Source organism: Manacus vitellinus, unplaced genomic scaffold (assembly GCF_001715985.3).
Source record: "Manacus vitellinus isolate BGI_N305 unplaced genomic scaffold, ASM171598v3 scaffold_1_pilon, whole genome shotgun sequence".
Taxonomy (NCBI): Eukaryota; Metazoa; Chordata; class Aves; order Passeriformes; family Pipridae; genus Manacus; species Manacus vitellinus.
In genome coordinates, this window is record NW_021939396.1 from 28,457,581 (window position 1) to 28,529,669 (window position 72,089).

Here is a 72,089-nt window from a genome sequence, read left to right on the forward strand (position 1 = left end):
TTTCATTTTTCCTGAGTGCATCAGACTGGCTTTTTATGAAGAGATATCACATATTAATCTTGGTGAAGGCCTAGTTTTGTTATTAATTTTTCCAAGACCACTCTTCTCAGCATTAACAAGCTGTGTTTTTATTAGTATTTTGACATTGAGATGTTCTATAAAGAATTACTCTTTTTGTAAACTATATTTGAGTCTTATATTTCTGAGCAAAGCGTTGACAAATCAGATGGACCTGCCTGACCAGTTTTATGTAAGAGTCCAATTTCTATTTCTTCTGCAGTAGTTTGGTATATTTGGTGATCTTATTTTAGTCCCTAGTGAACATTTACTCACATCTCAGAGCCACTACGTTATTTCTCCCACCAAAAGGAACGGTATGAGTAAGGGGGGTGCAAAAGCCAAATTGCACAGTGTATTGGTGATGGGTTTATTTGCTGGGGAAGTTAAGGGAAATAAAGTTGTCACCTGCAGTAGTCTTCCAGCTGGAGCTGGTCATATGCATATTCATTTTGTAGGGCCAGATTATGCTTGGAGTTACAGTGGAGTAATTGTTCTATTAGCCTGAATTCTTGGGTATCTGAGATCAGACTCTCTGTGAGCTTCACATTCTCACCTGAAATGAATGATGCTGGTATTTAATTAGCCAATGGAATGGTACAGTGGAACCCGTTCAGTGCCCAGCCTTGTTGCTTAACAGGTGCATCCTAACCAGTTGATTTTTCTATTGCGTTTTACTTTTAAGTGCAGTTCAGTGGCACTCTTCATTTTGTAAGGGCTCTGCTGTGTTCCAGTGTGTGAGAGAGTGTGTGCATGTACACGTATATTTTGTTTGATTTCATGAGAATCTTAATCTGAACAGGTTTATTGAGGGAGTTCCATTGGATGGGGTTTGCCTGCTCTTGTATCTGTGTTGTGGCTAAATAAAGGAGAAAGAACGAAGTATTTTAAATGACATGCTTGTCTGATACATATCAGTGGAGAATTCTATGCCTCTGGGTGTCATGGGAGATGTCAAACAATTGCTACTTAGTCCTACCATGGGCATTTGTATTTACTCTTTTCTCAGATATTATGGCATGCTTAGCTACACTAGCTGAGTACATGAAGAACCACAGTGCCTTGGAGTAACAGCTGAGGAAAGGAAAATGTAGGATTTGTTTTGCATGTCACTTTTACGTGCCTGGCAGTGTGTGGGCAGACAGTGAAGATACAAGGGTTTCTGCTGTAGAAGAGGTTAAAGCTGCACTGCACATGAATAGTCTTAGTGACTTTTATTACTATTAAAAAGTGATCATTTTTACAAATGTGGAGTTGTTTTCTGTCTAACTCATGAAATTGTTATCTGCCCTATAGCTCTGCAACAAAGTTTTGTACCTTACAGTCTGGTTTAGCTCACAGTCAGTCAGTCCTTTAGTACAGAATCTACCCAAGGTCTCCGACTGATCCTGTGTTTGTTACTGAGCAGTACCACTGGTGCCTAACACTTTAAGTAGCAACCTGCCAGGATTACTGGTAGATAGGTTTTCTCTGGATGAGGTCTGTCCTACCTGCAAATCTCTGCCTGCAGAACATCAACAACTTCTCCTGGAAGTACTTTGCTTCTTTCCTATGCATTTGAATTTATGCTACCCTTGTGTTGGTAAATGGCACATCCTTGTCTGGATTTAGCTCTGCCAGAATAGCAGAAAGAGATCAGCCCTGTGGGAGACGAGAGCTTTGTTTAAAGGGGGGCTCTTGGGCCAATTAAGGAGTGGCATTGATGAGAGGCTTTCTCAGAAGAAGGATTGCTGTGAGGCTGGAAAGAGCGGGAGAGCATTCAAGTGCGTAACCTTGTTTTACCTTCCTCCCAAGTCTGTAGGAGACCACTGCTAGAAGTGAAATGCAAAACTGCGGGAGCTAGAAATACATAGGTGTTATTAAGGAGAGATTATAGAGCCTAGTATTTCATGTAGAAACCTGAAATAAGAGGCTGTAAAATTCCAAATCCAGTTTCCTTTCACTGTGTGTATTGTCTCCTGTTTAATTACCCTCTGCCCTGTCCCTAACAGGTTTTTATAGCAAATTAACAACTCCTACCTAGAAGATTGCTATAGTGCATGCAACTATTCTTTAGATCTTTTAATAAATGGCAATGCTTCTCAGCCTTTTAATGGTTATTTCATTGACATTCAAATGACTTTGCCTCCCTCTAAATAGCTGGCTCTTTTGTGTAGAAAGACCCCTATAATTATTTTTGTCCCACTGTCCTACTCTTGAATGGACTTCAGAAGCAGAGTGCAATAAAAGTTTAGCTGCTGGTGTTTGTCTCTATATCCACTGTCTTCTCTTTCCATTACCAATGACAAAGGTATTAATGAAAAGTACTAATTTTATTCAACTTTTGCAGTAATTCAATATTAATTTTTAGGGATTCAAAATCTACCGGTTGTTATGGTAGAAAGAGAGGAATGAATTCTAGGAAATCACAAAAACTAGTAATTCAAAAGGGAAAAGCGTGGCCAGAAGCTGAAACACCAGAGTTGTAAGCCCAGGGCTGTATTATTATTGGTGCTAACTTCATACATGTGGCTTGACAATCGTTTAATGCATATCTGTTTTGCCAGCTGTGAAACAGGTATGGCAGTGCTTTGTCTCCTTTCCTCAGAGACAGTGGTAGTTGGAAATATTCTATATTAATAATAAATGCTGGTTTTTTCTCAAAAACTACAGTTCTGAGATGTTCTGCTATTTTTTTCTTTCCTGTAGGATGCTAGATTTCTGAAGACAAACTGAGAAAGGCAAAATAAGCTTGCTTCTATAAGGAACAGATATCTTCTGAGCCCAAAACATTTACTTGTTTACCCTATTGCAAAGGAGCAACTGAGGAGCACAAGCTTAACCAGAGGGATGCCGGAGAAGAAAGGGAATGTATCCCATGACCCCCCAACTACCTTCAATTGCTTTGGATGAAATATGTCCATCCAGAAATCCTCCGGCTAAAGCCCTGTGTGGGATGTAAGATGATGTGGTGTTTAAGCTAATATTTTCTTCCTTTATCAAGGAGTCTGGATTTGAGTGCAGAATAAAGTTAAAAGGCTGGTAAATACTGCACAAAACCAGATACAAACCTCTAGAAATCTGTTCTGTGCTTTGGCATAAAGGAATAGCTGATGAAAGTGACATTTTTTTAGCTTTTGGAAAGAAGCTGTCAGTAGTTCTTAAGATGCTTTCTGTTCAGTGCTCCTGTCTTTACACTAGTAGCATGACAGAGTTTATTAGGATCATGCTGAAAACCCTGTGAATCCTGGCTATTGCTCTCTTCACTCACACATCAGCATGTAATTCCCCAGGTGACAGGAGCCTTCCTAGACTATTGCATAGTGGTGGGAAGACTGCCAGGTTATTTTTTTTTTTCCTGCAACAAATAAGCCCAAGTGAGCAGAGAGAAACTGAAATCCTTCTTCCTGTTTTATATTGTGTGCATATGGACAAATGTTTCTTGCCAGAAACTCCCAGTTTAAATTGTAATGCACTCTACATGGAGCTGGAAGTCTCTAGTGAGTAATGTAGAGGTCACAGGTTTTGTGCTGGAAGGCAACAAAAATTATTTACAAAGCCCTTTCCTGAGGCCTTACATGAAAGGTTGCAGAGATCAGTTGTGGTACTTGTGACTCAGTATGTTAAGGCACCAATATGTCCACATATTAACCAGTGTACCTGGCCTCATAGGGTCTGTGTGTGCTTTGCCTACAACTGAGTGCCTCTCTCTTCACTTGCCCAGCTTATAAATAAAAATTAGAAAAGTCCCTTTCTTCTGGAGCCAGAATATGTGAGCATTGACTCATGCTTGCAATATAGTAGCTTGACTGTGGTAATAAATGTTAAAATGCCCATACCTAGTAAGATACAGATACTTGAAGGTGTCTTTTAGTAGTCTGAAGGGTTTGTTTGCTGAAAGCTTTTATTAAGGAAGTGCTTGGGTATTATATGTTCTCTCTTATTCCAGCTAGTTCCACGTAATTTTTTTGCTAGCAAATTCTACTGATTATTCATGCAGCTTGAAGGAGTGGACCAAGTTGCCTTGCTCTAACCCATGCTATGTGCAGTCTGCCCAAGTCTTTACAGCAAACTTCATAGACAGAGGTTTTCTTCCAGCTGTTTTTTTCTTTTTTTTTTTCTTCAATAAATCATGTAACACAGCTGTATAATGCAGGAGGAGCTTATCTAAGTGCTCAAGACAGCTGAGCACTGGGGGCATTCTGCCCTGCTTATAAAGCCCTTAACCACATTACATTGCTCAGACCTTTTCAGAGCCTTTTACCAGGCCACTTGCTTCAGGAGAGGAAGGGGGGAGTAGCTGCAACCATTTTGCACATCTTCTGCACTACTGCTTGTTGGGGCAGCCTCAGCACTGGGCGGCCTCTGCAGATCACACTTTTCTCTCTGCATTGAAAAGGCTTCTTGGAGCTTTCCAGGTGGCTTTACTCCAAGGTAGGCTGTAAAATCTAAGCACAGACATTAGTAACAGGTTAAACAGCATTTGTCTGTTTTGCACTGCTTTCACAGAAAATAGGATGTTGGAAGTAGCTGGTGAAACAGCTCTGGGACAGAATGGCAGGAGAAGGAAGGAAGGCTGATCTGCACGATCAGAGGAAAACTAAACAGATGAATGAAGTGATGCATTGTTTGCACTGCTTGTGGCAAAGATACGGAAATACCTGACATCAGATGAAAAAATAAGCTGCATGCCAGTATGCAGAAGATTCAGAGAAGGGAAGGTAATACTTAGTATTCATAATTTTGCTCAGTAAGCCAGAAACAGATGAGCAACATACAAACAGCAAGGCAAATAGTTTAAAACCAGTAAAGTGCTGAAACAAATGTGTGTGAACGTCTCTACTGAATTTGATGGGTCAACTCACTGGCTAGGGAGAAAGCAGGGCTAGATGGACTTATCGGCTATAAAAATGCATCACAGTATGGTTTACTGATTGCATTTGTACAATCTGGTCAAGTAAGGGTAAGGAGGTCAAGGAATTAAAGCATGAGAGGGGGCTTGACCCAACTTGACAGAGAATTTGAGACATCAGGATAACTGAGAAGAGCACCTAATGACTGGTAGCCTCTTCCACAAATCTCTCAGCCTTCATCAGCAGTTACCACCTTGCTGCTAGTACAGCCACTTAGCTCCTGGATTTTGGTATGGTGTTTCTGGGCATGGCTTAGCCATCTACATAGGTATACGAGGACTTTTGCCATTGTATGAGTAGGGCAGGTGCACATTCTGACTAGTAGTGGAAAAATAGCTCTGCCTCCTTATCCACCAGATAAGGGATGTCTGGTAGAGGGAACACAGAACTGTTAACTTGTTTCATATTATATATCTGCTGGAGATAGTGTAGATAATGACTTGATCATGCCTCTTCTTATTGTCACCAAGGCTGACTTCTTTAACAGTGGAGGCTATTTCAGAGGCTGGATTTAAACAGCAAAGGATGAAATGAGAAAAATTGTCATCTGTTGCTGTTCAGTGATGGCTATGTGAAAGTCTGTGGGATTGGATAGTCATTAAAAATGTAGCAAAGGGAACTGAAGTGTGTGCTGTAGGAACTATTTTACATGCTGCACAGCAGGTATATCTGTTTTTTACTTTATCAGGAAAACATCAATGTGATTGAACAATGTTCCCTGTATAATGTAGATGCCTAACTGTCTGTAGATTGCCCCTTTGAATTTCTCTGGGATTCATTGCATCTTCTGTTAAGAGGAAATTATCAACAACAAGAGGAAATCCTGTACTAGTACTGAATAGTCCTTATTTTAAAGGTACTTCCCTTCTTGTGGGAATTGTATATAATCAGAACAACACTCCATAAAACAGATGAATTATTTTAGAAGGAGACGGGTCAGCCTTTTATTTAAAAGGTCTGACGTTATTGTACATAAGAAAATCAATTGTTAGAGTGGATGACATTCTTCCACTAGCTGCCTGTGCTTCCCAAAGGTGGGGCAAAGTTCAAGGCATTGGTAACAGGAAGCCTGGGCTCCTTAGAGACTTTCATGTTTTCTGGAGCACGCAATGACAGAATGACTCTTATTTGCCCCCAAAATAGCACCAGGAATAAGAATGATTAAACTTTACCCCGTTAAGAGCTGGAATAGGTGGAGATGTGAATGGTGCACATACCTGTGGGCCAAAACCAAACATCCATTAGGCTGACATGGGCAGGGGTAAGGTGCATTAGTCAGCAGTGTGCTGTAAATGCTGTGCAAACAGAAAGAGGAGCTCTTTGAAGACAAACTCTTCCAATATGTTTCCAAGATCTGGCCACCAGCACCTCAGTTCCAGCTGCACAGACCATTCCCACCACATAAACCAGTATGGGCTGAACAACGGGCAGGTGTAGTTCCTACCTGAAGCCAGGGGCTGAACTACTATGTAGCCATAGCTGTGTCCTGAGATTTGGGGCACCAAATCAACTAAGCACACTGAGAGGTGTGATTGTAGATGTAAAGCTAAATGGTTGTCATTCCCTCACCTGTTAAATCTGTGCCTGTTTCAAAGAAGAGGGTTGAAATCCCATGTACCCCTCTGACCCAACCAGCCATGAAACTCTGAGAGCCCTGAATGAGTCCGATACTCAGTGAAAGAAGCTAAATCAAAACATGTTATGGGGCTCTAAAAGTCTTTGCGTTGTTGTTGTTTCAGGCAAAGTCTGTCTAATTTTTCCCTCCTCTCTGGCAGGTAAGAAGGCTCCCTACTTCTTCATGGTGCTGACAGAGGTTTGTGGGACTCTTTACACAGCACCCACAGACCCAATCTCATCATGCCAGCAAACAGACTGAAGGCTCATTTTCTGCCCCTGCAGCACAGCAACATCCCAGCCTGAAAGCACATCCTCAATGGCAGGGCTGGCTGAGAGCCACAGTGGCCCATGACTGGCAATTCCCATGGTCTGCCCCCAGGGACAAAGCTGAAGGAGTGACACATCAGGTTTCCGGGTAGAAAGATCCTTTTTCTTTTTTTTTAACTGCATCAATATCCTCATAATGTTCTAGCCAGATAGGCTGACTTTATGCATTTTTTAAATAAAGAGGGAGCAATAAATAATGAAATTATTCTTTAGCTTTTATTTTGGATGTATACATTCTAATGGGAAAAAAAAGGTTCAAAATTTCTTCTTATTGCCATGTCTTCTCCTAGGAAGTGCAGCCTTCTCTCCATATTATTTTCATTGCCTTTCATGGGGTAGAAATCTGGTCTGTACCAAACAGTTGCTGAGAAAGCTGTGATTCAAACTTTATATAATGCAATATTTTTTATACCAGAGTCTATTGGGAAACAGCCTGTTCAACTTAGCTATCTGCATTGCATTAACTTTTATAACCTAAAACTCCCATCAGAAAGGAGATTTTTATGAGATTGTATTTGACACATCCCAAAAAGTGTTCCCTTAATGAGTACGTCTGACCGACTGAAAAAGGCTAAAGAAGACTTTGCCAAGGGCTAGTGCCACCTTAGATTTAATTTTTAGCGACAGTTTCTGCTCCTCACTCACTTGTACTGTTGCAACACTGCTCTTAATCCTGTGGGACAGAAAGAGATGATGAAGATAAATTTGTATGCCAAACTTCTACCCAGCATTTAGCCTGACTTTGTTCCAAGATCACAGAAGTTGCAGAATGAACTGTATTCCAGGGGAGTGGGTAGGACACAGGGGAAAAGTTGAGACCCCTTTTTTGCTGAAGTCTAACTCCACAGAGGAGGTTTTTATTAATAAGCTTCCTCTCCCTATCCTCAGGGTTTTTCAGTCTCAGCACTACTACATTTGCTCCCTCAAAGTTAAGTTATATTTGCAGTGTACTGCAGAGATATAGCACTGTGCTCTGGGTAAAGAGTTGGGACTCAGAAAGTTGAAAATCAAATAGTCGAACTGCTGGGATGAGGTGTTTGAAATTGGGTTGTTTTTCTTTTCTTCAGGACTTCTGCAGCAGTTCTGGATTCAAAGCACAGATGCTCTTGATTTTCTGGAAGCTGCAGATGGTGAATACTCTTTCACATCAGTTTGAACTAGTTTTCATGTCAGAGTTTCAGACAATGAGAACCACAGAGAACATTTGGGAAGCTTTCTTCTAGTCTCCTACAGCACTTAAGCAAATGGAAGCAAAAAAAAAAAAAAAAAAGAGTCCAGTTCCCACATTACCCTTAATCTTAAGATTGTATTTTCCACTCCAAAGTCTCCTAACAGATTCAGCTGTTTCAGCAACAACTAGACCCCTTCACTACTCCCTGATGAAAGGAAATCCAGCCAGTGGTTGGAATGAAACAGGTTTTGTAGGCAAAATTAATACTTCCCTTAGATGTGTTTTTGCATGTTTGACTTCAGAACTAAACATTGTATTTTTAACACAGTCTTTTGTGTATAATGTACTAGGTATTAAATAAATTATTTGAAGACATGACTTCACTTTTGATGACTCAAATCATCATGTGTATGGTTCACCAGTAGGGCTGAAGGTCTTGGATTTGCTATTCAGACCCCTTCAATGAGCAGGGATAATTGGTAACACACGTAGGTTACCTTCATGTGGACCAGACCTAGAGAAGAGAGGGTTTAAGGGGAGAAAAATATCCATTTGAGGAGCTCTGTGTGATCATGGGGGATGCACAGCTGAAGGTTCTGCTGAGATGGCACAGATTGCCATTGTGGCACTGGATCCACATGGTGGAGACACGGGGAGGTGCAAGCTGGGATCTGAGCAGAAAATCTGCAGTGACAAAAATGTCTAGGAGGTGAAAACTGGCAGTTAGAGTGCAGCTTTGGGAGGAGTTAAAGGCATGAAAGGAAACTGGTTTGGACTGCGGAAAGAGTTAGGGTTGAGGAAAGGCCTATGTGTGAAAGGAGATGATACTCCCCTCAATCCTCCTCGTTTTCCAGAAATGTCATGGTGATTACCAACCCTGTGTGATGTATCAGTTACTCAGACACAAGAGGTAGGATGGCCATCAGTTGGGCTGAACCTTTATTCTGACTGAAGTTACCTTTGTTCATGAAATGGATGTAATTACCTGGATGAGAAGCTGGCAAAAAAACATCACTCTTTCTGCACCAGGTGGCTCAGGTCCTGAATTTCTGCAGACACAGCTGTGCTCCTAAAGTCTTCCCTGGGCACAAGCAGTATCATAGTTTATTTTTCCCCGACTAATTGCTTGTTTCCCTTCTGTTGCGTCTCTTGTTCTGCTGCCTGATAACAAGAACAATGACAAATGTGTAGCACTAACAAACAACTAGATGCTTCAGCAAAGCATTTGTGCCTATGCATGGCTCAGTTGTTTCAAATGGCCAATCTGTACGTTGGAGTGATGGCAGGGACATATTCAAGAAGTCAAGAAGGAGTCCTTATAACCTTGGACAAGCGGTCGTCACATGAAGGTGTCGGGAAAAAAAAGGCAATTTGGATAGGAGTCTTGTTTAGCAATCCTTTGTAAGACTAAATCTCCTTAGAGTGGGTGGGAAAACTCTTTTCTGGAGGACATACAAAAATATGTCAGTTGTGTCTCTTCTTGGGGAGTGTACAGAAAACACAGATTAGTGTCTCTGGAACAATTTTGGTTTATGTTCTGGCTTTCACAAGACAGAGGAGGAAGGCTGTGAGGCAGTAGACTGATTGCTGTATTCAGTGGTGTGGCCCATGGGAGTCAAGGAGCGCCGTTTGGGGCGGGGGTGTTGGCTGAACAATAGCCATTGGATCTTTTTGGGAAACACTTTCATACAATTTTACAAGAGAGAGAAAATAGACGTCTATAGAAATAACTTTTACAACTCTGTTGTTTTAAAAGAGAATGAGAGTGCAATGAGAGTGCTTTTGTTCCAGCAAAGAACTTTATAGTATGTATTGTATCCTGACATCTCTGTGGCTTTCTGCAGGTTGGGGCACAGTGGACTGACTCCCCTGGGTTTTCCTTCTTCTCCCTCTGAGGCCAGCAACTCTGTTGGGGCTCAATTCTAACATTTATGGCACAAGGGAAAGAGGATTTCCTTAAAAAAATGAAACAAACAAAAAAACCTGTACAGAGACATGGCAACGTGGGTAATAATTAAGTTTTCATCTTGCTGTCTTCAGAGGGATGAGATCACTGTTGAAGTCTGAGATTGCTGTTTCTTCCTGGGACCTGTGGGACCAAGTATGACATGATCAAAACAGCAAAATAATGAATTCAGTGCCACTGAACACTGAGAGATCCCTTACAGTAAATAATCTAGTGTCAGAAAATTTTCTGCTCTGGAGTTGCACTAGCATCTCTGTGGAGCAACAGCATTACAGTACTGCAAATACCTATTCCGGATGAGAGGTTGTGTTTATGCTCTGGTGAAATAGTCACTATTAATAAGTTTGAATTAAGTGTTATTAAAAAATGAGAAAATAGTGAAATGTGTCAGGCACACTGAACTGTCAGAGTCTCGCAGGCTCACTGACAAGCACACCTAAAAACAAAGAGCAGTTGCAGGCATCACTGCAAATCCTCCCTTCTGGCCCCTGAACTTGCTCCTATAATCTCAGAGAGAACTCAGTCTGTGCATCACATGCAAGGGATGACACAGTGTGACCTTAACAACATACAGACCCCTGTGGCGTCCAGATGAGCAGGTAAGGATCAGTGTTAACAATTTTTTTCATAACAGATGCTTTTTTTTTCTGGACAAATTGTTGAAGAAGTGAGATATGATTCAAACCATGTACACCACTGGCCAAACCAGCTCACTTTGACTTTTAAGAGGCAGGGATGCCTTGATGAGAGAGGAAACCTGATGGCAAAGCACAGCAGTGCTGTCCAGAGGGTTTGCATCAGCAATGCCTCTCATATCGCTAAAATGCCAGAAAATAAGCCCAGGCTTCTGGGAGGGAATGTTTGCCATCTACTTCCCTCTGTTGACTGAGTTACTGAAGTACACTAAACTTGGGTACACTGAAGGCAAACGTCACAGACAGCAAAGTGGGGTTGAAAGGCAGACAACAGGCCAGATTGCTGGCATTTGTGAGCTGCTGGAGCTTTGATCACAAAATTACAGTGACTGAGGATTGGTCCACTTTCCTCTTAGTTTAAGCAGCCCCCTTTATATAAGACCGCATTCTCAAAATGAAGAGACATGTCTTACGTGTACACACTTTCAGAGGTGTATCATCTTTTTCATGTCTAACTAATAACACCCCAACCTAAACTTTTCTTTGTATCAAACTGTCAGTCATTGCTGGCACTTGACCTAAAATCAGGGAGGAAAATGAAGCAGAACTATAGTTTTTTTGTTCCAATGCTGTTTTAAAAACAACAGCTTTCTATTAGTCACCACAGCTACCAAATGTGGGCAGCGGTTCAGGAGAGCTTTCCAAGAGTATTGCTTTCTGTCACTGAAATGTTGGTAAACTCATATTGGCTGGAAGGTTGAGGTTCCAGTCCTTCATTGGGTGCTATGCAAATGTCATGTGCATTATAGAGAGATGCCTTTATTAAACCCTGACAGCGCATTTGCACTGGAGTCAAACTATATAATATCTATCATCTTGTCCTGCTCTGCCTTGACCACAGAGTATGCATTTCCCTCCTCTGGGCAGGGATAAGTGGCAGCAGTGACTCATGTTTGACACATATCATTTGACATGAAAACCATTTCCACTGGAGACTCGCGAGACCCAGGCTTGTAGTTTCTTTTGTTTTCCCACTACTTCTCTGGCCTCCTCCTACGTGACATTGTGTTTGAAAATGCTAAAAAGGGACACTCAGTTGGCATAAGATCCACACAATTTACTTTTTCACTGACAAAAGAGTGTTACTCAGAGGGGCTTCAGCTCTCCACAAAGCACTCCTCAAATTTGAACTGATTTATATTTGCACTGGTTGCCTGAGATGCACAGCAAAACAGTACGTCTGTGCCAAGAAACAGACTTCACCCTTAACAAAGGCACCTTCATGGCCTTGACACAATCCCTCCTCTGGGCATATAGGTAACTTTGAGGTGTCCCCAGAATTTGTTGCCAGAGCACCTTGAGTTCTCCTTTATCTTTTGAGGAGTGAGCTGATGTGCCCAATCACCTGCTGGATGCTTTTTCTCAGCTCACCCTGTGCTGAGATGCTGCTGCCTGGGAGAGACCTTAGAAATACTGTGGACCTCTTTAAGAGAGTAAATCTCTTAAAGCTTTTTGGCAACAAGATGTGATCATCTGCCCATCTGCAGAATGTATTGGCTGGCCACCACCTGGTAGTTGTCAAAAATAGCCATGGGATCTCCTGAATGTGCCAAGGAATGCTGCAGCTCTTTCTTGGTGGCCTGTGATCAGAGGCACAAGCTGATGCTTTGCTTGGCTCTACTCAGCAGATAGATGTTTTAGGATTCTGGTTTTAGCTGTCATCACCAGGCATCATTTTTTATTGTCTTTACTTTATGCCTGCTCTGGTACATAACAACTATCAGTGGATTTACTCAAAGGTCAGTTATCTTTTAACGCTAGGATGAACAAGATTCTTCCCTCATCTGGCTCCTACGTGGTGCTTTGCTCAGTTGGAATATTCTGCCAGAATCCTAAATAATCCTAAAGGACATGGGATCACTATTGAGCTCTCCTACTCCTAGCAGTTTCTTTTGGTTCCCTTAAATGTTCTGGATGATGGACCATGGGGAGCATGCAGAAAAATACATATCATTAAATCAAGTGAGCATAAATGTTCTATTATTTACATCTTTCTCCAAAGGGGCTGATAAAGAAACTCCTCTTTGGGAGGGGGGTGTTAAAATAAATGGAAGTAATCTTTGTCATTATCTTCACAGATGCTTAACTACAACCTATACAACCTGCCCTTGACTTTAGGTTTAGCACTTAACACGAGGGAAGAATTGCATAGCATGTGCAGGACTGTAGCCTGCCTTCTGACTTTGGGGATAGGTTGGTTTGTGGCTGGGAGTTATGGTAAAGCAGGGAAACTCCTCCATGCATTTTTTTTTGCTGTCAACATGAGATCAGTGCTGCCCTCATCCAGCACACAAGGACTTGGTCTTAGTACGTGCCAGTGCTTAGGTACTTTATTGAGATGTAGAGTCTGCTATTGTTTGTATGCCATCTAATATTCTGATGGCCATTAATAGCACAACAAGAATTGATAAACTCACGAGAAGAAGGTAGCTCACCCAGAAAATTCATCCATGTCAGAGAATGGGGAGATGCAGCTCCTGAGCTGAATCACACCTGAAGTCATAGGTACTTAACCAGATCAATTTTTCTGTCTTTGTAGGCAGCCAAGGACAGTATTTCATTTGCTTATACTGCTTTTTTTTTTCTGTTTGCAGTCAGATACTGGTGCCGTTTGGATACATGTGATGAATGAAAGAATGACTGCCATAGTTCCAGATCAACAGCGATACACTTCCCATTTTAGGGGAACTATGTCATGATATCTGGATAAAAGGATGATATTGTCTGAAGGGTCATGGCGTGTGTCTTTTCTTATTTACTGAAGTGACTCTAAATGTTTCTTGTTTTGCAGTGACTCACCTTGTCAACTATGAGATTTTGAATAATCTATTTGGTGCCTGATTCAATATTTACTGACACTATGGAACAAATTTCTGTTGATATTAGTGAACATGCATGTCAGATCCTTTATTAGCCATGCAAAGATCCAGTGAACAACCACACATCTTAAGCGTTATTTTGTCTTTTTCTGTGAAGTTAATGGATAATTTTAAACTTTGTGGCTTTTTAAGTGTGATCAAAATGCAAAGATTTAAATCTGTAACTGAAAAGATTTTACTTTGAGGATGTTATATCACCATCCATTTTTCTTCAGAATAATAAAAACTGAGATAATGTTTCAACATCAAAAATTCATTCCATATTTTCTCAGGGATGAAAACATGAATGATCAGAACCAACTAAATGCTAATGTAATACAAAAAATTTGCAGCAATTACTAGTGATGTCCAGTTAAAGAGTTCTATATATGTTCAGAATGCCACAGTCATTTCAGCATAGTATATCATAGCATCAAACAGAATGGAATAGACAATGCCATTTGAAAGGGACCTACAGTGGTCATCTCATCCTGATCACTCAGGGCTGACCAAAAGTTAAAATATGTTTAATGGCATTATCCAAATGCCTCTTAAACACTGACAGACTTGGAGCATTGACCACGTCTCTAGGAAGTCTTTTTCAGTGTTTGACCACCCTCTTAGTGAAAAAGTACTTCCCAATGCCCAGTCTAAGCCTCCTCTGTAATCCATTTTCTTTTAAGAATTCATGGAAGTGGTCCCCGTTTAAATAAATTAAGTAAATCAACTTGTGATTAATGGGAAAGAAAGGGAAAGAAACTTATCCTCAAGTAGTTTTGCAGATCCTCATCTGGTTTTGAGAGGCAAAGTTAATTCTTTACAAAGTAGAACACTTCAGTTTGACAAATACTGGATTCTGTGCAATTCCTTGTGTGTGACTTAAACAGGTTTCTGTAGGGCAAATACTGTGTTGTTTCAAGAAGTGCACATGAATTGATGAGGTCCAAACACCCAAAATGACGTGCTACCTTGTTATCTATGTTACTTTATCCCCTCTTCCAAATCCCAAAGAATGATCTACATTTGCCATGAAACACTTTTTCCGGACTTCTGTTATTTTATGTCATGATGGACAAAATATGTAATCTGGAGTAAGCCAAAACATATTTTAGAAACTGTCTGCCTTCTCCTTTACATATTTTTCTCACTATATCTTCTGAGACCTTTTTTTGCCAGAAAATATTAAGCAGTGTGTAGTGAGGGGGAACTGTCCTTCCTAAAATGTTCAATAGCACTTTAGAAGTTCATGGATTCACATTCTCCTATGACTGTTGTAACAAATGAAGCCCAGTGCCATACACAGGTTTATTCAGAGGATGAGTAGCTTTTAAGGGCACTCAGGGCCCTTGTTGTCTGGGGAAATCAGGTCATGAGAGAGGCCCACTTAACTAAGGTAGGTAGAATGTGAGTCATCTAAAGTGTGATTGAGAAGATAAAATTAGAGAAACTTTAATTTCTGCTTTGAGTTGCCTTCAATTTAATAACATTTATAGGAACGCTGTCTGTGCTTCCAGCAACTTTCCAAAGGCAGCTTAAAATCTGTTACTGATGGACAAGTATTTGCTTGAATGGAGGACATTTTCACAGAATCACAGAATATGCCAAGCTGGAAGGGACCCACAAGGATCATAGAGTTCAACTCCTGGCCCTGCTCAGGACCATCCCCAAGAGTCATGTGCCTGAGAGGATTGTCCAAGTGCTCCTTGAAATCTGTCAGGCTTGGTGCTGTGACCACTTCCCTGGGGAGCCTATTCCAGTGCCCAACCACCCTCTGGGTGAAAAACTAATACCCAACCTAAACCTACCCTGACATAACTGCAAGCCATTCCCTTGGGTCCTGTCACTGGTTACAACAGAGAAGAGATCAGTGCCTGCCCCTCTTCCCCTCACGAGGCAGTTGTAGACTGCAATGAGGTCTCCCCTCAGACTCCTTGAGGCTGAAGTGACCTCATCTGCTCCTCATACGTCTTCCTCTTGAGGCCTTTCACCATCTTCATTGCCCTCCTTTGGACACTCTCCAATAGCTTAATATCTTTCTTATATTGCAGTGCCCAAAACTGCCACAATATTCCAGGTGAGGCTGCACTGTTGCAGAGCAGAGCAGGACAATCCTCTCCCTCTACCTGCTAGCGATGCTTTGCCTGATGCCCCCCTGGACACAGTTGTCCCTCCTGGCTGCCAGGGCACTGCTGACTCATATTTTCATAGTCATATTTTCATAAGTATGTTTTCACCAGAACCACATACCTATCTGGCCAGCCTTTGATAATCATGTGAAAATAATTTTATGATTCCATATGGAGTTGTTGATGCTTGGCAGATTGTATCACATTAGTGACATATCATATCCAACACCTGTGAAGAGATCGAAATAATAATTTCTCCAGCAGCAAGCTGATTGCTATCCTTGCTATTGAAAGTGCCATATTTGTAATATCATTGTGGATTTGGTCTTCATACTTAAATTTAATGCAATATCTGCAGTTACTGACATGGTTACCCCAGTTGATGTGTAGCAGCTACCTCATGCAATGCCACGAATACCATGTATATTCATATTATCACTCACATACCTACTTGATTTTTTGTCTTCCTAAAGCCTCTTGCTTTATTTATGTCCATCTTCAGGCTTCTTCTCAGAAGTAGCCCTCAAGATGGTAACATTCATGAGTCTTATCTAATGCAGACAGAGCTCCTAAGGAAGCTGGAATACTGAGCTGATTTCTTGTTTTTGTCCTGCCTTTAAGTCTGTTGGAGAATACTCTGAAATGTGATGGGAAAAAAAGGAGAGAGACGGGCTACATCTATGTGTTTCACTCCACTGGGAAGCAATTATTTTCGATTTAGAAAACTCTTTCCTTTCTCTCTTTGCCTGGAGAATCCATGGAAGATTACAAGTAAAATAGTACACGACTGCATAGCGCTCCCCCTGTGTTACAGGAGAGGGGAAAGCATGGATCCCCTTCATTTCTCCTTCAAACTAAGAAAAAATTTAACTTCTCTCAGAAAGGAAAAACAAGGGAAGATGAAAAATCATTCCCTATATTTTACTGGTTGAAATAAAAAGTGACAATTTTTTCCAATATTAAAATGTGGAAAACATTCCAATTTCCCATTTAATCTGGGACAGTGCTCCATGGCTACAGCAGTAAGCTGGGTGACCTGTGAGCTAGAGCCCATGTAGCCATGCTACAGCATCCAAGTGCTTCCACTGGAGCGCCCTGGGACTCACAGCTTGGCTGGGGAAACCTTGTTTTCAAGCTGGCTGAGCTCAGCTGGCTCTAAGCACAGGCCAGGGCTGTTTGAATACATCCTTGCACATGTGCTGCAAGGTGACTCAGTCAATGTAAAGAATTTTATGCAGCCAGGACTGCTTGCTGCATCTGTGAGCATTAAATATGTGAGGTTGTGGAGGCCAGTCGGTGCAAACAGCCCATGTCTCAGTAAACAATCCCAGTGTCCAAACAGAGCAGCTGTGTACAGGCTGCCTGGTAGGAATGTGGGACTCTCAAGCCCTGCTTGGCACATCAGCAGCCTGCCCTGGCTGAAAGTGAGCCTGTCAGTACTGTAAAGTCTACATATTTCAGAGCTCTGGAAGAAGATGTCCAAGCTATCAACTTTGTAAAATGATTAGGTAGGGAAAAATGATATGAGGTGGCTTTTTTATTTTTAACTCTCTCCTAGTCCACCACAACTATGTAGCTTTGAAAGAAAAAAAATCCATCTTCAGCTTTGATGTGGAGACTTTGGATAACCATAAAAATAATGGGAAACAGTGAGAAAGATCTCTCTAATTTCAGTGTTGTAATTTCGAGCTTGGTTTGCTGGTGAGCTGTATCAAAGCTATGGAGGTACACGCCTGAGAGAACAGAGGTGCCTGCCTTCCTTCAAGAACTCATTATGAATCCTTTTATAAAAAAAAAACATTTTTAAAACTAGTCTAAGCACTTTATTATTACATAAAACACGAGGGTAAAAGCACACTGAAAAATACATAAGAAGCATAATTTCTACAGTCAGTTCTAATATGGAGCCAACAGTTGTTCATAGGACAAGTAGATAATTCCCAACACTGATGATGTGCTGTGAGCTGGGGAGCACAGGGCACACACCCCTGTGGTAGTGTCAGTGCTGGAAAGCATCTTGGATGGGCCCAGGGGGCAGCTCCCAGGATGCCCTGGGACTCCACTCTTCTAGTTTCAGCTGGGATAGAGTTAATTTTCTTCCCAGTAGCTGTGCTGTGTTTTGGCTTTAAGGTGAGAATAATGTTGACAACACACTCATGTTTTACTTGTTGCTGAGCAGTACTTACACCAAGGCCAGGACTTTTCAGCTTCTCACACCACCCCACTTGGAGTAGGCTGGGAGGCACAAAGAATTGGGATGGGACACAGTTGGAACAGCTAAACTCAACTGCCCAAAGAGATATTTCACACTGTATGACATCATGCTCAGTATATAAATTGAGCATGCTACTGCTTGGGAACTGTCTGGGCACTGGTAATAGCATTCTGCTATTTTTTTCATAATTCGCAGACATCTAAGTGTAAAACAGTGCAGGAAGGGATGTCCCAGCTCTTGAGTCAGGTTTCTTCTGCTGCGAACATCACCTTTTTCAGCCTGCTTGAAATCCATCTGAAAAGCAGTGAGGATTTCCTGCTTCCATCCATCACTCAGGAGAGCTGGTTCAGACTCACTGGGAGTAGGAATCAGCTCCTAAGCTCCAGACTAGTGGAACAGGTAATATTAACCTTTTATTCATATGGCTACATTATCCTTTAGCTTATTTTAAATGCTGCCTAGTGCTGTATTCTTAAGGAAATGTAGCAAAAATAATGAATTTCACCCAACTAAAAAGTATTATCTTTTATGTTATACATAAACCCAAATCCAGATTTTAGGGTAAATACAGAACATCAGTGTCCATGAAGCAGGATTTCAGGATACTGTAGAGCTTGACAGGATCTTAAAAATAAAACTTACCATCTGTAGCTGCCTACTAAATAATCAGAGTTTGCCATCTTCTGGTCAAGAGCAGTTGTACATGGGGATTTTTTTTGAACTTCTGAACCTTTGGAAAATATTATCTAAAAGATTTCTCGGAAAATGGTGTATTTTAAGAGTTAATGCTTTGAAAACATATTTTGCTATGGTGTACTTATTTTTCAAAGTTTGTTTAAAAATCTGTTGCAACTATAATAGCTAAAAGAAATTTAAGTCACAGCTTGGCTGTTTCCTTATATCACGCTTGTCTGGGCTGTATCTGGGATAATGCCTTTCATGTCTCCATCTTCAGGAGCTGCAAAGGAACTTCCTTTTCTGGGACCCATTTGACCAAAGCCAACCTGTTTCAGCAGTAATACATTTTCCAGCAGGTATTTACTGCCACCTGAAAGAAAGGGAGTATGGCATTACATTGACTTGAAGCAGGTGAATGTTTTCTGAAGTAAATTATTAATTGTATTAATTCTTATGGTCTTTGAATAGGAAAAAGAACCTCTGTTAATTTCCCCAAAGGAAAACTTAAAGCTCAGATGGTATCAGAGCATCAGCATAGCACTGAAATTATGAATGGCTGAAGCACGAGCATTTTACTGCACACTGGAGAATCCTCTAATCCACAGGAGTCCACAGTATACTCTGGTTTCTGCTGACCACAGAGCTATGATAATATTTACATATATACTGTAGGCTGGATTTTAGTCTACTCTGTCTTGTACCCTAGTTCTAAGTATTGGGGTGGGAGTGGAGAAATATTTCAGTGCTTTTCGAGGGAGACCTTCCAGCTTCAAGGGTGACCATCCTCTCTCTTCCACTGGGAGATGAAAACTACTTTTCAAATATGAGAGTTGTTTCATGTTTTTTTTAGCCCCTGATCTGCTGATGGTTTTGGATGTAGCTTTTCTTGCTCTTTCCTATACTTCTGATGTTGCTTTTATCATGTCCTCAGTCTTTCTTCTGAGCTGGCCACTGTGCACTATCTGTTGCTTTCTAGACATGTTTGAAGTTTCAGTAATGCAGATATCATAGTCGGGAGTGTTTCCGATGGTGGTGTTGCAATAATTATTAATTTTGGCTTCTCCTTGTTCCACACAAAAATATAAGTCCTTTCTGGTCATGCCACTTCTGTTACTGTGGAGCTAAAACTGAAAATGTCTGGACTCAGGCTTTAGATTTCAAAGCCACCATCTACCTTATATAAAGACCCAGTGTAAACTGTGCAGCAGATGGAATGGATATCCTTCAGAGGAAATCCTTGCAATCCTGGATGTATTTAGAAATACTCCCCCTTGTTTAGACTGACCACTGCACGGCAGTGTTGCACCAGCATCACTGCAGCACCAGCTGTGAGGCACGCAGAACATTACCTAAAATTCTCCCACTGCCACCTTGGCAATATCCCTTCTGCTGAATGAATGGTTCCTCCTCCTACTGCTGAAATATGCTCAGAATGGGGCATGTGCCGCAAAATGGAAGTGGGGCCTGCCTCTTCCTGTGCAATCCGTGCTTCTCTCCATGAAAACCTGATGGGAGAGTTTTATTAGATATGATGGGATCTGACAACAGTTGGATGAGAAGAATGTTCATGCTGCCCTAAATATAGTTTTAAACCCATGTCTCTCTCCTTCTGGGAGATGAGAGAAAAGCAATGTCTCTTCTCTGTATAGTTTAAGGTGTTGGGAGTAAAACTCTTTCCTACAGTGACGACAGGGCTGCTGGATGGAAGGCAGGAAGACAACTCTGTGTGTGTGTAGGATGTTCCTGTACATTAGTGACATGTTTGAGGACTCTGGAGTGAAGGAACAGACAGATTATTTGGTTATAGAAAGGTTTGAATTTTGTTCCAGTCATTCAATAAAACCATTCCTTCAATGATAACAAAGGGGAAAAAAGGGGATCGTTGTCAAGTTATGGATTGATCATGGATTTAAACACTAAATCCAAGCCTCCGGACTTTGGAAGTATTTGGGAGGCTGTAGCAAGGTGGGGGTTGGTCTCTTCTCCCACGTGACAAGTGACAGGAGAAGAAGAAACAGCCTCAAGTTGCTCCAAGGGAGGTTTCGATTGGATATTAGGAAACATTTCTTTACCAACAGGGTTGTCAAGCATTGGAACAGGCTGCCCAGGGAAGTGGTTGAGTCACCATCCCTGGAGGTACTTAAAAGACATAGAGATGTGGCACTTAGGGACATGGTTTAGTGGTGGACCAGACAGTGCCAGGTTAATGGTTGGACTCTATGATCTTAAAGGTCTTTTCTAACCTAAGTGATTCTATGATTCTATGACTTGGTTTGAGCATAAATTTTGTGGCTTTGGTAGGACCATGTGAAGTGTGACAGGTTTGAATTGCTCTTGTTTGATTACTCAGGCAGTCTCCTTGTGGCAGCCTTGACGTAACTGATGAGTTAACCAAGAGGAAACAGAGCCCCACCCATCGCTGAAGGGGCAGTCCTGGGACCTGCAGAGGCCACAGGCCAGAAGTGCCTCTCTAGAAGTGCTGCACAGCTCTGCCCTGCTTCTGAGCCATCATATATCCCAGTGAGAGGAGGGAACATCTGTGTGGTACAATGCCAGCGTTATAGGCTCCCTCCTGTCCTGTGGAAGGTGTCAGGCAGTCTGGTCTGCTCACAGCTGGAGTTGAGAATCTTTGGTTAATCAAAGAAGGGGCCTGATTTTTTTATCTAAAATTCCTGAGCACTCTGCTAGCTATTGAATTAAAAAATAACGGTCTTATCAGAATGGTAATACTTTCAAAATTGATGTTTCGAGTATTTTATTACTTTTCAAGATCCTTAACCTATAACTCCACGTGAAGAAACCCATGGCAACAATACACTTTTGCTAGCACAGTCAGGGAGGAGCTAGGAAGGCAAAATATAAGGAAATAATGTAAGGAAACAGGAGTGAAATAAGGAAATGGCCATGCTGCACGTCTCTAGATATTTCTTTTTGTTATTAGAGGTGAAATATGCAATGTATTTGCAAACAGGCTTTCAAAGCATACCTATACTTTAATAAAATGAACTGTAGACCCACAACTGTTAAAAGAGCCAAGTGTGCAGAGCAGAGCATGGGCTCTGAAATAGGTCAGCAGAACTCGCACTGTCTGCTTCTTCACTCATTTCCCTAGTGCAGCCTTGGTACCTTTTCAGAAGCATTTCCCAGGCAATGCCCAAGTCTGTGCTGGGATAAGCACATGCTGGGGGCTATCCGAGCTGGCACTTTGGATGTGGATGCCCTCATTTGGGCGGGGAAGAGAGTTGAGCCTCATGGATGTGAGGCAGGCTGCCATACTTGGATGCAGCACCAGAGATTTCTCCTTGGCCTGTTTTCTCACCAAGCATAGACAGCAGCACCAATGGGAAAAGGGCTTGAAGCACTACAAGAACTTGTTAAGTCAATGGACAGGGCAAACTGTAAGTGACTTGCCATTGGGAAATGAAAGCAGAATCCACAAGCCCTCAAACTAAGACCCTCGATCTTAAAATGAAACATAGTAATGTCGTTTTTTACTGGGGCTTAAAGCAATATACAAACTTCGAATCTGGAAGACAAAAGCTTCAATGTTACCAAGTCTTCAAAGTCTGCTATCTGGCTTCTCTGCCAGGTTTACATCTGGTAATTTCACCAGAGAGGTAAGTAATTTAGGCAAGAAAACCCTGTCATAACAAGCGGTCATAACAGGTTGTAGTACTCCTTTCATTCTGTGGTATGGAGCTCACTCACACAGAGAGCTGAGCTCACAGCCTTTCTCCTGGATCAACTTCTGCTACTTTTTGACTGTGGGACATCATTTGGCTCTGAAATAAAATAGTCTGCACGGATCAAAAAATGACTGTTGCAGATCTGGAACTTTATGTCCATCTCTCTGAAAGAGCAAGTAAATGATGCCACTTTCATGACTTTAAATCAGAAAACTAATTATAGATGTAATTCTTGATCACCTGTCCAGTTCAAAATGTGCTCTGATTCAATTTTACCTCTCAGCTCTGCAGCTCAGCAGCTACCTTAGTGATTTTGTTTTTCAATAAATCCTGTAAATGAATCCTTTTTACCCTGAAAACCAGTGTGTTAGCACTCAGATAATTGATGCAGCTATTGATGTATGTACCCAGAGCTATGTTATTCACTTTTCTTTCCCTCAATTCCATTTTCCCCCCCCGTATTGAGTCAGGATTAAGGAGTCCATGTGTGTGTGTGTGTAGGTAGTTCTTTTTAATAAACTCAGTGCTAGAGGTCACATTTATAGGCTCAGTTTATACAGTAATCTTTAAAAACAACCAGCCCAAGCACTGGAAAACACATAGCAGGGGTTAGTCCTGTCTTGGCAGAGAAATAGGCTTGATTTATTAATAGCTCTTATTTAAGTCTCATTTCCATGCTTTTATGACTACATTGGGTTTTCCCCTTACATGGGCACATGTCAGAGAAGTAATGGAGCAAGAGAAGAGACAAGCCCTTTTTCAGTTCACAGAACCCCAATTCTTTATTAATCACAGCTTGCTCACAATGACATACAGGAAAATAGCACTAATGAAGAGTAGGATATGCAGGCAGCAACCTCCTGGGGAGTAGGGACAACTTCAAAACTGCAGCTATTTTGGGGATGATGTGTTAGGTTTGGTGATACTGTACTTGGCACAAGCACCCTGTCTAGTCATTCCTCCTGCTTCAGCCCTCTTAGTCCTAGGTGTCGGTCACTAGGTAGGGTTTGCTAACACTGAAGAGTAAAGGTCATGATGAATGGAAGTCAGCAGTGTCAAAAAAAAAAAAAAGGTAACAACTGGCTCATGGGTTCCAGGTGAAATATTCAGTAGCCTTTTGTACTGTTACGCATGTAATGTGGTAGCATCAGATAAGTATCATAGATCATGGCACCTACAGATAAAGCCACTTGATGCTATCTATTAGTTAGTTGCTCCATCAATAAATTTTCAAGTGGTGAATTAAGCTCACTTTACAATTAGCATTTGTATGGCTGTTGGCATCATCCAGAATTTGCCATAGCTTGATGGTTACAATGTGCCTCATAAACTTGTCTCAAACTGATCCTACTTGCTTTCATTCTGTTGCACAGATGTTTTTGTTGCCTCTTACCTCAAAAAGCAGAAGCAACAAATACTCCACCTGATGATTTAACCTCAATTATACAGCACACTACAGAGTCCTGCAGCATAAATTGAAAAAACATTTTAAGAGCCTTTTGTCTTGGACAGCTGAATGTAAAGTCACAATACCTGTGATCTAGTCACTGTTTCAAGAAAGCTTATTGATGGCAAAGCAGTCTAGGTTATTAGGCAATGACTGGTCTCTAGCACCATAGAACTACTACTGACCTCATGGTGGGTTGGAATGAAAAGTCACAGGGAATGGAATTAGACATGAGGTGCTTCAAACGAACAGATCCAGCAAATTCAACCGAGTGGAAATAGACAACATCAGAAGCCTGTTACAGGACATGTAAGATTATGAAATAACTTGCATAATGCAATAATTGTATTTTTTAACAAAAATGTAAGTATTTACAAAATAAGATCCAAGTTTTTTAAACATCAAGCAAATCATTCTGCAAAGAGACCGCATCAATTGTGTTTTTATTTTTGTTTCTTTTTTTTTTTTTTAAAGTTTTTTATTGAGTTCTTGATTTTTATTTTTTTTTTAAACCATGTCATACATTTCCCATACTGATATCGCATGATCCATAATAATATAGGCAGGGGGAGTTTACTAATGGTGGGGGTGGGTCACATCCACCATTGCTGTTTTCAGCCAGACAGTTCCACCTGGAGCTCCTTGTTTCTACGGACCTCTGCGGCATGCCTCTCCTGGAAAACATCAAGAAGGGAAAAATCAAACCTTTTTCTCATTTTGCCTGCCCAGGGAGGCTCATGCTGACAACCCATTTAGGTCATGCATTTGATGCTTGCACAAAACTTGTTTCACAGCACAACCACCTTTGAAGGATTCAACTCAGGAGAGGTGTCATCCACCAGACCAGCCTGAGGCATGTTCAGTGCTTACTTCCTACTGCTGCTCTGGAGCTCAGTCTTTTTTGTCTGATATGGCCTTATAATCGCCAGCATCTCACAGAGTTTCATTTCAAAAGACCTCATAGCAAGCGGCTGCTTGCAGCATAAAATGTGCCATGAGATCACATCTGCCCTTTGATTTCCTGGATATTAAAGTAAATATAGGGAAAGGTGACTGGGGAAATAATCACCTTCATGTTGTATGCAGAAGAAGTGTTAGTTACTGTGTTATCTGTAGCATTTAGGAACCAGAAAAAAAGGTCCAAGAATTTCATTCCACCAAGATGGGTTAGTTTGAACGTCTCTAATATCCCCCTACTCTGAACACTTAAGCTACGTACCCTCTCCATTCTTTCTTTGGCTATGATGAAGAAGGGACATGGTTCCCAAAAATCAATGCTAAGCTCTTCTGTCCACTTTCAGTGATATTGTCTTTTCTTTTACAACAGCAGCTGTAATTAGTTTAACCTTATTTGAGACACTGTTTATTCAGATACTTCTGTGGAAATGGGCCTGTGGTCAGGAACAACTGTCAAATCTATTTAATAATGTTCTCCTTAGGATGTTTATAAAACTATTATTTTCAGCAGATTCTGGGGTTTCGGGTTTTTGGTTTACACCTCTTCCCTTTCAACTGTCAAACTATCAGACTTTTATCTCTTGTGTCTGATCCCCTTAAAAAACTCCCAGAAAACTAGATGACAAGAACAAGGTGACAGCAGAAGCAAATGTCCATCCTTAGTTGACTTCAGTTTAAGACACTGCCTAGGTATTTCCATGCATTAGAGGGTATTTTCTGGTAAAAAATTCACAGAAGTCAACAGTTATCTTTTTATTATCTGAGTTGGACTGTGGACCACAGGCCAAAATAGCTTATTTCACCCACTGAACCTGTAAATCAGTTCTGAATGCTAGATTTCATAAGGGACTTGTTCCTTGGTGTTCCTATTAGCTGCAGCATAAAAAAGTTCTCTTTGATTGCAGGAACTTCTAGACACCAACACCTTGGGGCATCCACAGTTCTGTGCAACTTTGGAAGACTTGGACACAGATATCTCGCTTCTCTTCCGGTATATTCAGGATTCACTCTTGTGTTGGCAAAAATGTATAGTCATACAATTTTTAACTACTGGTCAGTACAAATGTTGCCAAATGAGCTACTGTCATCTTTGCTCAGAAGCCTTCCTTGGGCTTCATGCATATATGACATCATACTTTTGTGGAAATGGGGTTTAACAGTCTGTTAACATTAATCAAGGACACAGAGATGTTTCAGCTGTTCTTCCCATTTCCTTTTGGACCTCAAGGATGACTAATTGAATTTTTCCTTTGTTTTCATAAGCTCTGGGATAAGTGCCTAAAAACTAATCTAATGCAAAAATATAAAGTAATCTGAGTATAGTTCTTAAGATCAAGAATTACCCTGTTTGCATAGTTATTTGTAACCACATCCTTTGGGTTTTGTTGTTTCTTTACTACTCTCCAAGACTTTTGTCTCCATCAAAGATGTTGAGGTGCTTATAAAGATCTCCTTGAATATCTCTGAGAGCTATTGCCTTTCTGTTAGTCAATTTACTAACACATTAGAAAGTTTGTTATTGAGGGCAACAAGTGATCACTCATGCAGAACGAATTGTTTTTTCTTAACACTTCTAAACCTTCATTTGCATGTTCCCCTATTTTGTGAAAGGGGTTTTTGAGAAGGGCACACTTGGTTGCATGGGCGGTTTGTGAATTCCCTATTTCCTCTGACTGCAAAGAAGATCTCCACAAAAAAATTCACTCTCTTTCTTTCAAGACTTGTGGAAGGACAGACACCTTTTGCCATATATGGAAGAATTTTCCCCCATATTTTTTCCTCTTTATCCTCTGAGAAACCAAAAACTACAGACATAGGATAATTGTTTGATTTGATCAATGACTTCTCCTAGAAAATGAAATGTAAACACAAGTGACCTTTCCTTTTTTCACAGCCCTTCTTAAAAGCTAGAAAATCAACCTTTCTCTGGAGACAGTACATCAGGGCCATGAAGATTAAGGCCATGAAGATCTCTCAGTTCTCTCCTATGAGGAAAGGCTGAGAGAGCTGGGACTGTTTAGCTTGGAGATGGCTCAGGGGGATCTCACAAATATCTATAAATACCTGAATGGAGGGTGCACAGAGCTAGGCACTTCTCAGTAGTGCCCAGTGACAGGACTAGAGACAATGGGCAAAAACAGAAACACAGGAGGTTCCCCCCGAACATCAGGGAACACTTTTTCATTGTGAGGGTTACCAAGCACTGGCACAGGTTGCCCAGAGAGGAGTTGGAGTCTTCATGTTTGAGGATATTAAAAAGCCACCTGGACATGGTCCCGGGCAACCAACCCTAGGGGCTCTGCTTGAGCCAGGGGGTTGGATCAGATGAGCTCCAGAGGTGCCTTCCAACCTCAACTATCCTGTGATTGTGTGAGTGGTGGCTTAGATAAGCATCAGGGGCTCTGACTAAAAGCACAACATCTCTGCAAAATGTTGATTAGATTCTCCTCTGTAGTCTAAGAGGAAGAGGGATGGTGTGGTTACCTTCTCTTGGAGACGTTCAATAAGAGCAGCTAAATTAGCTTCACGGTTTTCTTTGATCTGTTCCATTTTCAGTATCAGCTTTTCCTCTGCCATTTTGCTGAAGTTATTGTTCTCCTCCAAAGCTTTTTGAAGCACTTCTCGCTCATGTTCTCTCTTCTCTGCCAGATGTTTCAGCACCTGGGCCTCCTGGGACTGAAAACAGAGAGACATGTGGCTTAAATACTCATGTGGAGCAAAATAACCCCTATAGGGCAACAGTTCACTGAGTTTGGAAACTGCATAAAGTTTGTTGCTTTTTTGTTACATGCACTGTTTGGAAAAATCAATTTTGTGAATAAATCAGATGAGTTTCAATAACAGGGGCTTAGAGGCACTGGCTAAATGTGGGGTACATGCCTGAGGAAGCAGCAGAGATATGTCCAAAGCACTTCTGTTAACAAGAAACGCTTTCATGTCACGATGACCCATTACTGCCCTGCGTCATCTGGATTACTGCAGTGGTTGCTCAACCTCTGACAGCTGCACACTTTTAACTATGAGCATTTTATTTGTAGAGATAGGGGACTTGGGGCTGAAGACACGTACAGTGTTAAAAGGGAGATTGCTAATGCAGGAGAGGTGCAATTTTCACTTGAGTTGGACTATTCTTTAATGCACTTGAGTAGTTAATAAGAGACTTTGAAGTTTACTGTTATGAAAGACAGGCAGCATCAATTCAATGTCTTTTTCCCATTATATTTATGTTTGGCTAAGTCTCACTGCTTAGGAAGGGAAAAAGAATTTTATTCTGCAGAAAATAACATAAATATTTTCAGTTAAAAGTTCAAATTTTGCAAGGAAGATGAAAACTGCAAGTAGGAATTAAACAGATGCAGGCTATGCTCAATATTGTGTTCTTCTTTGCAAACTCACTGCTCAGAAGCATAAGCTTTGTTATTTATTTTAAATCAAATTGCTAACATGAAACCATTAATCTTAGGAGAGAAGCCAAAAAACTTGCAGCATTGGGCCCATTCTCCTGGCAAGTCTGATTGAAAAGACAGTTATTTGGAAATGATAAACAACATCGTACACTTTTGGATAAAAAATAAATTAGAGGGAGCACAAGAAGTAAACAGAAAAGAGAGAATGAAATATGGCTCCGGGAGGCTAAGCGTATATTTCAGTGCAGATCTCAACACACTGTTGCCATTGTTATCTGTAAAAATGAATTAGTTTAAGGCCTAAATTAAGGGCTTTAACCGTTAATTACAATTAGCTGTAATGAATCCTATTAAATTCTGTCATGTGGCTTTAAATGGAGTGAAAAAGGCTGCAATTCTTTTATACAAAAAAGATCCAACTAGGAGGAGAAAACAAATATTTTAATGAAGGTAAGATACACATAAAGCCAAATGCACTGATGAGGAAAATTAAGGGGATCCTGGAAAAGGCTGCAAAGATCAGACAGAACATCTTGCAGCAAGACATTGGAGTAAAACTGGCTTTGAAAGGCTATAATGGCTTGCCTGAGATCATAGAAGAGAGCCACTGCCATCCATCCTGGACACTTAATGTATCTGCTTTCACCTCTGGCCTGGCTGCAGTTACAGGCTCATTTCTCAGATTGTGATCTCTGGAGCACTTGCTGATGGGAATGGTCTCCTGAAATGGCTGGTTCCTCACAAAGGCTCTTCCCCCCCATTATAGCATATGATGAACAGAGAGTAATACAGCAAACATTTTTCATCTCTTTGAGTCTCGTGTCAGATAAAATATGTTACAAATGGGAACAAAACCCGCCCAGACAGATGCAGCAAAACCAGGGAGTTTCAATGGTGGAATATGGAAGGAGGATGAGCCAAAGGCAAAAGGGCAGAAAGAGCTAGGCAAAGAAGGAATTTTCTAGAGTAACTGAAAAATCATAAAAGTCTGATAAGTTTAACAAAAATATAAAAGAATGTAATAATCATATAATAAAATAAGTTATTTTGAAGCAGACTATTTGATTCCAAATACTTAGAATTTAACAGTTCTTAACTGTAGGCTATTTCAAAATGTAAATAAAGTTATTTTGAAAGATTTGATGCACTGTAAAACTGAAATAATTAAACATCTTCATCTTGTTCTACCATTTTTGGATCAACTTGAGTGGCTCAGTTTGACCAGTGCTCGTGAAGTTTTTCTGTATTTTCTGTTTAATTTACTACTCAATGGCAACCTTTCATTTACTTTTGGAAAAGTTATTGCCATTAAATTTTGCTTGCTTACATGAATTTTGTGAACCCTTTGCTTAAGTCATCTAAAAGCAATGGATATAATCTAAGAATCTATTTCCCTTCCTGTTGGGAGTTTGAAAAGACACTATGAACCTAACTGTAACATCCTTTCCCATGAAACATCTAAGAAGTGACTTGTTAATTTGAAAGGCTAATGTTTCTCTGTGTTTAAATATGTATATATAATGTGTTATAAAATCAGACCTTTTCAGATTTGGAAAGCAGACATTTTAATGGACATATCCATACGCTAATAAAAAGTAAGATTTGGGCTATGCATATAAGCAGCATTTTCTAAAAGAGCATTGGCTTTCCACAGGAGGTAGTAAAATGCCTTTGAGACTTGGAGGAACTTGCCCATTTTTCAGGATTTGTTTTCTTCCATTCAAACCCTTTGCCTTCTGGAACTAATTGTTATCCTAAATACAAATGGGCAGTGAAAAATTAGAGTTTCATATAAAGTACACACATTTCTGGAGGCTATGCTGGTAGACAATACATTCAAAAATAATTTGTCCACTAAGGCATGATAATGAAGAAGATCCTTATACTGTAATTCAGTATTTACAGGATGCAAACTGTGTTGGCACCAGTAAGAGACTGTGTGAAAGCCGAACCAGGCCTCAGGAACTAACTGCAACCGTAATGCGATTTTCCTTTACAATATACCTTAAACAGCATATTGTGAGGTATTTTGAGTGAGGAAAATCACCAATACCCAGGACTGGTTCAAAATATAGGAACTCCCCTCCCTGCCACAAAGCACCCATGGGGTAGAGTATGATTTAGACTGATGTCCCTCCCCTAATGGCATTGTACCCCAGCTGTCAGTCTGCCTATTTCCCTAGTGTTCAGAACATTCTGAAATCCCCTTATGACAATTCTGGAAGGCAGCTGGTATGTTTTTGTACTGGATTGTCAAATAATCTTCTGTTTCTAACACATTTGGCAGAAGAACTTGGCCACCCTGTCTGTTCAAAGTCTACTACACATCCAGAAACGGGTAAATGAATGACCATGGATACCCAGGGGAGCTGGGATTAATAGACTCCCTTTGTTGTTTGTCTTGGCTTTTAACTGCTGTGTTTTGGTCTCACACAGTTCTGCAGTGATGCAGGATTCCAACATACATATGAAGTTTTTATTTCAAGTTTATTTTCAACATTGTATTGTTTGAAGTGCTGGAAAGGGTATTTTCAAATCCCTGATAGTCTATGTTCTAACATACTTGTAAATGGGTTACGATAAGCACTTCTGGTACAGCTGCTGTGAGAAAATGAGTAAAAAAGACTGGAAAAGGGGTGAAAGATAGAGAAGACTAATAAGAAGAGGAAAGTATGAAACAGTGGAGAAAGACAAAAGCAATACTCAAGAGGTAATATTCAGAAGACTTCTTAAATATTACAAAGCATAACCAATGAAGCACAAGCTGCAGAATCTAATGTTAGATCATAGAATCAAAGATTATAGAATGTCTTGATTTGGAAGGGATCTTAAAGATCATCTAGTTCCAACCCCCCTGCTATGGGCAGGAACACCTTCCACTAAACCAGGTTGCTCAAAGCCCCATCCAATCTGATCTTGGACACTTCCAGGGATGGGACATCCACAGCTTCTTTGAGCAATCTGTGTCAGTGCCTCACCACCCACACAGCAAAGAATTTTTCCCAACATCTAATCTAAATCTCCCTCTTTTTGTTTAAAACCATTGCTCCTTGACTTATCACTATCTGTCCTTGTAAAAAGTCACTTTCCCTTTTTCATAAGCCTTCTCTAGGTACTGAAAGGCTGCAAAGTAATGTGGAAGAATAAAAATGTTTATTTGTTAATGTTTAAATGTGGAGGAATAAAAATATTGGGAAACATTCCTGGTACGGATACCTTTGCTCCTAGAAACATACTGCTGTGCTGAAAGGATAGTTAATGCAAGCAAATTTCTATGATGTTCATGTCATATTTTGAAAGGATCATGTGCATCCTCAGTTTTTAGAGATGAGTAGTTCCAAAGGAAATCCAAATCTCTTACCTAGCTGGCCAGAGACATATGCAGACAACTAAACGCTCTCTTCATGAGCAAAGTTATTTATGGAAACCAGCTTTGGAGATACATACAGTTTTTAATTATCAGTCACAGGAAGAAAATTCTCCTTATCCAAGTAACAGGTGGTTTATTTTCTCACATTTATCTTTGTTTGACAGATACGTCCAAATATTGAAGTCATTTATATAGAGATAAAAGTAATCCTTTATTACTTTTAAGCAAGAAGTGGGCTTAGACAACTGCTTTTAAATTGGGAATTTCAGCTTGAATGCATTCACCTTAGTCACTAGCATCCTTATACTAGGATGTATGAGGCACATTACCAGTCATGAGAGTTCCCCTTTCACAGCACATTCATTCACTGGACTGAGTTTTTTTACAATTCAGTTATTCAAAAGAAGCTGCAATAACCTCAACATTCCTCAGTGTATTGTGTACTTAAGAGATACTATTAATACAGCAGAATGTGAAGACAAGAGTAAACACTCCTACTGCAATCTAAATGCCAGGGTGAAGCTTAGGTATGGTGACTTGAAGTACTGATGTTTTCATGGGAAGGAACTGAGGCACGGATTTTTCCATGAAAAAGCATGGAAATGGACTCTAAAATTAGACTTCACTCAGAAATACCCATATGGCAGGAGACATCTGAGCTGTAATCATAGGTGAAGTTCTGCTGCTGGCGAAATTAGGTGGTGCAAAATTTTGCTTATATTTACGTGAGGATCTTTTTATTTTTTCATCCAGTCTGCCAAGGGACCTATGGATCAAGGTTCCTAAGGATGTGGAGCGAAAAAAAAAAGGAGCCCATCCATGATGTGATTCAAGAAAACTCACCTTCGCTTCCTCAACTGGCACATAATTGCTGCTCTCCATGTTGTGACCCATGGGTGTGAACAAGGCATGTTGGAGGGATGAAAGAAGTACCACCTGTGCCCTCTGCCTGATGCTCCCCTAACTACTCATGAGGCATTTTGTGATCTGCTGCACTCCTGTGTGCTTTGAGACAGACCCTGGTGACTAAAACAAAATCTTCTCCTAGTTGGTAGCAAATATCTTCCAGTGGGCATGTATTCCATAGACTTTTGCTTTTTTGACAACAAACTGCAAACTGGCTTGCAGTTTTGGCTATCTTTTGTAAACATTATGAGTGAAGCACTGTATATGGAAACACTATTGAGTATTGTGGCAGAAACATCTGGTTCTGGTGCTGATTACACTTATTATTGGGACCTTTACATGAAAAACCACTTCATGCTGAGCAGCAACAGAAAGGGAAATCAGTAGGTAGGCAACATAGGGGACAAGTGTCATGGGCAGTGCCTATCCTCCCTGCCAGCCTGGTTGCCTACAAATCTGATGGGAAATCGAAGAGAGGAGCAGGAATGAGACGGAAGAAGAAAGCTCCACGTTTGCCAAGGAAGGTGTGAATCCTTTCTCTGCCTCTTCTCTTACCTGGAGTGGCAGTTTTGTAGGTCCCATGCAATATCCAGGAGGGAACACTTGTCCCCCAACTCTGCTGCCTTCCCTGCCCTGGCAAAGGCTTTTCACCCATTAGCCTGATGTACAGTGTGTAAAGCATGGATGGCTTTTTCCATGCCAAAGGAGATACGGATTAAGAGTATCAAGAGACACCTCCGGCTGTGGGGCTGGCTCAAAGGGGCAGTGGGCTGGGTGCTGAAGCCTGACGCAGAGTTTGGTCATGATGCTGGCAGAGATGCCCTGGACTGGCTCCTGCTGTGGGGAGATTATCTTGTGCCATTTCATAGTGATGGTATTAAAAACTCATGTAGCTATAAGTCTATATCCAACAGCATGAAAGTTAAAAATTATGACTGTTCTCCTGTATTCGTTGTAGTGCTAAGTTCTAGGGATGAGCTTGATTCAATTTCATCCCAATACAAAGCCATTAAAAGGATTTAATTACATACATTTTCTCTCCCATAATCCAAAGTCTAGTAGAAATGCACATTTCTACTAGAAAAACCATATTTCTACCAAGAAAAACTTCCGCATACAATGTCACAGTGCTCTGATTTCTTAAGTGAGAAGGATGAAAAAATCCTTCTGCTTATCCATCCAGGTGGGAAAATATAGCACACCTATGCTGAAAAAGTAGTGGGATAATAATGACATACTGTAGAGAGGATTCTATAAATGGAAAGGACGAATCTGTAACTAGCCCAAATGAGTCTCGCTGTGTGGTGCAAAATGAAAAAATGCCTCAGGTGAAACCCTGATTTTGGTCTGAGAGTATGAGGTCATGGTTGTCAATGGAGGTAGAGAAAAAGGGAGAGAAAAGGAAAGCGGAGTCTTGTAAAATCTTGCAAGGAAATAAACAAGAATGATAAAGAGGAAACAGCTAAGCAGGAGACTGCTGAAGTGTATGTATTGCTGTAGATGTTCTCATGAGTTTGAAAATTTATTAATGAACACTACCTAACTAACAGAGCAGAATCTAATTCCTAAACAGTGTGAAATTCATTAGCATTTTTTCAAAAAAGGCAATTCTCATCCATTAGTTATACTTGATTTTAATTAGAACTGTGCTGGAAGGACATGATCTAGAACGGTCATACCTGACAGCTCTTGTACATAGATTGAAAAGTATGATAACAACTGCTATGGTGGCTGTCAGAAAAAGTCTGCCTGGTTTGTCTAGCAGCCAAAAGTAGAAGATACTTAGAGCTCTAGATGAAGCTAGGCAAATCTGCCTGGTTCCTTCCTTGAGATATATATACACATATATATTTCTAGCTTTCAGCAGTCAGCACATTACACACATTCTGAGTCAGAAGTTGCATTCATGTAATAATTTCCTGCAATGTAGTGGTCTATCGATTTTGAACTAAATAATATTTTAATAATCTCTAAACAGTCTGTGATAACAAATATACCTTGAATAAAGAGTACATAAAAAGGTGATTCCTTTTGGAAATTGCTGTCTGATTATTTCCTTGAGTGTTTCGCCTCCTTTGGATTGTGTGAAACAGAATATAATTGTTCTTATTCATCTTCTCATTACCATTCATGACTTTGTAGACTTCTATCTTATCTTTTACCTGTTGTGTCTTTCCAAGCTGAAAAGTGGACTACTTAATTTATCTTCTTATGGAAGATTTTCTGTTCCTCTAATTGCTTTTTTATCCTTGTCTGCACTATACTCCTTTTGAGACCAAAAATGAAGCTAGTAGTTGAGATGTGAGAGCACCAGGGATTTAAACAGTGATGTAAAGAAGCTTTTTGCTCTGTTCTTTGTTCCTTTCCCAGCAATTTCTGTTGCAATGCTAATGTGAAGGATCTTGTCTATTAAAATAACTCAGTTATATGTTCATTCAAAATGAATGTAGTACTAAGGGGAAGAAATGGCAGGTGTCTGTATTGCTATCACTGATTACCAGTCTATTGCATAATGAATTTTTCTTTCGGAAGAAATGAACAGTAATGAAATCAATGGAATGAAATTTGTGGAACATTCAATTTATATTTATCACCAAGTATATGCATAATATCAGGCTTTTTGATTGCTGCCATTTAATTCTGTGTCCATATCTTTACTTGAGCATTTGTACTCAGCATAGAGGAACTTCACGCATGGAGTTTTTGGGGCATATAATCACTTGGATGTGTGAGAGCTCATACTTTGCAGCAGGTGCTAGTGCAAATGCATATCCTTTTATACACAGTCATGTCCTTTTACTGAATTGAATACTTTGGCAGAAGTATTTCTTTGAAAGACGCAATAGTGCTAATGAGTGTGCATTAGAACCACAGAGTCTTTGCTAGCAAGCCGGCAGAAATGGCAAAAGTGGCAACACTGCAGTGCTCATCTAAATGAATTGTTCAAATTAGCAAGGTCCAGAATAGTCAGGTTTCACTGCAAATCAAAGCTGAGGGCCAGGTTTTAAGGACCTGTCAATAATCCAGACCTACTGACTCCAGTAGACACACATCAAACCCTACACCAGTGTAGTTTCTTGGCAGCAACCCTGATCTGGTCTGACAGGAGTGAAAGGAGAGTGGAGCTGCTTTTCTTGGATCTGATCCATGTGCTATCCGCAGCATAGCTGCTGTCCCTGGACTTCTGTACACATTTTTGTCCATATTGGGAAAAGTTCTGTAAAAATCAGTTTTAGTAACGAATCATATTTTTTAAAAGATAAATGAAAGGCTTAAAGACATATAAGCTTTTTTCATTTTCAGATACCTTCTACCAGGGACTCTGTGGGCAGGTGGAAGAGATTTCCAACTCTTATTTAACTAGTGCAAGCTGATTTGCCACAAAATTACACTGATCTTCTGGCTGAAGGGCACAGAAAGTCCTTCTGTGGCTCCTGAGGCTTCTGTGCCTCTCCTTTTGTGCGACAGCAAAAGGAAACATGAATTAACCAGGAAAATATATTATCGACCTTGAATTTTCTGTGGTCATTGCAGCCAGTTTTGATTTTCCTGAAATGGTGCAACACGGCACAAATGCTGGGACCACATAGGACATTGATAATTTCCAGCCTGGCAATTCAGGTTGGCTATGGTGTCTCATTGGCTTTGTCTGTCATCCTCTGACTTAGCTGATCTGGAATTTGTTTTTTTCTCTTTGGAAAAAGAAAAACCAACCTGATCTAGCTCTGACTTAGAGCAAACGAAGACCTCTTCAACACATCAGCCATGATGAAAGCCAAATAAAGAGTTAGTTGGGACTTCCTGCTCCATTTGTGCCAACTTTGTGAAGAAGGTGTAGCAACTCTTCCAAACACTTTTGTGACAAACTTACTGATTATGAAACAGGACTTTACCATTATGGGTAAGGTCATAAAGAAAGGAAGACTTAATCTGTGGAAAACCCTACAAGGCCAACTTCCAGCACTACTGAGACTGCTAGAAACGCCTCTTAATAGCTGTACTATGCTAGTGTCTTCATTGAATGATCCAGAACATGCTTTATTCAGGGCTGATGTTCCTCCACACTGCATAAATAAGACATTTAAGCTGCCTCAGGCAGGCCTTGTGAGAAATTCTCATGGGCACTACCTGGTAGCTGAGACAGCAGTTGATTGAATTATACATCCATCTCTTAAACTCAGACACCAGAAGATTTGTACTGGTTTTCAGCAACTATTATAGATGTCCTGAATGAACCACTTAACTTATATTCACACAGTAAGCATGCGTATTTGAGCCCACCTGGGCTCCTGCCTGAAGTTATCTGTAATACGTGATGCATGCTTCCTCAGCATCAAAACCAGTGAGGCTTGTTTGCAAGCTGCTGAAAGAAAATACACTCATGCGTTTCTTTAAACACGTTAATAACTTTTATCCATGCAGGCCATTGTGAGTCAGTGATGTCAGCAGAAAACATACCAATGGACAGGAAACTTGGCTACTATCCTGTACACTGTCACATCTAATTATTGGCTTTTTTTTTTAAGGAAAGATACCTTTCTCCTCTCCTCTGCAGCCTCCAGCTTTTTCTGGATCTCCTCAAGAGAGAGTTCTTTCTTCTTTGGAGAAGCTAAAGTTCGTGGTGCTTCTGAGACTGGAGATGGCGGCTTTAGGATCAGTTCAAAGGCCTGGCCTGAGGCACGTTTGTTGATTTGTTTCACTTCCATGTCTGCACAATAAAGTGTGAAATGGTAAGTCCTTCAATAGGCCAGCAGTATCGAGGGGAGATCAGAAGCACCGACAAAAGATTTAGCATCTTTGCCTTGGGCATTTTAAATGCAATGGCATATTATGGGCTGAAAACTGTTCTCAGGAGTACATTACATTTTATGTGTAATAGCTTAATTATACCTTAATGTCATAAAGATAAAAATTTACAGCAATTTTGGAAGCTTATTGGGGTTCTGTGTCATTTCACACCCCTAGCGAGCAGTGCCCAAGCTGATTAATTTTTTAAGTCATGCTTTCATCTTTTCTTCATTTCTTTGGGAATTATGTCAGCTATGAAGAGCCTTAATTCTCAAATGGGGAGTAGGGAAAGCACAGCTCAGTATGAGAGGGATAGCTTTAAAAGTTTAGTTAGCTGCTATTAGGAACAACATCCAGCATCATCTACAATCAGTAGACAGTAATAGCCCAAACTAGTAAATAAATGGTTAAATCAACAAAACATTCACCGACTAACACTGTGGACTGTGAGGTGAACTGAGTCATTTTCCAGCACTAGCACATTATCTGACCTGCAGGATGATTTCCAGAAAATGTCACTCACCATCATATTTATAGATGTTCATGTTGCGAGGTTCCGGGTAAAAACAGGAGCAGATCAGAGAGAGCATGGACAGCTCCTTCATCTTTTCCTTGTAAGCTGAAAAGAGAAATCTTGTTAGCATGCTTCACTTCCCCAGCTCCTCCTTAGTGAATTTCTAGCTGAGACGACTGGCTGGGGACCAGCAAACATGCTCTATCACCCACCTGGCAGATTTGTCTAGAATATTTACTTTCAACTATTTCTTCTTGACATTGGACCTTTATCAAATCACGCATCTGATGCTCAGCACTGCAGGGACAGCATCGCACCTCCTACATGACCTCAGCCTTGGGTGTAATGCAGACAGTCCTACAGAAAGTGAATCTGGCTACCAGGAAATGTATTTAGCATTGGAAGAGCACCATGACTCCACTCTTTCCTGGCAGGTGGAGAGAGAATGAAGCTCTTACAAATTCTCTGATGTATCCAAATGCAATTGAGAACAGCTCTGAAACACTGCCCATGTATTGCCATAGGCAGATGCTGAAGACATAATCTGTTACAAATGAAAATGTCATCCAGATAATTAAAAATAAAACCAGAAATGAGGATACATTTATCAAATCCCTTGTGTAATGTCCTTAATATGAGTAACTACTCAAAACAAAGCTTTTCGTTCACCACTTACTGGCCAAAATATGTTGTTTTTATACTCAGGTCTAGTGTATATCATCTGATGCAATAAATACCCTTGTAGTTTACCTTTATGTTGTTATCTTTACTGACTTTGTAATACTGGTAGGCCCCAGCTGTGAACTGAGGCATCCCTGGTCTAGAAATGGTGATACCAATACCTAATCATTATGCAATGTTCTGCGATCACCTTTCTAAGTGCTTTTAAGTAGAAAAAGAGTCTTGTACTTGGTCACTTGGCAAGTCAGTGACTAGAGCCCAGCTTTCCTGAGTCCTAAGGCTTTACCCTAGTCACTGCCTACACTGCATAATGCATATATATAAAAGGGGGGAGTGTGATCAAAATTCGTCTTGGCACACACAAATCTCTGCTACTATCAATATCATATCTACAGAAGCAGACACTCATTTGCTGCCAGCATGTGAAAACATGTCTTAAAATATGTGTGACTGAAAGTATTGTACTTAACAGATTAGACCAAATGAACCCATGATGTTGCTAAAGAAAAACCAGACAGTCCTTTGACCTTCAAACTGTGTGTACACATGAAATTGTCAATCAGCCTTTCTAATGGATGCTCTTCTGGTTTTTGAATTTGTTTCTCCTACTCAGAAAGGGCCCTGAGGTTGAAGAGGTCTTGGCAGCCTTTGGATGCTGCTCAATATGGTGGTATTTGAAAGATCCATAGTTCAGGAATGGATTTCTAGGTGTTAGTTAAATGATTAGTTAATCCAATTAAACTTTGCATGGGGGCTTCTAATCATGTACCTTGAATAACCCACCTAAAGGACATTTAGCTTTTCAGAAACCATTGGTAAAAGCCAGTATCTCAGGTCAAGAGTGTACTGAAAATCTTGTTTTGTGGGAACTTAGGCTGCCAAGGAAGCTTGGGCTTGACAAGACTTTGGTTTAAAAGCTAAGTACCAACTTACAAGGAATAACTCAAAAATCTTCTGAAGAGAAGAATAATGTCCAACTGATGTCTGTTGTCAAACAAAATTAATTGTTTGCTTAGGCCTCCATCTAACAAGCACAAAGGTGTGGTTGCCCAAACTACCCTTTGAGGAGGGCTTGCCCAGTCAGCTGCCCACACCACTGGACTTGCAACCTTTTCAGCAGCAAGGTTATGGAGTGAATGCACAGTAGACCCTGGAAGGTTGCTAAACATAGAGAAAATGGACACTGGGTTGAGTGTTAAAGACATGGCCATTGACAACACAAGCTGAAAGCTAAATGTGCTTGTACAAGATCTGCCAAGTCATTGACAAAATGTATACCTTGAAATATCTTTGTAAAAAGAGGCATATAAAGCAGCATCCTAGGAATTTTGCCTTTTGGGACCTTTGTTATTATTATTTATCTTTGCTTGACATTAAATTTGTTCTGGTTTCTAACAGCATTTAAAACGATTAGGAAAAGGTGTTTGTTCTCCCAGCTTGCCATCTGCAAAACACAGCTGGAGAAAGATAAGAACATGATCAGCTCTCTTTCCTTCAGTGCAATAGCTTCACTGAAAGCCCATTGGTAAAATCATTGTCCTATTTAATTCTGGCCACTGACAGAATTAGGATGACTTTCCATACTTTACAAGAATTACATTTTCTTTTTTCATGGTATTGATTTAGTCTTCATTTGCCCTTTAGAGTTCTTCAACCGTAACTGGAACTTGGCTCGAATACCCACAGAAATTCTGGAGGCTGCTGCAAGCCTGGGAACCAAACAACCTGCCATGCTGGTAAATACTGCTTTTCCTGTTGTAAACTTAAAGGTTGAGGGCATCAAAGGAAATGAGGAGCTACCCTTCTCCTCAAGTGTCCAACATCAGCATCATCATGACGTCCCCCTCAACCAAACTTACTTGGCAGCATTGAGCAGCAGGAGCCCTGCTTTGCTTAGCTGTCCTTTCCTTAAACATTTCCTTAAAATACATTAAAAAACCTGAAAGCAGTAATGTTAGCCTGCTTAGTGGTCTGATTAAAGTGGCTGGTCCATGTCACACACTTTAGACTGGAAGGTAACTGTACTTTCCCAAATCCCAAGTGTTTAGTGTTTTAGCCGTGGAAGCCTGTTCTCTCAAAAAGAAAGGTTCTTCTATTAAGAAAGCAGCACACACAGACCAGACAGCCAACAGCACAGCATTTGTGCACAGGACCTCTTGTGTAAACTGAAATAGGCACAAAAATTACCTGCTATAGTGGAGCTTTTAAAAACTCTTAAAGACACGCAGTGATTGCAAGGAAGTTTATTTTCCAAATGTGTTTCAACTGGCTGGCTAATTATATATGTCCTTGTGCAGTCATGTAGGGTACATATCATTCCATTAACTGTGCAAGCTAAATGAAGGAAAGTAAATTATGGTAATCGTAACATTACAAAAGCTTTGATAGGGAAATTGCTAGGAAAGAACAATGTTGATAAAAGATGGCAACAGAATCTTTTTAGTTATATGCAGCAAGATCTAAATGTTTATATGCACTAAAAACTTTAAAGCTGGACAAGAGAAGAACACTGATTTTTGTTTAAAAAAGAAGAGAATTCAATATTAGCAATTCTTGCAGTTTTGCTGTGAATATATTAGTATTTATAGGCCTTCTTAAATTCTGAAACTGCGTGATTATTTCAGAATCTCATCTACTTTTTTAAAAATAAATTCCTCATATTCAGAGTTGCAGAGAAAAACCTTAGAAATACTATTAAATGCCCCTAAAAGCTTTGACAGCTTCAGAGAAGAGTAAACCCAAATGGCTTTGAAATTCAAGAATGTGTTTGGGTTTTTTCTCTGAACGAGTCCCAAATGTACCTTAATATCATTGTTTTAAGCCAAACTCACCCTTTACTCAAACTTTAGGCATTATTTTTAAGAGCTACCTTTAGAAACTGTGAAATTACTCCCTGTGTTGGGTGAACATCCATGCTCTTCCATTGTGGGCTCTTTACTTGCTGGTCCAGGTAAAATCTTCACATCAACCAGCACTACATCTGCATGAGCAAGAAGGGAAGCACAGCAACACTGGATCTCTGGGGGGAAACAATTCTAGGGATTTAATTTCCACACTGTATAATTTTGGGGATCTTTTCTTTAAATTAGTCTGGTCTCATGACCTGAACAACCATTAGGGCCATGGGCACAGTAGATGTACTGCTAGTACACACCTTCCAGTTTCATTATCAAGTAAAACAGTTTGTGCTCCAAGATTTCTCTGAGGTGTGAACCAAAGCATGGTCAACTGGGGTGTTTTGATGATCCTCTTTGAAAGTGCTCTATTGATCTCAAATAATATGTTTATTCAGACACATTCCATATTGCTCCACTGATGACAGAAAATAGCCCATGGCCAGTCCTGCAGCTCACTTGCCTGAGGAGTGAAGCTACTAAGGCACAGTCCTATGACTGCCATTAGAAGTCAGCAATCACTTATTTACTGCTGGGAGAAACAGGAAGGTTAAGGAAAACACTGTTAAAACCATCCTGTTTGTTCTCATCTGTTATCCAGTAGCTATAAGGAATTTTTTACAGTTTACACTGTAAAATGAAAATCTGTCCTGACTGATGGGCCATGGGCAATTTGGGTCACATTTTGTTCCTTGGCAAAAGCACAGCTCAGACAGATTGCTGTGTCACAGCAGAGACCATTATTCATAAGCAAGACTATTTTTAACATGTGAAGGCAGAGAGAAAAGTGTAAATGTTACTTATAATCAACATTGATTTTTGTTAAACCCATCCCATGGAATACAAAAGAAGCTGTTTGCTTATGCAAAGACTGTCCATTAATGATTTTCTTGTATCTATGGAGCACAGATAAAAACACATGCAAACATGGTGACTGGAGGGAGGCACAAGTCTGACTAAAAATTGCCCCTAAATTTACAACTTAATCTATCACTTATCATGACTATGGCTTTTTGGACAAAACCAGACTACTCCAGGTGTCGTGTCTGTGATTTTTACTTAATGTGTGTGTGGTTAGAGTCAAACGTCTTTGTTTATTTTATGATGTCAGAATGTTAAGATGTAAAGTTACTATTTTGTATTATTTCAATGTATGTAATTTTCACTGCTGAAACAATGAAAAAACCCATTTACTGAACTCTAACTGTTACAGTCATCTGTGACATGAGTTAATGGGACTATTTTTTTGAGCTAATGCAATTGCATTGTCAAAATGAGATTTTGATGGAAGGGGTTTTTTGAATTTGGAAAAATATAAAAATCTTGTCATGGTTACTCAAAACAAAGAGGGATGCAGATGCTTTGCCATAGTCACACTGTGCTTCTTGTTTATTGAAATGAAAACACACACATTACCTTCTAGTGCAGAAGGAATACAACAGACATGTACCTGTCCAGAGCCTCGGGGCCCTGACAGCCTCACCACACTGCATGCTGTGGTGACATGCCTGTTCTGGGAAGAACAGACAAGAAAGCCGTGGGTTAGCTTCTCATTCCTCAGCTCTGCAGAAACTAGTCTGTAGCAGTGGAAGAGTCAGATGCTGCACTCTCTTCTAAGCCATCCCTTTGCATCACACCAGCATGAGGAAGCCCTTGGCAGTTCAGTTCCAAAAGTCCTCTCAGACTGAGGGAAAGGCAAAGGACCAAGCGCTAATACAGAGGACTGTGGCCCTCCTGAAATTCATTTGAACTTAAGAGGACTTCAGCCAAGGTGAAAACAAAAATTCTAGAGATCTTTTTTGTTTCCCAAGGGGAGAAGACCTTCTTTAAGGTCTGCTTTGCCTTTAAAATTTATCAAGGCTTCGCCCCATATTTCCCTCTGTATTTCCACACCCCATCTGCCTTCCCCTAATTTTCTCCCCATAGAGCTTTTTCTGTAAGAAAGGATGTGAGTTACTAAAACAGACTTTGAAGACAATGGGGAAGACAAAGAGTGAGGAATGAACTTAAAGGCTACAGTACACCTAAGACAGCTTTATTTTCTGCTGGTTAACTGAACATAATGGTTTAATTTTTGTGCAGTGAGAAGTTCAAACCCTCTTCAGGCAGTTTGGCAGGATGTTGATATTTAAGGTGCTGAACTTATGCCTACCTTCACAAGAGGCCACAATAGACACAGATAGTTCCTGATTATCATGTAAGTGTGAAAGTCATATGAACATCAATAGTTTGAAAATCTTTAAGGCAGCCCCAGCCAGTAACCATTCTGCTATTTGCTGTCTCCTGTATTGTGTGGAAGCAAAAAAGACTGTGCAAATTCAGCTACAGGATGATGTGAACCAAAAAGATTTTCCTGAACATGAACTGTATGGAAAAAGGGAATAGGCCATAGCAGCAGCACCAGGAGGAAATAATCCTCCCTATTTGGCTCATCTTACCTGCTTGAGACCTGTTGTTGGTTTTGTTACATACCTGTGCACGGAGCAAACAGTCTCTTTTGACTGGCATCGCAACAAGCTTGGCTCTGTCACACCTCACAGAAAAATCTGTTTTACTTTTAGTTTAGTACTCCTGTTAGAGTAGTAGTAAGGATTCTGTATGCATCATTCTGGGTCTGATCCTATCATAAATTTTCCTGTTCTCAAGAAAAATCCCTTTCCCCTGAGGTATCACTTAGAGTCTTACATGAACAATTTAAGAAACAAAACCTCGAGTTCTGGAGTTTTTGAATGGGTGAATTTGCTTCCCATGATCTAGTGCTCACTGTGTATAATGTATTTCTTTTGCACCGTATGCCTGAAGAGTTGTGACATACCTTTTTACCAGTACACAAAGCCATTAAATTCTTTTACTTCTGAGACAGTTTACATATAAAATGGCTTAAAAAGCCAGATATTTCACTGCAAAGTTTCCACTACCATGGCTTTGAAGATCGCTCATGGTAAGCAGCATTGAACCAGGATCTCAATCTCCATGTAGGCTGTAAAACAGTGTTTTTAGGAGTCCTGATGCTTATGTCTGAAGGCCAGGGAAGCAGAAGGCTTTTCAGAGACTCTCCTTAACCAAACCACCCCAGTTTTGCTGTACATGGGTTATTTTGTCTTAGCATTTCTGGGATTGGGGTTACCAACTGTACTAGCCTGCCATAAGAGCAACCTAGTGGAGTTTGCTTCAGGAGTTCCTTGCAATAGGATAAGCCCAGATTGCTGATCCTTCCCTCAGAAGTGGCCATGTAGTGCTTAGGAGCTCCCTGAGCCGTGCTTTTTCCTGGGTGCAAATCTGTGGTGCTTGGCTTGGTTCTGGGGCCATGATGGCAGCTGAAGCACCAGGGAAGGACTTGCAAAAGAGTTGGAACTTCTTCAGTGTCTTTATAAGTGTGGGGTGGGGAGAACTGGGTTACAGACTGGAAGCTGCCAAGCCTGCAAGCAGTCCCCTTTTCCTCAACAGCCCTGGCATGCAGGCATCAGCCACCACAACAGCAGCACATTGCTGCTGAACCGAGCACTAGTGGGAGGTGAAATTTCAAGTCCCTGTGTTGGGCACACTGATCTCCCCTAGAGCATCAAGCAGAGCACCCAGCAGAACACCCAGGGCTAGGCCATCAGAGATAGCTGCTGCCTCCCAGTATGCTCTTCAGGTCATCTCGTCATTCCATTGTGGGAGCATGCAGAGGCCCAGATGAGATCTGCACTACTTTCTGTACAAACTTGTCAGATGCAAACACCTTATGCCAAAGAGCTTATGGTCTAAATGAGAAAGACAGGCAAGGGATGCTGGGAAAAAAAACAACCCAGAAGTGAAAAAAAACCTGCCTCAGGTCATAGACCTGTTCTGTAGGAAAGCTTCCTGGGGAAGAGAGTTCTCCTGAATTCTGTATGTGACACCTCTGTTGGCACAGGTTGTCTCTTTGCAAGTGCTGCAGGCAATATGGCTGGTGAAACAGCTCCTTGAGTGAGGATGCAAATCAAATACAATGAAATAGAATGGCAACAGTTTAGTCATGCAGCCTACTATGATCAAACAGCATCTTCCCGAGGTATGAATCATGCTCCGGGTTCTGTTCTAGCGCAGTAAGACTGGGTTACTAGAGCAGGGTGTGAGAGAGCTGGCTGCCAGTTTTACTTTTATTTATCTGAATCTCACCCTCAGCCATGTGTTTTTGGAATGGTGGCATTTATTCAATTTTTCCTGATGATAATTTTTCAGAGGCTTCAACTGACAATTTTGCATCACCCTTATTCCTTTATGGAGGCTCGACAAACTCTTTCTGGTCTTGCATCACCTGGCCATGCATCACCACTGACACCGGGTGTCATTTTATTCTGTGGCATCTGTATTTTGTCATCCCTAGAGAGTAATGACGTAATCTTGCATATTGCCTGCCTGCGCAATGGAAATAAGAGTTCTGCTACTGTCTCTTTTCATCTGGTCACAGCAGATCCTTTCTGGACTTGTAGTGAATAATATTTCAATTATGTTATGAAATCCTTCCCCTCATCTCTGAACTGATATTACAGTCAAATTGTTCATCTTGAGCTTCTCCAGAAAGCAAATTTTAACAGAACTACCCACATGTTACAAAAGCAAGCCACTGATCATCAAGGAAAGAAATGGACCAGTATGGTTCAGGCAGAGCAAGCAATTAAGAAAGAATGAGTAAAAAATCCAGTGTTTTCTGTTTTCATAATTTGGGGAGTCTCATCTGTTTTGGAGTACCTCACCTGAGGGAACAGAGATGGATTGCTACACCGCCAGTTTCCATTAACAGACAAGCCAGTTCGTGCCATTTTTCTGGGCTCAGATATGCACACAGTTTTAACTGAACTGTAAATTTGATATAAAATGTGACTTTTTTAATAACTCATATAGGGGCTGTAACCACAATGTTCATTAATGCACATCCTATGCCATTCCAAAGTGCAGATAACTTTGATGTCTTCCAGTATTTTCAAAATTGTGCTTTGAACCGATGAAACCAAATATCAGTTAGTGGTAACTTGAGGCTCAGAAAACAATTAGCAAAATAAATTGTAAGGTGCATTTTTTTTTCCTTTATTAAAAAAAAAAAAAGAACCTGGACAATCAGCTAATTAGAAACTTGTGTTTATGTTATAAGATATAAATGCAATTATAATTTACAATAGGGTTGGACTACTGATCTCTACATTCCGGTGCATTCCTTGCTTGCTGAGTCATTTCACTGAGTGCAGAACATATTAAAATTATTTTCACACCATAAATATCAGGAGAATCTATTTTAGAGAAAATATGCTGCTGTGAGGGCTGTGGACAGTACCCGTCAAACTAATGATTTCATATAGACTAGAAACCCCATTTTATAGTGTCTGAACATCAAACAGATAGAATAATTTGTTAGTTAGTTTAGACATATCTGTGTTTACATAAAAATGCATGTGTTTTTATATATATGTAAAGCTTTATTTATGTAACTTTATTGGTTGATTTTGAGCAACTGACATGTATTTAATGTACTTAGCCCAAAGCCAAATATGCGTAACTGCATCTTTATGCTACACAATCACTCTTGCTGGCTGCCATGACTACCAACTAAATGTCAAAATGCAAAAGACAATGAAAGGGGACAGTCTGAAAAATTCAATTTACTTCTGGGTTTTGAATGGAATTTTAATTTTGTGAGACATCTTAAAATAAGAATGTCTCATAATTTTGAATAAAGGCATTAGTTTGCTTTGTGTACACAATTGCAAATGATATATGTAAGCAGATTACTTATACAGGAAGAGTTCCTATCCTTGCAATAATACAGTGGCACACACATTATATTGTGTTAATTAACAATAGTATTTTAAATTCGAATGCCAGAACCAAACAAGCTCCTAGTAAATAACTTTCGAGTTTCTGGGTAAAACTGTTTGATTTTAGAGTCTGCCTATCAGTGTAACTTGTATTTGTGGAAGATTTTGCTGTAAACCCAAGAAGTTGGGATAACGGAAGCTGTATTATTATGATGCCTTACACTGTATGGCTTAATTCCCTTTTTTCATAAAAAAGACAATAGAAATGTAAATGTTTTTATACAAATTTGAGTCTACTCCATGGGGTATATGTGGGAGCAAGTGGCTGTATTTATTTTTATTACAAGATATTACAAAGGACTGAATTTCTGGGTTTAGAGAAATGTAGTCCCTAAATTAAGAAAGTCTCCCTATGTAGGAAGCCTATCAAAGGCGTATTTATCCTTGGAGAAATCTTCTGGTTCAAAAATAATGCTTTTAGTTTTTGAAGGACTATGAAAGCACTCTACAGAGTAAGCAAAAATGACAGCAACTCCCTCATCAACCATGTTGATACAAAGTAGGTTCTGTAAAACTCTTATTCTCATTTGGTGTTATCTCCTAACCAGTGAGCAGCAGAATCACTAGGAAAAGAATCTTTTGGCAGGTTGCCAAATCTAGAAACTAGGGCTAGTGTGAAAATCTATTTTTACAGCATTGAAAAACATAAGATAATTGTCTGCTAGTCTTCTACACAGTTCAAAAGAAAGTAAAAATGCCCAAGTGAGGTTTCAGATATGCTTCAGTGCGTGGCTACCTAAACCCATAACTGTCAATGCTGAAGGATGAAGTCTAGGTACCAAAATAGGAATGGATACTGGGGCAGGGACTTTGTTAAAAAATAAACTTACAGGAATAAATTTGGCATGTGTAGGTTGGCTCCAAAAGTCTCACAAGTAAGAGTTTGTGTGTGTTTTTTTTTTGGTTTTTTTTTTTTTTTTTGCTATTTCTTCCACCTTTCTTCTTAAGGGTCCAAATTTGGAAAAACAGTGAAAGAAAGCAAAGGTGTGTGTGAACCAGCAGGAGAGGAGGTTGTGTTCACCACTTCTTGGACATATTTGGGGCTGTGGAGCTGCACCTGAGGTACTATATCCAGTTTTGGGTCCCCCAATTTAAAAGGGACATGGAAGAACAGGTGAAGGTCCAGTGGAGGGCTACCAGGAAGGTGAGGGACCAGAGAATGTGGCCTGTGAAGGGTAGTTAGAGGAGGCCTGGTTTGTTTATCTGGGCAAAGGGGTGGCTTAAAGGATAATATACTAGTTGCTTACAGCTATTTGAAGGAAAGATCAGTGAAATGACAGAGTCAAATTTTTCCAGATGACACACATCTGTAACTCTGTGGCTTTCAGATTTTTCAGCATGATCTTTACCTAGAAGATCTATGCAGCTATTATTACTAATTACCAGATTTATACTTCTACTATTGAATCCTGCCATGTCTTTATGCATATACGCAAACATCTGATTGCCTCCATGACAAAATTAATGATACCACTCAACAGCCTATTGCTAAAATTTATCATGGTTGGGCATAGATTATAAATATTACTGAGTATGCTAACCAGAAGATACATAAAATTAATAAGAAAAAAAAAGGTAAAAAATTTACAGCCTCTTCTTGGAAACCATGCTGATGGTGCAAAGAACTTAGTGTTTTATTCAGAATTGATTAAATTGGCTGAGGGAGAACATTTACTGATGGGATACTTTTGTTACAATTCATGGTACAATAAAACTAGAAAAAGAACCACTGGTCACAGGAAGCGATCTGTGTTTTAAGTAGCTTTGCTCTGATTTGCATAATAGAAATAAATGGATTTCTGAAGATGCAAAATTAATGCATAAATGTCTACACTATAGCAATTTATATCGACTTTCAGTAATATGACTGCTCCCAATTACGTCTTTCATGACTCACCTCTATTTTTCATCTTTCTCTTCTCCTTCACTCTTTTATACTGTTTTTCAATTTAGTAATTTTTTTCCTATTCTGAAATATTAGTGAAGATTTCTAGAATACCTTTGCTCTGTCACTCTATTTATCCCCCTGCAGTTATCTATCTGTCTATCTCTCTGTCTCTCTATTTTTCTGCAATACTGGCGTCCACTTTGAAGAAGATCTTGATGAATTCAGAGACACTGCTCTGCTACTAAATTAACCACATGAGGAGTTGATCCCTGCAGAGATGCTTCACTGGTTGGTGGTGTGAGGGCGCTTGGCTCATTTAGAATAATAAAAAAAAAAGATCTTCACTTGCAATAGTGAGATTTTCAGGGCACTGTGCACCAGCATCAACAGTCTGTCATTAACAGCAAATCAGAACTTCTATGTTGCTTAGCCTGACCTTTCTAACAGACTCATCAAACTTCTAGGACTGGCTTGTCTACTGGATTTTTAGTATGACCTAAAAGCAGCAGGAGCTGGATATATCCAAATGTCAACTTGTAATAGCCTGTTTTGTCTCTTTTGTTGTATAATCAAATTCTTTTTTCTGTAATAAAAAAAAAAAAATCTCTTTCCCTCATAATCAAATTCTCTTTGTTAGTGTAGCTGGCTTTTACATGACTTTTCAAAATAATAAAGGAGAGATTTCTTTCCTAAGCTGATACTTTGGGAGATTTAAAGGGTGAAAAAATAGGTTCATCAGATATAAATAAACATAGGTTGAATACATCCATAGATTTCCACAGGTTTATGTTCTAATTCTTGCAAGATTGGTGTTCCTGACCTTTGCACATCTTAGCTACTTAAACATGTGACCTGTACACCACAGTTCAGCCATTGTTATTTCCCATGTTGTCCTGCTTTTTTCCCCCACTTCATTAGGAAATATGGGAGTCCTTCTTCCACGGAACGTCACTTTGACAAATTACAATTTGGCCTACAGTTTTCTCAGCTGGAAGGCTGCCTCTTGCTGAATTCTGGAGAAGTTTTTAGCTAAAAACATTTCACTATTTCTATGAAGATGACTAGGGAAAAATACATGCATGTGGTAAACTAAACAAGTGCTTATTTTATTTATTTGAAAGGTTCTAGTGCTTTGTGCCAGGAAATCATTCTTCATTTCAAAAAAATCTGTCCAGGCCTGGCCATGGAATAAGCAATTGAAATATTGGATTTCAGGCTTCAGCCATGGCTGAGAGATACAAATCCAAGCTTTACAGCCAGTTTGTCTCAAGGCACTTTGTGCTGGGCAGGACTAATTCCACATGGGCTGAGAGTGATGCTGTGGACCAGAGGAGCACTGGAAATTGGAAAAACAAGAGGAAACAACTATCCTGTGGTCTTAATTCCTTCCCTTCTGGCATCACAGAAGTATGAAGGACTACGGGAAGGAAGAGGCTGTATGAAGGGATGAGAGCTGAATCTGCATATTGGAAGAAATTGCTGAGAACAGACAAATTAAAAAAAAGAAGAAAAAACACACAGGTAAAGTCAGTCAGGGGATGGGATGATCGAAATTTGACCAAGAATGAGGGTGACACTTGATTGACTGGATAATGATATTGGATTAAGAAAATCAGGGAAAGGGTACCAAGGAAATGGACTGGAACTGGAAATCAGTAGGTGGTGGCGATGAAGCAGATGGGAAACTGATTAGGAGAGCAGATTGTTCACAAGAAAGTTGAGAGTCATCTGAAATAGAAATCTTCCTGACTGCTAGCTCAGACTTTCCTCTAATGACATTAAAAGTGTATAATATTAGAGTAGCAGTTCAGGGTCAGACTGGGGTCCATCTGATATAATATTCTGCTTCCAGAATACTTTTTCTTAATTTTGTTTTAATCTAGGAAATTCCATCCATATAACTACATATAAATGTACTAAATAAAATTTTGCAACCTTTATATTGCAGATTGCTTATGTATGCTTATCTAAATGTCTTGATTTATCTGCAAGGGATTTTGTTGCAAGTATTTATTTTTATTATTCCAATTTTTTTTACCCTTGACAGTGCTGTTCACATCTTTGTGCAGAAACTAGGATGCCAGCAGAACTGAGACCTCTAGAACAGTACTGACAACCTATACAAACTAGTAATTACAATTTTGCAGAGGACTTGAAAGTACCTCTGTCATGTTTAATCCTGTTTTTCAGGCCATCCACCACAAGAAGGTGAAATTCTTTACGCTGCTAATGAAATGTAGTATGATTATCCATGTAAGATATTTCCCTTCTTGATCTTTCACTGCAAAAAAAAGGTGAATGCACTTCAAAAAGGATAACTTGAACCCTCAATACAGCTTAAAATAAATACCTTACTACTACTTTACTTAATAAGTCATTATTGATATTTTACTTAGAAAATAATGATGTTTAGAGGTAGAACATCATTTCCCAGCAAGAAATTATTTGCCTTCAGAACAAGTATTTTGTTGACAAATTTAAAACATTTAAGTTTTTAAATCAGGAGTAAGGGCATCATTCCTATCTACAACATATATTGAAAGGTCCCTGACTGCAGTCTCAACTGCATCAAAAATATCTGAGCATGCAGAAAAGATATTAGCTTAGAAATAGGGTTTTTTTACTATCTACATAGTAAATTGAATAAACACCAGTACCTGGAGACAAACAATGTGTGTTCAAGTGACGTAAACATGACTTAAGTGATATCAATTGCTCTTTCTTTTCACATGAATAATGTAAGAAACAAATACATTCAAATAATTAATAGGTCAATAAAAAGGGTTACAGAAGTGAATTTTACTTCCAAAAAAGATCTGTGAAAAATTATAGAGATTGATTCATGCATTCATTTTAAGTAAAAAAATTTCCTACGAGCACGTAACATTTCTTACAGCTCCATTCAGGTAACTGGAGGATTTGCAGTACAAAAATACTAGGAAACAAAAAAATATAATTTTTGCTACATTTTTATATACCAGTGTTGATAAAAAAATGTGAATCTTTGACCTGGCTGTGGTCTCTACAGTCTTTTGAAAAGAAAAAATAACTGTAATAGTATTAGTCAGTCCAGGGAGCTCTGCCAATAAAATGACATCAAGAGTCACCCTAGTGGAAACTAGAGGACGAATTTGAACATGTGTATCTCAGAAATCTTAGCCCAAAAGGACAATTTGTGTTTTCAATAACTTTGAAAGGATGAAAAATAACATCAAGATCAAAAGTTATAGCTATGTAATCACTTAGTGACTGGTGAATATATTTAAATGTAAGAACTGTAAGCATTAAAAGGTACTTTGGCTGTCTCCAGGTAGAGCATACCTTAGCTTAAGACAAATTGCCCATTTTTAAACCTCTATGTCAATCAGTAGTATAAAATATACACAAAATTAATTTTTCTTCACCTAAGAAATTCCCTAAGAATTATAAAAAACTATCTGAATAGCACAGAATGCTAATACATCTTCAGTAGTTTAAGTTGCTCTGTTTCGTAATCTGATCAGTATGGATTTCTGCAACATCTGTAATATTGGAGCATAGTTACACATTTCCATGCAGTATGGAACATAACCTCACATCCCAACTATGATTCTCCCCATCTTAATGAAAAGGAAGTCAGGTCATAAAATTAACCTACAAATCCAATAAAGGAGTTGGGTGCCTAAAATGATATTTAAGAAAAAAAATAACTCAGGTTTCGAAATCCAAAATGTGGATCCTGCAAATTTCTGCACAGGTGAGGAGAGGTCATGAAAATTCAGAAAAACACAATTTGTGCTCTTCAAATTGGTGTGCAGTGGAGGGTATTAGTTTTTTGCACAAACAAGGTTGCCTCAGGCTTGAAATGTTTAATCCCCTAACATTGGGAATTGGGTGTTCTTCCAACTGAGATCCAGTCCTCTGAAGAAATCTGTGTAGCCTGTTTCCTGAGAGCATTTGGCACATGTAGATAGGATAGGGTTCTTCATAAATTTAAGGGCAGCCACAGTTTTCTTTTAAAATGCAGCTGAGGGGAAACTCCTGCCCTTTGGGACAACTGTCTACAGTAAGCACCTTTGACTAGGAAGTGCAGGAGCTGAGTTCAATCTCTTTTAGAATGAGGGGATTCAGGACAAAGGGTCCTAACTGCCACCTAAAGAAACTCAAGTTCTATTTTCTGCTCCCACAACTGTTTCTATTTTGCCATATCATGCAAAATCTAGCGATGGTTCTGGGGTCCCCAGTTACTAGGTGGAGGTCACCCTCCCTCCTGTATGTTTTCTTGTCCTCTCTCTAGCATGATGTTCTTCCCATAGAAGGGTGGAAAGCGGACATAGCTCAGTGGCTCTGGTCTTATATGGGGAGGGAGGATATGCATGGACAAGGGCCACCTCATCCCAGCACCACACCTGAAGGCCGACCACCAGCCTTTGGTTCAGGGACAGGAGTACATCCATTGCCACCTCTTTTTCCTCCCACCACAAAGGCAGAGACTGAAGCAGGGCTTCTCCCTGAAGTGCCCAAGGGATGGTTGAAGTATCCCCATTCCTCCCTGCATTTTCCTCTGGGTTTCTGAATCGAGTGCATTCACTATTGACCATAGCCAGAGGCACTGACCTCTCCCCACGTGCTGTGGAGGTACAGTCATACCTGTACCCCACCACAGGTGCCTTAGAGCTTTACTAACCCTGTCCTCAGTCACCTCTCTAAACTAAACCACCTTCCTGGGGCAAAACTAGTGAAAAAACCCCCACCAATCCTGTTTTGTGATTGTGTGTGTGAAGGATCACCGTTTCCCCACACAGCAACTGCCACAACCACGAGAGGTTTTCTGTATTAGAATGAGTCCATAAATCATAATTTATTTATGAACTGCTTGGATTTGACTGCTATACCTTAAAAAAATATACTTTCTATATGTATTCAGAAAAGCCTAGTGTTTTTTGTAGATGCTGTGCATTGGTTTAACTGTGCATCCTGGCAGAACTAGCTGAAGTTCACTTCACTGGTTAAATTATGTATTAGCAGACAGGAAAAATAAAAACATAATAAGTGGAAGAAAAAAAGAAATAATATTGGAGCAACTTTGTATGCTGTTTTTTCTCAGACACACAATGTCCAAAGTATTTAGTTCTCAGGAGTCAGCATTTCTGCATCAGTCCATTTTTTTGACTGAGGATGCAGGTCCATGTGGGTTGAGGTCTCCAAAGCAGTTTTTCCTGCTTTTGAAAAGTGCTGAGTAACTAGAGAAATAGGTACTACCTGCACTGCAGTCATGGGTGCCCAGCACCTTGCAGGATAGAGGTATGTGTCCCAAGTAGAGTTGCTGGCTGATGTTCACAGAGGGGACTCATACTGTATCCACAGAATGCATGAGGGTTGTGTGTAGCCTAGAAAGAATTGTGAATATCAGACATTCCTCCAAGTCAGCTGCCAATTTCTGTGTCCCCATAGGCTGTGCCCCCACTTGTTCTGAGGCCAATGGCTGTACTCCACTGGCTGCAGTGACACAACAGTCATTTGCAAAGTTTGTTCATCTATCATCTCTTTTATGGATACTGCTGAAGAAGACACGTTCTCTGCAAGCCACCTGATGATGGCAACAGTTTTTTTTATAAAGATGACTTGTAGGGAGAACTGACAATGGATTTTTCGAAGGCAGTTACCTCAGAGGTAAGCAAGCACTGCTGCTTCATGATGTGACATTTACTCCTCCTTAAAGCATTGGGCAGATCTGCTGAGAGTGCCAGAATAAAGGGTTTTGAAGCCTGATAACCTAAGTTGAAAGGCAAATGTAATATATATACATACATATATATACATATACACACAGCCTGTGGGGAGGGCACACTGTGAGAAAGCTCAGTGCAACTCTCAGTCCCTTATGTTCCAGTGGTGGCTTTCTTGTTGTGTCAGCTTTAGCAAAGCTTTTAGTGAGTTAATTTTCCACCTATATCAATTGTATGGTGTGACACCATTTTAAGATGCCTACTTTAAGACACCCAGGGCTTGATGTTTTTCAAAAGTGCTGAACATCTCTTTGTTTCTTTTGCCTGTGCACTAATAAGGTAGTTAAATTAGACCTACATGAAAATGCTTCAGAGGTCAAGTATTGCCCAGACAGGCCTGTCATGGGAACTCTCTGATCTCTGTGTTTCAGACTATACAATAATGACTACTTCTCACTGCAGGCAATTAGGCGAATTAATTAGTTAATACTGTATAGTTTTTGAAGTCTGAAACACTATCTAAATATATTGCTGGATATGAGTGTCCCATCTTTCTTCTGAGTTGTTTTTAAATCAATGCTATTAATTTGAAAATGAAGAATTCTTTTCTAAAGAAATGAATATAAATGTCACCTGAGATAAATCTAACCATTAGGTTATATTACACAGTATTTATACTAAAAAATAGGTGTGCAAAACATGATCTAGAGAAATGTACTATTGTAGTACAAATACAAAAATAAATAATAATAAATAAATTCCCAGGCTTAAATAATAAATTAAAGAAAATTCAAATTGACAAAATTGATGTGAATGAATTACAGAAATACATTATTAAACAGGGAAGTCTTTAGTCTAACTAGAACTTATATTTGGAAAAAGAGGTAATGGAGGTGGAGGTGAGAGAACATTTTGGAAGTGTTCAAGCTGCTGAATTTTATTTTTATTTCCCCAGCATGTTATGGGATCTCTTCCACAAGAAAATGAAATAGATGACATTTTATCCTCCTGCTTGTACACCTCACAGGGTAAGTAAAGAACTGCTATGAGGTAATATAAATTCTTAGCCATATGGACTGTTTTTAAAATTATTACTGCCTCAATTTTCAATTGCAGGAAGAGTAATTGACTCTACAAAACCAAGAAAAGAATGTGAATAGGTGTTAACCTTCAGTTCTCTGGTAAAGTGTACTTGCCATGAACTTTATATTAGCTCAGTAATAAAAGTTCTCAGAAAAATGTTTCTTCTGCTAGATCTTGAAAAAAATTTGGAAAAATGGTGTTTCAGTCAAATCACATTCTTGATAGCACTGAAACAATACACTATTTTCTGATTCTTGCCTACATTCACTCTCATATTAACATGATTTCTTATTTGTCTATGCAGAAATGTTATTTTCTGACAGCTGAAAATAATTCAGAGCTGATTTGTGTTCATTTATTTATGAAAGGGAAGGTTAAAACCTTCAGCTAAAACCAGTGTAATATGGAAAGGAGCATGCTCAGTCTAAACTCAGCCCGGTGTTTAGCCATATGTTGTTTAACTGGAAGCTTGTCATTGGCATTGATGTCCAGATGACTACTCATGTGCAACTGTTAAAGATCAAACAATTGTTTAAGTGTGGTGGCAAATCAGAGGCAGAATGCTTACACCTTTGCAGTAAAAAAAGCCTAGTTATTAAAGTAATTGAACCAGTTAAACTCAACAACCTTACACTTATTTATGACTTCATATGTATGTTTACGTATCAGATAAAACAATAATGTAGTACTCAGTTAATAGACAAACTTAGCAATGGCCTTGCATCCATCAAGCTAAGTATAGATGTCTGAGCTTGTGAATAAAATGTAAATGACAAAGTAGAAGAACAACTCTGAAACACTTTTACAAGAGTTTAATCAATCTTACTGAGATATGCAAAGGAGGCAGCATGGGGCTGCCTGAATTCCCATATCCTCATAATTCCACCCGTTTATCACCTCACAGCATTCCTGACTGTCTCAAAAGGCGTTGAACTTAAAAACTTCCTTAACACATTATTAACATATATCACACGTATTTCTGTTAAACAACTTCCTATAAAATAAACAAGAACCATAACCAGTACTGAGAGTTTCTGTATGATTATTGTCTGAAAATGTTCTAATAAATATCCTTTAAATAAAACACCGCAAGGAAACAATGAAATAATGGTTTCAAACACTTTTTTAGTTCCAGTCTCATCACAGACTGCTTCACCCTCACACTGCCATCCATGTACATATCCTAAGTAAGTCTATCAAACCAGGTACATGGCCTGATTGGCCTTTAGTGACCCCACCTGCAAAGGCTCCTGATTTATGTAACACACATCCTGCATGGTTGGGAGTATAAAGAATGAAGGAGTCCCTCCATTCAATATAGATTTTGTGTGGAAGATGGCATCAAAGGAAGAACGAAATTTAAAAGCCCCTAGAATTTCCCTACAGTTGTGTTACATGGAATTTTAAAATAAGACACACTTAAAAAAAAAATAAAAAAAAAATGTGTGTGTCTCTGGCATGCATCATTCACATACTATGTACACTAAAGAGAAAGAAGAACCTCATGGACATTTGGGCTGTATTGATCTTCCAGAAGTTCTTGCAGCCGTTGAGATTCCTACAGAAGTCAAAGGAGCTTTCCTTGAAAACCTCTTATTTTACTGAACCTAAGAGAGAATGTGGCTTAATTTCGCTTTTTATGGCAAAATATAAACACAGGCTTATCAAGGTATTTGGTATCTGCCTAACCTGAGTTATGTGTAGAGTTCTGTCCAAAGCCAGCAGGACTATTTTGCATGCTCACTCAGACACCTGCTTAAGTGCCTTGCTGGACCAGGGCCAGAAACATAATAGTGGGCTGGCTTAAACTGATTAGAAATGTCTTGCTGGCTCCAGTGGAAGCAGGATCCAGCCTTTATTGCCACTTTGCAAAATATGGTTCTCAAAAGGCAAAAAAAAAAAAAATCAGGCGCTCTGTAGTTCTTGCAGTGGTCTATTGGGTAAAGCTTGAGTACAGGACAAATGTAGCTCATTTAGCACTAACTGGAAATGTGTATTACAGAGAATACATCTATTTTTTCACATGAAAATAAAATTTGTTAGCTTGTAGTAATTCTTGAAATAAAGTGGCTTATTGTAATAGACTGTCTAGATCCAAATTTTCTCTAAGAAAGAGGAAGAATAAGGTTTAAGGAAATGGTGAGGAGAATCCTTTAATCTTTGTGAGTTTAAAGAGGGAAGATGCTTTTAATAATGTAACTTTCAATTCTTTTTAAGTTAAATGCTATTGCAATTAGCATTTTTAGAAACTTGAGCTAGTTAGTTACACAGCTTTTTATTGTTGGTATATGTGGCTTGTTAACCAGGTATTATTAGACAAACTGGCATCATATAGTCCCTTCGTCTCTGGGCAAACTGAATGATTCCTGGCCTCTCTCTTGCTGCAGAAATCTTTATATTTGTGTGCTGTGAGACCATTAATCACAGGCTGAGGAGCTTGCTCTTCCCTTGTGGTAGAATTCCTAACAGGGCCTTCTGCCGCGATAAGTCCCCGGCCGACTACAAATTATCAATACTGATTACGGGATTGCTGCAGTGGGGAGGGGACCGCGTGCTCGGCACTGCAGGGCTGGCCAGGCTCCCACAGCCCTCACTTCCCTCGTCTATTTGCATCTACAGCTGTCTCATGCTGTTCCCAGGGGTGCCACAGCCAGGTTAAAATGTTTTCAATTCACACCGATTATTCCTCGGGAGTGGAACATCAGCATTCGAACAAATGCACTGGTGTAATGCATCGATTACAGCCACTGCCAGGAGGCTTTGGTGTAACTTTGTGCAATGTGATGAAGAGTCCTAACAAGAATCTGCATAGAATGGAAATTTGAATGGGATTTGCTTCTTGGAGAAAGGCAACAATTGTGTTGGGACCTCTTCATCCTTATTTTATGGGATTTGTGCGTGCACGATATTAACGGTGAATGATTGTGAAAACTTGAATTTGAATGCAACAAATGCAGGTCCAGCCTCATTCCCCTCCTGGAAAAAAAAAAAACCAAAAAGCCCAACCCGCAAACTGTTATCTGTCTCCCCCACACCTTCACTGCGATTTTTCCGCCCTCCCTCCCCAGCAGTCTCCCTCGAACAAAGGGGCCAGTACCAGGCTACCGCCCTTCGCTCCTGCCTGGACCAGCAGGACCAAGAGGGACCCGACGACAACGTGCTCCCCGATGACCTGGGAGCCCCCCGGGGACCGGGGCTGGGGCAGGGAGGGCGCAGCTGCCGCGCCCCGCCCGGCGCTCCCCGGGGCCCGGCGGGGTGGGCTTGGGCGGGGGGCGGTGCGTCGCGGAGACAGGGCGCGGCTCTGCTGGGGAGGGGGGAGGATGCTCTGCTGGCAGCTGGAAAACGCCAAGTAACAACAGCCCCGGCAGCTGCCCCCCGGGAGAGAGAGCAGGGTGGGCACTGCTAGCGCACACCAGCTCTCCGTGATGCAGTGACCTACTTCAGCCGCCCCCACGTCCTCCCCCGGCAGACTGCAGGTGCGGGCAGTGCCGGGGTAACGCTGAGCGGCGGCTCCTTCCCGCCGCCCCTCCCGCAGCCCCGCGCCGGGCCGGGCGGGCCGAGCTGGGCTGGGCTGGGCGGGCGGCCGGGCTGGGCTGGGCTGGGCTGGCGAGCGGGCTGGGCTGAGCTGGGCGCGGCCGGCCGCAGTGCGCGCTGGCAGGGCCCCGCCCCGCTGCAGCCCCCGCCGCTGGCCGCGGGCCCCCCGCCGGCCGGCCCGGCCACCTCCACGGCCGCCGCCCGCAGCCCTCGGGCCGCCGCCGTGCCCGTTTGGGGCGGCAGTGCCTCTCACCGCCCCTCTTTTCTTCTCCCCACGCGGTTTCAGAGACAGAGAGGAGCGCTGACTCCGGCCGCCGGGGACGAGGGGAGGTACACTGACAGCGGGAATAACTTTACCGTTCGTTTTGTTTCCCTTTTTTAAATATATATATAAAAATATATATATTCATCTTTAAATTAATGAAAGCAGTTTCAAAATTATGCTGTGCTCATGTGCCGACCTCACCCATCGGTCTATAATCCGATCTCCATTAGGACGCTAAAACAGCCCCTGGTCCCACCCACCCTCTCTTTTTTTCCTGATCAAAGAAATTAAAAATATGTTCATCGTTGTCTTGGTTTTTTTTACCCCTAAACTTTCGGGACAGCGAAAAGAGCACCTAGTGTAGGTAGAGGACCTAGGAGACAGCGGCCGTGGCACTGGCTGAAGGAAAAGAGAGGTGGTTTCTTACCCATTGCTGTTTTAGCCATGGTGGGATGTGCGGCTCTCAGAGGCGGTGAAGGCAAAGGGGTCCAGCTACAGCAGTGGAGAGAGGGAGAGAAGACTGAATAAGGCACTGAGTCAGCAGAGTGGGGCTGTGCAAGAGAAGGAGCAAGAGGCAGGAGCCCATGAATAATTATCACTCCTCTACCCAAGCAGATTGGCTCGAGAGGTCCCCTGACATGACTCCTGCAGAGCCAGAATCTCCGGGCATTAAATATTGATCCGCCAATAGTGCTGGAGTACAAAGTGCCAGAATGCAGTTTGAAATGGAAATCAGTCCTTGGCTGCCTCTCCCCCCTCGGTCTGGTGCTAATAGTACATTCCATGTCAAATGTTTTATGTCTTACATGAAAAAAGCCTATTGGTGTTGAAGGCTCTGCTGTTGCTACCTGTAAAACACGCACAAATTCATTTTAACACATTTTATTCCAAAGATACAAGAAAAGGGACCACTACGAGGGATTTTCAAAACTATTTCAGTAAAACAGTTGCTCAGATTATTTTTGCCTCCTGCAGGGATACACAGATATCCTATACAATTGCTTTATACTGAATGTTTCTGCATTTCAGTACCTGTTTTAGTGTCCCCAGACCTAACCCTGGACATGTTGAACTCTGCTAAACTATGGGGAAAGCTGGACATGCTTTCACTCTCAAAGGGCTCTGGAAAGCCAAAACCAGAATAAATGTGGAAAGAAGTTAATAACCACTTCCCTAATGCACTGTAACAAGAGCCACTGGGAAGTGCTTGATGTCCTTGACAAAGTGTGCAGCATGGGACCTGGTATTGTTATTACACGAAAGGGGATAGACATGTTCTAAGGATTCCCTACATTAATTTTAAGGATTCTCTATTATCAGCAGGAGGACAGTCAGTGACATGACTGAGAGCCACTAAACAAATGTGGGTAGTTAATTGAAACCTTCGCTAGAAACATGGCAATGATGGGACCTCTTTGGAAACCTCCTGGGCTTGGAAGCAATTGCTGGCCTAGAGAAGACAGTATCCAAGATGATGGCACAAAGACAAGGATGCTCCGTCTTTACATTTTCACCTCTATGCTGTCCAGCTGGAGCTCATGTGCTTCTCCCAGGGGAAAAACAGTCTTACTGTTAAAAGCTTGCAGTGATAACAGACTCCCACACAGCTTGCAGACAGACAGGACAAATTTTCAGCTTGGAATTTGGAGGACATTACTTACGGATTTGTTTCATGATGTGGTGTACAGGTGAGTGGGAAAACCAAGGAGAGCAAGCACAGGTCTCCAGGGCAGAAGGAGCTGGGTTGTCCTAGAGCAGGCAGGGCATTGGCATCGTTCTCCTTACTTTTGTGATGCTGTTTGCAGCTGGAAAGGCCACACTATGTGCCATGTCTAAACGTGGTACTCTCAGTGTGCTTCCCTAGAACAGGTAACTCAGGATTATGCTTTTCAAGCTTTCTTGAGGTCAGTAAACAGCATCTTTGAGTGAAGCAGCACCCAGAGCATAAGCATGAGGCTAGCTTTCTCTTTTGAGACACTAATGATAATCTCTGAATTGCAGAAACTATTTTTTTTTCTTTATATGAGAATAATGAAGTCTGGAAGTGAGTTTGGGGAGAAAAACATTCTCGTGCACAGACACCAGCGAGTGAGCCGCGGCGGGGCAGACGCCGTGATGTCTCCCTGCCGAGGCGGCTCTGGCTCGCAGGAGGAGGGGATGAGGCAGGTGTGTCGGGATGCAGGGCCGATACACCTTCCTGAGAGGCCCTGCCCGCGCGGAAAGCAGGAGGGCGGCCCGGAGACCCGGCGGCTTTTTGGAGGGTTTCACTTCTGGGTCTTTGGCTGTGTGGCTGCAGAGGGGGGTTGGGTGAGCAGGGGACAGGATTGTGCCTGGATGTCTGTAGGGAGAGGAGCTTATTCACAAAAGGAAATGGTGAGCAACCACACGGCGCTCCGCACGCAAGGGCGACCTCGCCCCAGTCGAGACACACCCAGGCTCCCACTGCCCCGTCAGGGGAGGGCGGAGGGTGGCCGGGCGCTCTCCGTGGTGCTGCAGGCGGCGGCGCTGCCCGGGGCAGCTGCATCCCGACCGGGCCGCGTGGGCGGGATGGGGGACGGGCAGGCAAGGAGGGGCCGGCAGGGGGTCAGACTGGGGGCGGGAGGCAGGCAGGGCGGCAGGTCGGAACGAGGAGGGGGCGGGAGGAGTGGATGCGGCTTGCCCCGCCCCTGCGGGTGAGGGTCGTGGTGCTGGCCTCGCCCGGCTCCGGAGCTTCCCGTGTCCATGCTGCCTTCCCGACATGGGACGGCATCGGGGTTCGGCTTGGCTCCGCGGGCTCAGCTGCCGGGAAGGGGGTGACACCGGGGCTGCGCTGACACAGTGCATCTCTGCTCGGCTCCCCATCCCCCGCCCGGCACGCCCAGTAAGGAGGCGAACCCGCCCCACGGCCTGTCTCTTCTATTTAATTCTGATTTTCCTGTTCTCCGAGCTAAAGCAGCGGCACGGGGCGGCCGGCAGAGCCTCCCCTGCGGGAGGGATCTCGCTTCCCGCTTGCGTGCGGCAGCAGCAGGGGCAGCAGCGCTTCCCTGCTCCCTTCGCCGCCGGCAGTGGCGCCTCTGCCCGACCCCCCGGTGCCCCAGGCCGGGACTCCACCGCATCCCGGGAGGTTGTCAGGCCGGGACAGTGGTCGGGGGGTGGATGCAGCTCGACTCTCCCCCCAGGAAGCTGGTACCGGGCTCCTAGGGCGGGTAATGCCGAGAAAGTGGTGCGAGAAATAGCTTGGCAATCACTGTCATGTCAAATCTTGGCATTTACAGGAGCAGTTACCAGACACTCCATACATCATTTCTCTTCCACTGACTGCCACCTTTTGATGTTTTGTTTCACATAAATTTTACCGGAGCATGAATTAAACTCCAGCATGTCCTAGCAAGGCTAGGACTTTTTTTCTTTCACAGCCTGGGCCTTTCCTTGATTGACACTAAAATGCATTTGCAGCCTAGCCTATCTCCAGGTCTGTGGCTGCATAACTGTGGCTTTTATCCCACTTTTATTGGACACTTCTGTGGCCTTGGCCAGATGGTTGAAAACATTTTGTTCATTTTCCCCATTTGTTCTTTTCTCCATTTGCTAGAAAGGGTTTTACTTTTAACCCCCTTGCAGTCAAGGGAGAAAAGGAGGTGGTACTGGAAAGAAAAATGTTTGTGCAGCACTTTGAAGACAATTGCTGCTAAGAAAATGAATTGCATTGGCACTGAAATACTATGCATCACAAAGACAGGAGTAGGTTATGAATCTCCTACTGTCTGCCTGTGCTATGTGTCTGTGCTGCATAGACTGTGACTCTGTGCAGCCTTGTTTAGTTTTCTTAAATAACTTGAGAAAGTCAGCTTTTTTCTTACTGACTTCTGTGAGACTGGTTTACACTTAGCCTTTGTCATCAGGAAATGTAATGGACCTTATTTAGAGGAACTGATTTTTATTTTTTTTTTTCATTTCTACTTCTTTCGGCCTTCCGGAGTGATTTCTCTTAGTGTCTGTGCAATTTTAGAAAATTAATTGGTAATTAATTAATGATTATTTTGTTTACATCCCTATTTCTTCCAAGCCCTCACCAAAACCTATGATGAAAGATATTGTTCATTCTGTATGATGAAGTTCTCAAAAGTCAAAAAATGGTGCCTATGCAACCTTAATTACTCTTCCTATGCATTTATATAATTATACAATTTTTAATTATATACTCACGTGTTATTTTTTCTGCCAGATTCTCTCTATATACGTAACAAGATGGATGATACTCCCTCGGTGAACACTATTTGATTTTTTTTTTCATTCTCATCTCATAAAAGAGAACCTTGACACAGTCCTCTCTGTCCTTGAAAGCATGGGTACAATAAAGATTGTCTTGCAGGAATGTTTGCCAGACTATCTTCCTGACATGGGTGAAAAAATCTTTTGTCTAGCCTTACTCTTCACAGCAGGTGAAGTATAGATTAGAAGATGTTAGCATAGTCTGTGTTTCAGTAAGCAGTTAAATCCTGCATATTTTATTGGGAAATGCAGGAAGAAAAGACTACAAATATATGCATGTGGGATTTTCATAATCTTTGTAATGTTTTGGCTTTTTCTTTGTAACTTTTTCTGATTTTTTTCGGTAAAACTGTATAACTATACCAAGCAACTGAAAAGATTAACTGTGTACTGAATGCGTAGGGAGAAAGAAAGAGCATAGATACGTATGTATAACTGTGTTGTATCTGAAACATGGTTACCATTTTTTTCTTGAATTCTATCTTATATTTCTTTGTGGAACATTTGAGTTACAAAGCAGTAAAGTGCTTTTACATTTCCATCAGCATTTCTCTGCTTCTGAAACGATGCTTTTTCTACTAGGCATAGCCTATCTAAAAATCATCTTGTTTAAGCTTGGTGGTGGCTTGATTAGCCAGCTGCAAACAGTGTCACCATTAGTGATTTTAGTTGCTGCTCATTCCACCTACACTTAGGAATAGTGCAGCTTTAGCACTTGCCTGGTTTCATGCAGGCTTTTATACTTGCACGGCTGCACATGATATTCCTTTCAGCAGTGTTCAGGATCACCATGGGGAAGCTGAATAATGACATTTGTGGATTTTTTTTTATTTTATTTTATTTTTTTTGTTATTTTCCTGAAAATTTGTAAGCAATTACTTAATGCTAGCATGGGGACTGGACATAATAAGATCTCTCTCAACACCTTTGTCCATGAGATGTGAGCTAGAGCTCTGTGAGGCCACATGATGGGAGTGGCTTGGTTGCATCTAGACTCTGTGCTATGTTGTAAATACATAAACCATTATAGGCCTGGTGGGGGAAGATTGGGCAAATTGAGGTGAAAACAAATTGTGTCATTCTGAATGAGGACAGTAGGTACCCGAGACCACGAGAACTGTTGTGTGGAATCAGACCAAGGGGCCATCTCTCCAGTAGCCTGTAAATTGCGTATCCTCCCCTTTGAAGCCCCCACCAGAAAACAAGATTTTCTAGTCAGTGACGTTCTTATCTCAGGTGAACCCCTCATCATCAATTCTTCAATGGGACAGATTGGAGGGTAATCCCAGTACCTGTGGAACTGTTTTAGTTTTCTCATCCTGACCCATCTCTGGATAGGCCACCAGCAGGCAGCTTCCCACATCCTTGCATGCGTTCAGTGTGCTCACAGAAATGCTGTTAGACATGCACCACTTGATGTCCCCCTGTGAATCCCTAAATTTGTAGTGCTTTTATTTTCCCTGCCTCCTTGTTTCCACTTCCGTGTTCCTGGGCTTTTTTTTTTTTTTTTGTATGTCTTTCCTCTTTAGTTCACCGTTTACAGGTAAAGTCTTAGTTTTTATTTTTGGTGAGGGATGAGCTGTGTCTGAAATGGGAAGCTCTGCAGGAAGAACAGCCACAAGTACAGGCCTAGGAACAGCAACAGAGGGCAAGCTCCCATTATTCTCCCAGTGGATGCAGTTTTAGGCCTTCCTTTGGTCTCTTCACATTTAGTTATCCTCTAGTAGTCCAGCTTCTCTTTATCATCACTGGTTGTAGGTGAACTTTGGGAGACAGCTGAGAGTATGAGAAGCATGTGTCATACTCCCTCAGGGATTATTAGTCCCTGACTGCTCTCAGAAAATGCCTGACCATGATACAATTTTGATACTCAGTAACCCTTGATGGATCTTTTTTCTTCTACAGTATTCACAATGTCCCATGTCAATAGGTTCCACAGGATGGCTCCTTGCTGTGTAAGGAGACATCTTTTGTTTATTTTAAGCACTTAGCTCTGTCTCCCTTACTGTTTGCAGTGAGAAGGTACACAGCTATTTTAACTTGCTGGTTTTGCTCTTTGGATTGACTACATTTCTTGTGACTGTTGGCTGGTTATCAGCTGTTTCATCATGGCTTTTGTCTCCTGCACCTTGGAGAAGACCAACCAACCATTTGATGCTCAAAGTGTATTCTAGACCATTTTTCTTTATGTAGCCAGGCATATCTATAGATATGTTTTAGGACAATAAGTGTTATGCTATTGTTGGCTCTCAAATAAAGATCCAGTTCTTGATAACAGGCTCATCATCTATTCTTTTTGCAACTAAAATTTATTTTGACTTACTCAGTGATTTAGACACCAGATGATATTAAAGTAAAAATATGCTGAGGATGGCTAAAACAGACTGAAGATATTAGTTGGGTAAAATCCATGTTTTGAAGGGAACAGTAGCAGAAACCCACTTTAAGAATGAAGTGTAGGAGAACTTTTTTATTTCTAATCTTGCTCTTAGTGCATTAAAAAGTTTACAGGAAATTTTATTTAACAACTGTTTCTGCTCATAGCTTTGGCCAGACTTTGTTATCTTTATCTGACGTTCTTAGTGTTGCATGCCCATTATTTTTTTTTAGCAGTGTCTGTCTCATTTTTTAGGACTGAGAGCTAGTCAAGGAAATAGGAAAATGGGATGAACTAAATGCTAATTATGAAGAGCACAAAGACAGGGTAACAACAGGAGTAATGAGGGAAAATGGGTACTGGCTGGACAAAGAAACTGCAATGAAGAAGCCTTTGGGAGTGTGGGTAATTAGGGTCACAGAAGCAGACAAGGGAAAGAGTAGGGTTGTGAGACAAGGCCTGGCATGTATTTGCTGAAGAGATGAAGGACAGGGATTTGTGGTATAATGTGGGGAGGTGGTTGCTTGGCAACCTTAATTTGGTCTCCTTATGATACATGGGTGATCACATATTGTTTTGATGCAGGATATCTGGCTCTCTGCAGGATGGACCTGCTCTAGGGATGTACTAAGGCTGTGCAGGAGAGACAAGTGATGCCTGTGTGGCTCCTGCCTTATTTATTGCTGGAGCTGGGAAGTCATTAATGAATAAAGGAAGGGAGGGGAAAGAAAGGTCATGTGATTGAAATAATACACTTTTGCAAAACAGATGCTTTTCCTATCTACTGCTGATATAGACACTTAAACCAGTTCTGTGATCTCTGTGTGTGGAACCTCTAATAGTCTAATAGCTTCTAATTATCTAATTTTTAATGACCCCTTTTAGAGTCCTAAATTCAATTTGCTCAGCAGTCACACCTGCAACTGATGCTGCAATGTCTGTGTTTGAAATATCATTAAATATTTTTAAATTACATCTGCAATGCCTCAGACATGAGTTCTAAAATCACTGAATACCTCTGCCTTTAATTTTTCTGTGGCTCTTTGCCCTGTATTTTGAAGAGCAATAGTAGCTTTTTTTTGCCACTGTGAATTTTTATGAAGCTAAAGTAATTTGCTTTTGTGCAGCACTCAGTTGTTGAAGTGATGAGCAGCACTGAGAAACTCTGGAGGAAATTAATATTTCTACCATCATAACAAAATTGAATAATGAGTAGTAAAAAAATCACAGGCCACATAGTGAATTATGAGGTGAAAGCAAAGTATTGACTAGCTGTTTGGTGAAAGTAGCAGTGGTCCTATGCAAAAACAGCAATTAGAGACTGTAACATAGATACAGGATGTTATCACCCTTGTACAGGACAGATTTCCAAGAGAGAGCTGAGTGTAGAAGGTGGTGGAGTTTTTGGAGGTTCTTGTCTCATGGGGGCTTGCTTCAGTGTGTGCCCCATATAGTCACTGCCTCTGAGCAGTATGGTTAGGTACATTAAGAGTGAATAGTGTTTAGGTAGATATTTAATTTGTGCCATGGAAAATAGTGGCAATGCATTAACAACTTGTACTGGTTGGAAAGGAAGATGCTGTTATAGTAGAGTTCATGTAGGTAGGGAGCTACAGGCTTAGTAACTCACAACAAAAATAATTCAAAGAAAATAAAGAATGCTTTCCTTTCATATTGACCTTTTGTTTTGATAATTTTTATACACAAAGTGGCTTCTTGGTAGTGTCTGCTTGTAGGCAGTGTAGATCTGTGGCTCAGAAGGAACTTAGGTTTGAATGATATAAAATTTTTCCCCATGTTTGTTAGTTCAACTCTGAACTTACAAAAGCCAATGTGCCACCTGAGTTCCAGCTCTGTGACACAGGTGATGATTCTGCTGTCTGGCATATATCTATTTTGTCCCCTTTTGTCTTTTACTATGCAGCTCTGCGAATCCTGCCTAGTGCAATCCCATGTCACAAAGTGTTCCCTCAGTTTTTGTCATGTAGCACACACGGAGAAGGAGGTAAAAAACCTGTGCTACCAGCAGCTTTCAGTAATTATGCTTTTTGCTTTGCATAGCTGCTTCTTTTTTCATGTCTGAAGTTCGAATGTAGTCACTATGTTCACAGAGGGAATGAATCTTTTCCTGTAAATCGTCAGACAAAGAAGTAAAAGGGAGTCTTATTAAACCACAGAACTTGAAAAGGCCATAAGCTATTATTCATATGAGCTAATTCAACAGCCAGTTAGAGCAGTAACTCACTTTTATCTTTTCTAGGGCTGAAAAATTCCTGTCTGATTTCTGATTTCCTATTCAGTTAAACACTATCAGATTCAAGTCATGTCTCTAAATCTCATTCAAGTCTCTAAATCTAGGGAGAAAATGAAAAATCTGCCCACTTTCATCAATGGCTCCATGGTACATAGCCATTGTAATAAGAAAACATGGAAAACCACATTAGATGAAAACTTCCAGTTCAGCTGCTGAATGAGACTGGCTAAGAGTGCGTTTTCATGCTTGTTTTTAAACTTAGATTTAAGTTGTTCAAAAATTCTTTGTAGTGTGGGGGTTTGGAGTGGACTTGCTATATCATAGAATCATAGAATATCCTGAGTTGGAAGGGACCCACAAGGATCATAGAGTCCAGCTCCCGGCCCTGCACAAGACAGGCCCAAGAATTATGCCATGTACCTGAGAGCATTGCCCAAATGCTTCTTGAACTCTGTCAGGCTTGGTGCTGTGACTACTTCCCTGGGGAGCCTGTTCCAGTGCCCAACCACCCTCTGAATGAACAACCTTTTTCTAATATCCAACCTAAACCTTCCCTGACACAACCTCAGGCCATTCCCTTGGATCCGGTCACTGGTCACCATAGAGACCTTCCCCTCATGAGGAAGTTGTAACTGCAATGAGGTCTCCCCTCAGTTTCCTCTTCTCCAGGCTGAACAGACCAAGTGATCTCAGCTGCTCCTCATACAGCTTCCCCTTGAGGCCCTTCCCCATCTCCATTACCCTCCTTTGGACACTCTCCAATAGCTTAATATCTTTCTTATATTGCAGTGCCCAAAACTGCCACAATATTCAAGATAAGGCCACCCCAGTGCAGAGCAGAGCAGGACAATCCCTTCCCTCAACTGGCTGGTGATGCTTTGCCTGATGCCCCCCAGGACAAGTTTGGTCCTCCTGGCTGCCAGGGCACTGCTGACTCACATTCAACTTGCCATTGACCGGGACCCCAGGTTCTTTTCTGTGGCACTGCTCTTCAGCCTTTCCTTCCCCAGTCTTAATGAACAGCCAGGTTTACCCCATCCCACGTATAAAATCTGTCACTTGTCTCTGTTAAACTTATTCCTCCAGAGAAGCTGGTAAATAGACAAGTCTGGATGGGCCATAGTGTTGGTAATCTACAGACTTTAGCTTCACTCAACACATGAAAGCTCTTTTTATCTGAAGGAAGAAAAAGAGATGTGATTGAGGGAAGTTCCTGGGGCCCAAATAAGGTTGTAAGCAGAAGAGTGAAGCAATCATTTTCTAGGGAAGATTCAAATAGGAATCTATGCTGGCAGATGAATATGTATTCCTGTTGCTATCCACACTTGTATTCTGTGGACTACTGTAGGTTGCCAGCTTCCAAAGGCTGGTAGCTTTTAGAGTAAAGTGTATTTTAGAATTATAAATATTTCATTACCCAAAATTTCAAAATTTAGAATACCACATTTATATGATGGCTTGCAGTAGAAAATCCAGATGCTAGCCTGAAACCTTTCACTATTCTTGATATTCTATCACATCTCTAAAGTATAAGTAACATTTTGATGCTGACTGAAGCTCACAAACCCAAAAAACTAAGGCTGTAAACTTACCTCCATTTTGGGCTGTTCTGTTAAAATATTGCAGTGTATATCTGACATGAGATCATGCAATATGCAGAGGGTACTATGAATATAGCAATATGACTTTCAAGATGACAACTTTAGGCTTTTGGATTTACAGATTGAATAGTTAGGCAATGATTAAGTTCTATCCTTTCAAGATGTGGATCTTTAAAAATGGTTGTTAGATGCCTGGTTAACAGTGAAATTCTGGGAACAGGACTCACTGAGCCAGAAAACTTTGCTCTCCTTTAGCTGAAATCCTTGCTCCACTGACTTTTCTACCTTTGCAGATGGACAGAATGGAATAGTAAATCATAAATTCTCTTTATTTCCTGTATTGTGCAAATACACAATTCAGGAAGAGATGAAAAATCCACTAATCTTTCTGTAAAATGTTTAGCTTTTAATTTTAATTTCTCTGCCTTCTGTGTCTGTCTTCTGATTTTATTATTGTCTTTTTCAGTTTTAGTTTCCAATCTCTTTTCAGTCCTTTTCTTGAAAAACTAAGATGATCTGGTCCCTGAAGTTTCTTGCTTTGAGGGATTATCTTAGATCTTAGCTTTATGTCTCCTCTTACTACATTCCTGTCCTTTTTTTTAACACATTTTTAAAAGCAAAGGTAGTAGGAACATATTATTCTAAACTGACCTCAGCAACAAGCTACAACTGCCTGTCTACTTTTACTCATTTCATATATTTAAAAACTGTATTAGCTTTTCTTGTCATAATGTAACTGCTTTTAAGAGTTCATGCCATTTCTCCGCTGGGACTTGCAGATCCCTTTCAGACTCCACTTTCCAGATTGTTGTTCTCTGTTGTGTTAGACTGACAGTTTCTGGATCTATATATTTGTACTGGAACATATTCAAATACAAATTTATTTTATTTGCAAAAATAACAAATTTATTTTTCCACATATTAATTTCTATAGTAAAGATTTAAATTTAACTGATAGAAGAAACAAACAAAGAGTTCTTTACATCTGATTTTTAGCATCATCAGCATTGCATCATCAAGGATCAGATCTGCGATTTACATGTCTCCTAAATACCTTTATATTCGTATGTAGGTAAGCATAAGATAACTGAAGTTAATGAGAAACACTCTCTGACTTCACTGGGACAAGTTGTAGGCTCTTCAGTAGGCCACCCCATGAGCATGAAAATGTTTGAATGTGGAAATTTTTGCGAAGAACCGGGGCATAGTGTCATCCTGCTAAGTCCTGTGTTTAATTCTGTGAACAGTTTAGTGAATTAGACATATTGAAGGTGCAGTAAATGCTCCAGTCAATAGAGTGTCATCAGTTCATAAATTTTTAAGTCTAGAAAAGTCTATTACTTTCTCTGAGTCATTCTGCAAATAATTATTTATGAAAACACAAATTTTATTAGTATTTTCATATCTTATAGCATAAGTTTAATACTCCCATTTAGATTACTTAAAAATGCAGATTCACATATGATTTAAAGTAGATCCTGCCTAGAAAGTGCCTCTTTCAATAAAGATGCTGTCCCTGCCATTGCTTTCTTCAGTCTCTCTGGTTAATCAGTCTTTGGACATTTAATGTGGTCATATTTATTTAGGGCATTTCCAAAAATCAAAAGGTCAAATTGGTTCTAGTTAAAGTGTATCTTACTCATATCTGTTGTAAGAATATAATGAATTTATATCCCTTGTGAGTTTTTTCATAGTATTATTAAACTCTAATTCCTAAGTAAATGCAGTTTTTTAAAAAAAAAATTCCTAGGTATTAATATGGATCAATAAAGTATTCCTATGTTGCCAAACGGTTCTGTTTCCAGTCATTGGGTTTTACTTGCAGTCTTTCTGCTGGTAATAGATTTTACAAATGGAAGAAATTCAATTGTCTGAAAGGATGATAAGAATCCTGAACAGCAAAAGGAATGCAGCATCCATAATTTCTGAGAAACCTTGTATCTCTATTGCTAACAAGAAATAATTTCAAAAGTAAATAAGGCACATGTTGGAGAGCCAGGATTTTCAATTCAGTAATGCATTTAAATTGGCATTATTAA

At 40.7% G+C, this 72,089-nt stretch overlaps 2 protein-coding genes and 1 long non-coding RNA gene across 3 annotated transcripts in view; 2 read left to right on the plus strand and 1 right to left on the minus strand.

The window, feature by feature from the left end:
• Nucleotides 1–1,304, plus strand: part of HEY1 (hes related family bHLH transcription factor with YRPW motif 1) — a 25,166-nt gene extending 23,862 nt beyond the window's left edge. Inside the window, exon 5 of the mRNA XM_029959296.1 lies at nt 1–1,304. This exon is cut by the window's left edge and continues 894 nt beyond it. The gene's annotated coding sequence lies outside the window, so the exon portion shown is untranslated.
• A 21,739-nt stretch (nt 1,305–23,043) lies between these two features.
• On the minus strand, nt 23,044–60,244 carry STMN2 (stathmin 2). Its single transcript, XM_008929436.3, has 5 exons — nt 59,995–60,244; nt 37,687–37,782; nt 36,911–37,083; nt 27,177–27,368; nt 23,044–24,409 (listed from the first exon to the last, which is right to left on the minus strand). Exons 1-5 carry the CDS (start codon nt 60,011–60,013, stop codon nt 24,350–24,352), a joined length of 540 nt encoding a protein of 179 aa, XP_008927684.1. The 5' UTR covers nt 60,014–60,244; the 3' UTR covers nt 23,044–24,349.
• Nucleotides 26,885–40,106, plus strand: LOC108640819. The gene is made up of 3 exons (XR_001921517.2): nt 26,885–27,062; nt 36,902–37,105; nt 40,003–40,106. It is a non-coding gene; the product is annotated as an uncharacterized LOC108640819 (long non-coding RNA).
• Nucleotides 60,245–72,089: the final 11,845 nt, after the last annotated feature.

What these genes read in the sequence shown, in the direction of transcription:
- STMN2 (XM_008929436.3), bottom strand. An exon ending in CTGCAGAGGAGAGGAGAAAG is followed by an intron (nt 27,369 to 36,910) that starts GTATCTTTCCTT and finishes CTCTGTTTTCAG; the next exon opens with TCCCAGGAGGCCCAGGTGCT. An exon ending in TTGAACGTCTCCAAGAGAAG is followed by an intron (nt 24,410 to 27,176) that starts GTAACCACACCA and finishes GATGTTTTCCAG; the next exon opens with GAGAGGCATGCCGCAGAGGT.